We start from the raw sequence: 72,089 nt of genomic DNA, 5'->3' as shown, positions 1-72,089 counted from the left end.
GTCTGCTAGAACGTCCATGTGTGCGCTCTGTTGCGGTATCTTGTGGGTACAGTCATGGGCACAGCTATGTTGGTCTGTATCACCTGACTAGTCCTTCCCCAATGGTAGTCCAGCGGTCGCTCAACTTATCTTTTCTTATCCAGCTATACACCTATGGGTATATAGCTGGACTCCTGGAACAGGAAGTTGCCGGTACAACTTCACTACTACAGTGACTGTTTGCTGTGACATTGTCTCATGCTCCTCGCTGTGCTCATTCCTAGTGATCGACTCCAGTATTCTCTCCCAGAGCAAACCTGCGTCTGGATCTCCAGTGATTTTCTCTAGTGATTCCTACATTCTGTGTACTGATTCCCTGTGACATTCTCTAGGGTCCTCCTCTATCAGTGAATTGATCTTCAGAAAGGAGTCTCCAGTGTATTCTACAAAACTGTGTACTGATCCTCTGTACTGCCCACAGTGTACACCTGCATCTGGATCCTCTGTACTGCCCACAGTGCACACCTGCATCTGGATGTTCTCTGTACTGCCCTCAATGCACACCTGCATCTGGATCCTCTGTACTGCTCTTAGTGCATACCTGCCTCCGGATCCTTTGTACTGCCCATAGTGTATACCTGTATCTGGATATTCTCTGTACTGCCCACAGTGCACACCTGCGTCTGTAAATGCTCATAGATTGTAAACTTGCGAGCAGGGCCCTCTTACCTGTATGTATGTATGTATGTCTTTTTCAACCCAGTAAAATGTTAATGTTGATTCAAATTGTAAAGCGCAACGGAATTTGCTGAGCTATATAAGAAACTGTTAATAAATAAATAGTGCATACCTGCTCCCGAATCCTCTGTACTGCCCATAGTGCATACCTGCATACGGATATTATCCACCATGCAAAACTGCATACAAATCTCCAGTACTATCTACAGTACCAAACGGTGTACGCATCTCCTCCTCTAAATCACTATATCGCATTTGCAGAATTGATTCTTCAGTGTTCTTCTCCAGTGAAGCTTTCTAGTCTCTTCTTCAGTATTGTTGTCCTCATATTCATTTCAGTGTCCTATGTCTCTTTCTCCTCTGTTATGTCTCTGTTTCTATGTCTCCTCACTATTCCCAGGTACCTGGTCTGAGGGCTGCGACCTGCTCACTTGGTGCAGCGAAACCCAAATCCCAATTGGAGGGGACACTGGTGAAGACCACCAGGTGGGTTAGACTCCACACCTCAGGTCAGGTCTCGCCAACACCTGGGTTTGGCCTATGAGGAAGACATATATACAGTCACCCCATTTGCTGCTTCCTGGTTACCCTAATCCCCCGGCTCTTAGACCTCTAACTGAGGATACCCAGTGTCAGGACTTGACAGGCACATTTATAGGACTAGAGAATATTTAAAACATAACTTTTAATTACAATCAATATAAAAGAAAGAGCAAAAATTAATGTATAGACAAGTACAATACATAGCCGTCGAAATATTAGTGTTACATATACCTATTATCTATCAGTATATAGCTGCACACTTATTGGAAACAGATTCCGTCTTGTAAGATGCCTATAATATTGGCACAACATCCTACAAGCCAGAATCTGTTTCCAATAAATGTGCAGCTATATACTGATAGATAATAGGTATATATAATACTAATATTTCGCTGGCTACGTATTGTACTTGTTGACACATGTGGGTGCACGGTAAAGTAAATTCTAGACAAACAATCCATTTGGAGCAAACCTGCGACCAGGTTACCCCAAGCGTAAGAAAAACCGGCACTCCATTGAAAAGTACAAAAAAGCCATTTTTACTGTGTAAACAGGTAAGCAGTCAAGAGCTTGCAAAACGATGCATATGTAGCAAGAATATACTAATCAGCAGTCTGCTGGTTTCCAAAAGAGCCATATAACAGACATAGTCCTGGTCTCAACAGCTGTTTCGGTGCGTCAGCACCTTTGTCAAGAGACTGTCACACATACTGTGGCAAAAGCTCAATCTAAATACCACCTTCATGAATGAAATACACCATGGGACCCACAATCATCCACCCATCCACGTCGACAGGAGCACCGCGCCGCGCCGGAAATGAAACCAGCAAGCGGAACTAAGGTGCCAGTCCACGCGGGCGGGGAAGAGAAAGAGGTTCCCATGTCCCGGAAGTGACACCTTCCCCAATGTAAACAATAACAAAACCACGATGTACATACAATGTTCATAATGGAACATCAGCGGTGCCTAAGCATTTGCTTCAATGACACGTGAGACACCACATATATATACATTACAAACATCAAATGATACAAACATACAAAAAAGGATCCAATGTTAATACTAAAAATGATACATGCAAATATTGTAGTCAGATAAAATGCACTGAGAATATCGATGCATGCAGCCCCATTTTAAATCACAAAAATGCAGAGAGAACAAATTCCTCATTTAATCCCAACGGTGACATGGTGTGCATTTTATGTATCCACTGCCCCTCTTTTTGTAGTAATAACCTGTGTTTATCCCCTCCTCTTCGCCAGGGGGGAACACAATCAATGAGCATAAAGTGAAAGTCCTTCATCGTATGACCATGTTGCACCCAGTGTCTGGCCACAGGTGGAGTGCTAGGTTGAACCATCTGGTAGGCTTTTTTCACTGACGACCTATGCAGGGCGATCCTTTCTTCCAACATCCTGATGGTCTTGCCTACATATAGCATTTTACACGGACATTTAATCACATATATTACATATTTGGTTTCGCAATTCATATGATGATGCAACAGATATATCGTGCCCATGGTAGGACGCACAAAGCTGTCGCCTACCATCATGTGCCAACAGTTGACACAACCTGAACACCGAAAGGCTCCAACTTGCGAGCTCAGCCAGCACCTGTTGTTTGAGACCTTAGGGCTTATGTCTGATTGGCTAATCATTTCTTTCAGATTCTGACTGTGTTTATAACAAAACAGCGGGGTATTCATACATTTGTGCCCAATCACTGGATCTGTAGCCAGAATGTGCCAGTGCTTCAAAATACTTTTGCGCAAAGTGCCAGACATAATAGAGTAAGTACTTGAAAAAAAACAGTCTCTCCAAATTTGGTGCAGCAGTTTTGGCTTGTAATAATTGCACCCTATCAAGATTTAAACATCTCTGAATCGCATCCTGCACCTCTCCTTTACTGTATCCTCCATCTGTGAAGGATCGTCCCATCTCTTCAAGTGCACCAGCAAGTTCATCAGTGTCTGAGGTGATATGAACCACTCTCACCAACTGGGAGAAGGGTAATCCTTTTTTAAGAGGTTGGGGGTGAAAACTGGATGCCAGCAACAGAGTATTTTTGTCCGTGGGTTTTTTAAAGATACTAGTCGAGAAATTGTCTTCCTGAACAACAATAGTTACATCTAAAAAATCTATAGATACAGGGCTGCATGCATAGGTAAACCTTATAGAGCCAGGTAACCCATTCAGTGTTTCAACAAACAATTTCAGTCTTGCCTCGCCTCCAGTCCACACCATGAACAGGTTATCAATGAAACTAACATAAAAGGCTATAAATTTTGAAATTTCACCATTAGCCACAATCAAGGTTCTCTCATAATAATACATGTAGAGGTTCGCATACGATGGGGCCATATTCAACCCCCATTGCAGTCCCCACAATTGTAAGAAGAACGCATTATTAAACAAAAAGTAGTTTTTGTGAAGAATAATCTGCATAAGCAATAGTAAGAATTCAATTGGAGGACCCACATAGTGTGGACTGGAGCTCAAGGCCTCTCTGGTAGCTTGGATTCCCTTATCATGGTTTATATTTGTGTATAAACTAGTGACGTCAAGCGTCACTAGCAAACAATCAGTGGGTGGTCGACCAAATAAAGAAGATTTATTCAAGAAGTCAGAGGTATCCCTCAGAAAGTAAGGTGTATTCTGCACCACAGGTTGCAGAAAAAAGTCCATGTACTGGGAAAGTGCCTGACTAAGTGATCCTCTAGACGAAATTATTGGTCTACCCGACCCGGTGGCTTATTTAAGGTCTTGTGTATCTTGGGCAAGATATATAATAGGGAATGCGCGGATATTCCTGGGTCAAAAACTTAGCTGTATGATCATCAATCCACTGGTTAGTACAGCCTAGCTGGATAATGGAATCAATCTCCCTTTTGTATCCCTCAGTCGGGTCAAACCGAAGTCGCTTGTAGCAAGTGGTATCTGACAACTGGCGCATAACTTCCAAAATGTAGTCAACCCTATTCAACAGAACAACACCACTGCTTTTATCGGTGGGGCGTATTATTAATTCATTATTGTCACGCAGTGATTTAATGGCTAGGGCCTCCTCTCTTGAGATATTAGATCGATAAATCTTAGCAGTAGACATCTGTGGGAGTATATCCATTTTAACTAATCTCATGAACGTGTCAACAGACGCATTTGTGGAGGGGGGTCAAAGGAACTCTTGATCTTAAATGGGGACTTTACCTCACCCTGTTTTGTAAAAAAGTCCCCTTATGTCTGAGCCCCCCTCTCCTGCAGGGTTTTTTAATTTCTTGCCCCCTGTGTTTCTGCTGCGTGTGTAGATTTTCTCGCCTAAAAAATCCCCCTTAGCAACACTGGACTGGTCTGAGTCACTCTGCGATGTATGTGAGTCAAGATCAGTAAATTATATATCAGCTCGCCTAAAACTAACTTGCTCTGGTCTCCAAATGCGCACCATGTCACCGTTGGGATTAAATGAGGAATTTGTTCTCTCTGCATTTTTGTGATTTAAAATGGGGCTGCATGCATCGATATTCTCAGTGCATTTTATCTGACTACAATATTTGCATGTATCATTTTTATATTTTTAGTATTAACATTAGATCCATTTTTGTATGTTTGTATCATTGGATGTTTGTAATGTATATATATGTGGTGTCTCACGTGTCATTGAAGCGAATGCTTAGGCACCACTGATGTTCCATTATGAACATTGTATGTACCTCTTTCTCTTTCCCGTCCATGTGGACTGGAAGCTTAGTTCCGCTTGCTGGTTTCACGGTGCTCCTGTCGGCGTGGATGGGTGGATGATTGTGGGTCCCATGGTGACCGGCGGTGCTCGCCTACAGGTGCTCACACAGGTGAGTTATATTTAATTCATGGAGGGGGTATTTAGGTTGAGCTTTTGCCACAGTATGTGTGACAGTCTCTTGACAAAGGTACTGACGCACCTGCTGTTGAGACCAGGACTATGTCTGTTATATGGCTCTTTTGGAAACCAGCAGACTGCTGATAAGTATATTCTTGCTACATATGCATCGTTTTGCAAGCTCTTGACTGCTTACCTGATTACACAGTAAAAACGGCTTTTTTGTACTTTTCAATGGAGTGCCGGTTTTTCTTACACTTGGGGTAACCTGGTCGCAGGTTTGCTCCAAATGGATTGTTTGTATATATATATATATATATATATATATATATTAAATCCATCATAAATAGACTCACATGCATAAACACAGTACATTACGCACAGTTGCTCTGTTTCACTCTACAAATAAATGCACCACGCATATTAGCAACTTTAAGCAATATTCTCTTACACTTACACAAATTACATGAAAGGTTCCCTAATATTAAATTGTAATATTCAAGTGATTATTAATGTTGTGAAATAAAGATTATTTCATAGCTAAGGTTTAGCACATGATAAGCCAACCATGTTTGGTAGTATACTGATCTACTCTGTCTCAACAGCTTTCCGGTGTCATCGGTGAGAAGATCGCAACATGCATTCTCAACTTATGGACTGTAGAGAGTTAAAACACCAAAATGTACTTTGTAATGTTAGCAGTTGCATGCAGGGGGAATAGAGGAGACAATAGGCTGTCGGAGGCTGACCTGTGTCCATTTGAATCAACCTGTTAAATATCCTGTAACAGATGCACCCGCACTGGGAACCAATGAAACCACCCGCACTGGGAACCAAAATGTAAGGGTATAAATGTGCTTACAGACTCCAATCTGGAGTCTTCATGCTGATGCTGTTGATGGAGGTTTCTTATGGATGCCGGTAACTGGTCCCAGCGCGCATGCGAATGTATAACTGTACCTTGGGTCTGTATAATTTCTTTGCGCTAAATTGTCTTTAGTTCACAGCATGTAACCTACTGTTTTTATGTTGAATAATATACTTTGTGCTTTGGAAACACATTTTCAAGGTCTCAAGGCTTTTTTTTTACTGTATGACTGCGTACGCAAATAGCGTCAATTTTAGAAGGTATAGGCAGGTTTTAGAAGGTATAGGAAGGATTGTACCAGAGCTTTAATACCGTTATAACAATCTATAGCCTGTCTGCATGCAAATTGCTACATTACAGTGTCAGCTGCTGTGACAGAGGGGGGCACCAAATTATAACCTGCCTCCCAGCGTCTGGGATGAATTTACGCCATTGTGTCACAGACTAGCGACCAGCAAAGAGGCTGGCATAGAGGGGACAGGAAGAGAGGCTTTCACAGATGAGGTACCACCAAATAGTTGGCTTAGATGGGACAGGAAGAGAGGCTGTCACATACTGAACAAGGGCAAATATGTTTGTGCAGACAGGGGATGGGAAGAGGCTGGAACACACAGGTGAAGGGCAGCGGCTGTCAAAGGTAGGGAAAAAAATATAAAAAAGGAGTATACAACATATTTTCAGTCTTAATCATATGCAGGGTAAGGAGGAGAGATAATTTTTGGAACCTGAAGCCCAGTGGGGAAGGAGTGAAGGTAGGTGCAGGGCCTGGGAAGCAAATTAAATGGCACTGCCTAACCCTTGATCCTCTCGAATGTGTGGTAGGTGTAGTAACCATACAACCTGTATGATTGGGGGTGTGTATAGAGAAGCACAAGAAAATGGCCTGTGTTCACAGAAAATGTAAAATTCTAATGACACTGGGCCTGATTCATCATGGATCGCAATTGCAACCGCAACATGCAGATCGGTTAATGGTGCATACTGCGCATGCGTATGCACCGCTGTGTGTGAGATAGCACTGCGATCGCCTATGCAGATAGAAAGCCAATGCAGAGTGAGTGATGTCAGGTCAGCGTTTGGTGGTGGTGACAGGGGAGTAGTCGGATTAACACAGGCGTGCCTGTCCGTTTGAACGCCGTTACTTGGGCGTGCATACATTAGCCACTGCATGTGTAGCCTGAGTGCTCATTACGTGCGATGATGTTAGCAATTTCTGAGTATGGTCAGACCTGTTGTAATTGTGCGTGAGGGGCGGATGTTACTCAATGTTCCCAATGTATACGCAGGATTGCAATGCATTACGGATGTGCGAAAGCGGTAGTGGGCGTCTCTATATTGGCTTTGCGATTGCATTCATTAGCATATTTTTGCAGCAGACCTGCATGCGTAATTGCAGCTGTGATCGCAATAGCGAACCGTAATGAATCAGGCTCTCTATTTGCACTTTAGTAAATGGACATATTTTTGTGACAGTGGTGGTGAGCATTTTTCTGCAAAATATAGTACAGTATGTGATGGGTGATGATTCTGCAATACCTGGTTTGTAATGGGGATGTAACTTTTTTGCAATATGTGGTTTGCAGTGTGGGTGTAACTTTTCTACAACTTACTGGCAATAGGGGTATTCTTCTGCAACAAGTTATTTGCAATAGGGAGTAATTCTCTGCATTATATGATTTGCATTTGGGAGTAATTCTCTGCAATATATGATTTCCATTTAGGAGTAATTATCTGCAATATGTAATTTACAATGAGAGGCATTTTTCTGTAAAATGTTTACAATGAGTGAATTTCAGTGGAGGTATCTTAGTAGTAGGTGGTTTGCAGATCAGAGGGTATTTACAGTATGTGGCATGCAATGTGGGCATCCCTCTGCAATTTGTGGATCTCAATGGAAAATTTCTCTTCAATATGCAGCTTCCAGTGGGGGTAATATCTCTGCAATTTGTGGTTTTCAGGGGTCTATTTATCAAATAATATTTGTGGGATATTCCCACAAACATTAAGTATTCTTCAGATGTACTATGGTGGGATCGAAGTAGAGATCTCTGATATCTGTGGCGGTCCATCCGTTTTTGACAGCAGCCGCATCCCCCATAGGTTTCTATAGGGACTGCGAAGCTGTGTGATTTACCAAGATCCAGAATGTGAAGCATTCAGGAGCTTGTCCTCGATAGAATAATACCATCTCCAGTGGTGTTTTCCTATAGTAGTCTATGTGCTACTAACTCGCTAAATGTTTCCTCTCCGTCGCTATGTGGACACATGGGATCCGAAGCAAGAAATGTGAAGCTGCCCACACACATAGCATTAATTTACCCGATTTGGCCGATTTCGACGAATCGTGACGACAAATGGTGTAACATATGGTCAAATCGTGCCAATGCGCGTCCCCGCTCGTCGTACATCGCATCTTCAGATCTGCCGTGCTGTAGGGCAGATTTGCCAATCTGGGACACAATGCACTGAATGCACAATAGATTGGACATTTTTTACTCCAAATCGTGTGTAAGATGGCCGGGCAGCTGCCGGGGGAGAGTTCAGGGGACATCGCACACATCGTGGGATCGTGTGCAGATCGCTATGTGTGTGGGCACCTTAAGTGTTGTGCTATCACACTGCTTCTAGCTCTTATTGGAGCCCACTCCTGTGACAAGAGCATTTTAGTACATTTGCTTGAAGATACTCGTCTTCACTGTGCTAATTTACGTCGGCATTAAGATGCAGATTGTGATAAATACGTCCCTCAGAGAGAGTTATTGACTACAATATGTGAAGTACAGGTGGGTATTTCTCTGCAATAATGTGAGCTACTATGCAGGGTATTGCTCTGCAATATGTAATTTGCAATGGGGGTATTTCTCTGCATTATGTAATTTGCTGTGGGGTTATTACCCTGCAATATGTGATTTACTTCATGGTGTATTTCTCTGCAATATGTGATCTGCTATGCGCAGGGCATATTGGGAATTTAAAGTGGCCCTGGAAAAAAATGTGGAAGAGGCCCTATGTGCGCGCCTACGGCGCGCGCCCGGAATACTGAGTGTGGCCGAATTACAAGGCGTGTGGTCTAAGGAGAAATGCCATGCCCACAAGCCACTGCCCCCATTATTTCATGCTAGGGGCATGCCCACAGCTCCAGGAGATGATAGCCATGCCCCCAATCCCTCTCTCCAGTGAATAAGCACAGCGAGCAGGTGAATGAGTATTTTCTTACCTATATGATCTCTCTGCAACGGAGAACCACTGAATCAGGCCCTATGTGATTTGCAATAGGGGTGTTACTCTGCAATATGTGATTTGCTATGGGGGTATTTTACTATTAACACTCTCAAGCCACATCTCTATGCTACTGTTAGGTGTTCTATGCTTAGGTTTAAGTATAAATACAGTACTATTATGCCTGATGTACACATAGTGCAGGAAATCCACTACTGACATCAGTAGTGATGTCACTAGGGCCTCCCACAAACGCTAGGCGTTCCTAAGGGAACGCCTGCGTTTGTGCAACCACCTCCCCACCTACAAATCGGGGCGAGCTATCACTCACCATCGACAGCCACCCCGTCTTGTAGCGAGCCCCGTAGTGACTGAGCTGCAGTCGCTGGACTGGGCTCGTGCATGCGCACGCTGGATGCGGCGCATGCGCAGTGGGGTAACATCAAGCTGCTCGCGAGCGGCTCTGAATCAGGCCCTATGTGATTTGCAATAGGGGTATTACTTTGCAATATGTGATTTGCTATGGGGGTATTTTACTATTAACACTCTCAAGCCACATCTCTATGCTACTGTTAGGTGTTCTATGCTTAGGTTTAAGTATAAATACAGTACTATTATGCCTGATGTACACATAGCACAAATTATACTGTTTTTGAGCTGGACGAATCCTAGGAAATGACCAATTCAAAATATGTAAGTATGCTTCTTTGCATATGCCTTTTCTGAGTATGTTTAAAGCATACATGCATACTATTCTAAATAATTCCCTTTTTGTGGAATGGAAATTAAGGAGTCTATGTACTAAGCTTTGGAGAGGGATAAAGTGGATGGAGATGAACTACCAACCAATCAGCTCCTACCTGTCATTTTTCAAACACAGCCTGTAAAATGACAGTTAAGGTGCGTACACAAGTAACGATTTGTGTAGCTAACGATTTCCTTTCAGATTTTCCCTTGAAAAATAGAATGAATTTATGTAATGTAATGAATGATTTTCACAACGATTTTATCAACGATGATGGCTGTGCTTAACTGAAATCGTCATGTAGGACAGTCAGAATGGATGATGAACGATAACTACCAACTACAAACGGGAGAGCGCATTGGTAGTTATCGTTCGTCTTTTTGCCCCTGAAACTGGACGATTTTTTGAACGACTTAATGATAACGACGTCGTTAACGACAAATCGTTCAAAAAATCGTTACATGTGTACGCACTTTTAGGCTGATTGGTTGGTACTTTATCTCCCGTCCACTTTATCTCTCTTCAAGGCTTAGTGCACAGACCCCTAAGCTACAGTTCCTTATTATTTTGAGATTTATTTCCCTATGGATAGTTTTGAGACATGCTCTTAAATCTGCACAATCACAGCACTTGTGAAATTCTATTTGCCTTTCATTGCAGGTAAAAACATGTATTCACTGAGGAGAGAGAAGGCAATGTTCTTGATACTGTCTCCCTACACTTCCAATAATGTGTAAGAAAGACCCAGCTGTTCAGCCAGAACATGTTGAAATATTTTGCATTCCTTCATTCTGTACCAGTTTGTGTGTACATTATTAGATCCTTTTGCACCTCTGCATCTTAAGTAAATGGAGTGAGTACTAAGCTCAGTAGACCACCTATCAATCATTACTGAGAATACAGATTTACAACAGTTTTAGCACAAAATACGCCTTTTATTTAACAAAGTACATGAAGCTTTCACCCGCACTCTGCAAACTCTTCCTGGGGGGTAGGAGGATTTGTAAAACTTCCAAAGATGGCTGCAAAAGATTACACACAGCCCAGCAAAATATGAATCATTATTCATTTTTTTATTCTGTTAACCCAAAACTGAAAAATACAGTAGAAATGAGAAATATGTGGTATTATATAGATAATAAACCCTTAATTGCAAATTATAAACATATTAGAAGTCACAAATGTGCTCCATGGATATATAAAGTCACAAGGAAGCAAGCTCTATACTATACTCTGAGGCATGGCCACTCCTCTCATGAAGTGATGATCGGAGTGACGTATGAAAAGAGGGAGGGTGTAATATATAAAGGGGAACAGAAGTGGATGTAATACCAGTGCTGTGAGGTAAATATTAATATCCTCATCATTTAAAGTTTAATTCTAATAAAAAAAAAAACCCAGAGATGTGCGTGTTTGGTTCCAAGAGAACCGTCAACAACTGAATTTAGGGGTTCCGAGTTGAACTGAGGGCCTGATTCAGAGCCGGACGCTCTGACAGAGTGCTCACTTTGAATCAGGGCCGCCCTTCTGGTTTTTTAGAGCGGGTAACCACTCACAGCTATAGCGAGTGGCCAGGAAGATGGTCGCGATGGTCAAGACCATTGCGACCATCGGGCTTGCGAAGAGACCCTTGTGGTAGGGTCTCGTTGCCGCAAGCCCCAGAGAGATTTCGGCTCTCACAGAGCCGAAATCTCTCCCACTGACATCACTCGTGATGTCAGTGGGGCCGCCTCCAAACGGAGGCGTTCACATGGGCACGCCTCCGTTTGGGCAGTCACTCCCCCGGCCCGCCCACCAAAGGGGGCGTGCTGTCACTCAACATCAATGGCACGGCCCCTTTGGTACAAGACCCGGAGCGACGGTTTGCCTGTCGCTATCCGGGTCTCGCGCATGCGCACGACGGAGCCGGCTCTGTCGTGCGCATGTGCACTGGGCCACCATCAACCCGCTTAGCGCTCGCGAGCGGGTCTGAGTCAAGCCCAGAGTCTCTGTTTGGATCTTCCCGTGGTTCAGAACACAGATTTAAAAACCGAACTTGGGTTTTGGATTGCATGTAAACAGGTCACAATTATATTATTTTAGCTGTTTTTTTTATCTATTTTTAAAAAAAAATACAGATCAAAAACCAAAATACGAAGATGAATCTGGATCCAAAACCAAAACAACAAGGATTTAAAAAAAAATTCCCACCCACTATACCTAAGTGAGCCTTGATGAAATAGAACCTTCACAATGAAATGCCTGAATTGCCTGTCTCCTGCTGCTTCAAAGTAATTACATACTCCCATAGTTATCTCAAGGGTTTATATATCAAATAGGCCTGAAAAAAATCGACTACTGCATATCATGGTGACAAAAATTCTTTATTTTGGGTTTATTAAAAATAAAACGTAGTAAAACTACATTATAATCTGTGTAGGCTAAAGAAAAGGTTAATTCTAAAGAAAATGCATAGGGTTCTCTACCAAATCAGCAATCAGCTCTGATCTGGTCAGTAATGAGCCTGATCCGGTATTTTCCAACAACCAGCACCAGGATCCAGGCCTGCCACGAGTCCCATCGCATTGGCGGATGGTGTAGTGATCGCTCCAGATCGCAACCCGCCGCAACGACCAGCTGTAGCAACTGTTAAGCCGGGTAGTGCCGCTGATGCTGGCATGTGCCCGGCTCACAGCTTGTGCAGATGGTGTGCTGAGCTGCCGGGACCAGAGGTCGGTCACCAGCTCCAGTCTCAACAGACTACACAATTTAATATTGGTAGTTAGCCGTGGGTGTCAACGCTAGGCAGCGCCCCTCCCCTAACCTGGCTAAGAGGTAGATACGCCCCTGCCCACTATCAACATACTTCTACTACTGCTGACCTTCTTAAATATGAAAGGCACTGCCTTCTGCAGCCTTTATGAAATACCAACAAATCCTTCTCTGGCGAATACAGCCATTTTCGCCAGCAATATGTCTTTTTGTGGCCTTATAAACAGGCCACGGGCTTTAAAATTTAATTACGTTGGCTAGTATCAGAGCCACATTTACACAAAGATATATAAACCCGAGGGTTCATGTGGGCATTATACAAAGTGCAGCAGTATATAGTGCTGATCAAAATTTGGTGTGCTTTGATCAGGATTGTGCGGAAAAGGTAGACAGGGGAGGCAGTGCCTCACCTGCCATACACTTTTTACTCCAGAGTTTATCTTGATAAAAGAGCGGAGGCTCTGAAACGTTGGCAATCAAACACTAGTCCAAGTGTGCTTATTACTAGTTATCAGCCGGGAGTGCCGTCCACCTGCTTTATGGTGTATGCTATTATACAGGCGCAGCTGTTATAATACACAGGAGTGCCGTGCAATGCATGGATTATATATATATATACATACATATATATATATATACATACTGTATATATATGAGGGGCTACTGCGAAGCATACCTGCCACGTGGACCTCAAGCCCGACTCCGCCTCACATCTCTCACAGGCATCACCTCTTCCTGTCCCCAAGAAGGCTCCAGCCAAACGTTGTGCCAGATACATACTATGCTGGTGACACTCAAATCTACCTCTCCTTCCCAGACCACTCCCCCTCTCTCCTCACTCATATCTCCACCGGTCTCTCTGCTATCTCTTCCTGGCTTTCCTAACGTTTTCTTAAAAATAACATGTCTAAGACTGAACTGATCATCTTCCCACCCTCCTGCATAACTTCACCTCCCACAATTTCATTATCTATTGGCAGCACAACCATCTCCTCTAGCCCATAAGTGCGCAGTCTTGGAGTTATCCTTTACTCCTCCCGTTACTCCAAACTACACATTCAGTACCTTTCACAGTCCTGACATTTCCATATCAGCAATATTTCTAGGATAAGACCCTTTCTCACCCTGGAGGCAACTAAGCCCCTCATCCACTCACTGGAAATCTCGAGATTGGTCTACTGTAACCTCCTCCTATCTGGCCTCCCTGACTCCCACCTTTCTCCACTCCAATCAGTCCTCAATGCTGCTGCTCGGCTCATCTTCCTCTTCAAACGTCCTACATCCCCTCTCCTACAAGCCTCACACTGGTACCCCTTCCTTTTCAGAACCCAATTCAAGCTTCTCACGCTCACTTACAAAAGTCCTCACCCACTACTCTCTCATTTACATCTCTGACTTTATCTCATTTCACATTCCAGCCTGTCCACTTTGCTCCACAAATTAATGTCACATCTCCTGCTAACTGATAACTTCCTCCCATTCTCGTCTCCAAGATTTTGCACGTGCTGCTCCCTACCTCTGGAATTCTCTCCCTATCAAACTCTCCATCTCTCTACTTAACTTCAAAAGGGGCTCTCATAACTCGCTCTTCATCAAAGCCATCCAGCTCTAATCCTAACCCACTTCTCCTTGTTCCTTCCTCAATGTCTACCCCATCTGAGTCACCATTGTCTATCTGCCACTCACCTTTAGAATGTAAGCTCTCATGAGAAGGGCCCTCTTCCCTCGTGCTTCTCCTTTCCCTTACTTACACTATCTTATACTTCCTACAACGGCACCTGACCTTTGGTTGCTACCACCCTGCTGCTTATTTGGGTGTTATGATCGTGGATGCAGCATGCAGCAATGTTTATAAACCATGTCCCTGTACTGCATTGTTTTGTACTGTAAGTCACTGTTTTCTTGTTTTGTAAGGTGATGCAGAACCCTTGTGACACCATAAAAATAAAGGATAATAATAATATAGAAAAATGAACACTCAATATATATAATCTTAATTCACTGAATTCTTAAAATAACATAATATAAGTGACAAGCAATTTAAATTTGTTCAACTTCAGATTATCACTTATTGTCTAGTACATGCTCTCCTACAGCTTTAAAAATTTATAATCTTTCCAGCTTTCTTAAGCAGTTTTCAGTCACGTGTCATTACACAGCAACATATTATTATTATTTATTTTGTGTTGTCATGGGTAACAACTAGAGGTGCTTGATGTTTAAAAGTGGTTCTCCAACCAGTCATCAGATTGTCTCTAAAGTGTGAAAATTCCACAGATGTTGAATGCAAAGCTCAGAAAGGAACTTGAACACAGTGATGATCACTGTTTGATCACTGTTTCAATTAGAAATACTGTATGGTAGAAATATAAAATGTAGCCATTTCAGTCTGAACAGGAAATATAGTATAGTTTATATTAACAATTTTATAAAACTTGAATACAAACTATTAACCGCAAATGGCAGAACTTGAACATCAAAACTTGAATGTGAACTTTCAATGTGAGTTACAAACTTTAATACAAAAAATCAAATCAATTTAAATCATGATTATACCGCAAACGGGTTTGAGGCCCTGGTACCAGATTCCATGAAATGTTGAAACGTTTCAAATGTCTTGATCACCTTTAGTCATAGCACAGTGACTAATGCCACATACACACTAGACAATAAGTTGGACAATATGAACGATAACGATATCGTTCATCGCGTTCAACATCGTCCAGAGTGTATACAAGACATCATTAATGATGTGCGCTCCCGCGGATCGTTAATGATGTCTTTCATCGCCTGTACTTGCAGGGCAACCTGACGATATCGCCTGGTTCTGCAAGTACGGGGAAGAGGAAGGGTGCCGTCATTGGACGATATCGTTAACATTATCGTTCAGTGTGTATGCTCAGTGTTTTTAATAACACTGAGCCCAGCAGTGCAGGGGAAACACTTAACGATATCACTCATGGAGAATATTGCTAAGTGTGTATGAGCCTTTAGGGAGAGATGTATCAAATCTTCTAAAGAGGACCAGTGGAGAAGTTACCTTTGCTACCTATCAGCTTCAACCTATTATAGAATGTACTTGATATTATTATTATACTTTATTTATATGGCACCCCAAGGAGTTCGCAGCACCTAATAGAGTACCTAACACCGCTTTTATACCTAAATTCTGGGTCTGACCCGGAGGTTGGAACAGGGTTCCAAACCGGATCAGCCCCGGAATTTAGCCAGCGCCGACCCAGGATATTCCAGAGTCGGTGCCATTCACGCCGGGTCTGCAGTGACCCGGCTCTTCCGGCATGGAAGTGGACGCTTAGAGATGACAACATCTCCAAGCGCCACCGAAGCCGGCATGCTGCGCACTCCAGGTAATCGTAACCTGGATCGCGCCATTTACACTGCAGGGTTTCACGGGTCATTCCCGTATTAAACCCTGCAAGTTACCTGGGTTGGATTGCCGGGTCACTCAACCCAGTAATCCAATCCTGTCCCCTTTTACACCAAGGAGCTACCCGGGTTAACCCTGCAATAACCCGGGTTTTAGCTCTGGTGTAAAAGGGGTATTATTGAGACCATATGAACAGAAAAATAAAAAAGTGACATATTATAAAACATTGCAGACATTGACAAGGTTTATAAATATTTCTGCAGAAGTTTTCATAATACCCAAATAAGCAGCGGGCCGGCCAAACCTAAAGGATAGAAGTTGTTATTGGCAGTGGGAAGGTGATGGTAGTTTGATTGAGGGAACGAAAAGCACATGGGGGAGAGGGCCCTGCTCATGAGAGCTTACAGTCTACAGGGGAGGGGCAGACAGACATGTGTAAACATGAGGGGAGAGACAGTGAGCAAAAAGACCATGGATTGGTGGGTTAGGATGAGAGCTGGAAGGCTTTGATAAAGATGTGGGTCTTGAGGGCCATTTGACATTTTGAAGAGAAGTGGAGATTGTGATAGGGAGTTCCAGAGGTAAGGAGCAGCACGGGCAAAATTGTGGAGGTAGGAGTGGGAGGAAGTAATCAATTGGGATGTTAGCTTGAAGCTTATTAGTTGCTATGGGCAACTGCTCTACTTGTACTTTTTAGAAGGTTTGATACATCTAGCCCTAAACTATATATTTAATCTTCACAATTGTACCAAGAGACAGCTGTGCCTGTTCATGTAAATATATGGCTGAAACAAACAAAAAAGGAGCTAAAACAAAAAATAAATTTTAGTAAAAGTTGCTGGAAGGAGGGTGCAAACCAATAAACTAATATTACTCAGTAAGCATAAACCAACTTATCCATTTATTGGGCCTGATTCAGAGTTGTACACTATTAGCATTGCTGCTGCATCTTTAGAGGAGGTGTCTGAGGACAGAAGATTCCCTGACAGCCTCGCTGATCCAAGTGCTGCATCCAAAGACCAGCATCGGATCACCATCGTGACCATCAGACGCTGCATCAGCCACTTGAATGAGCCTTTTAAGGCTGGTCAGAATGACCATCGTAGCTTCGTAGATACTGGCCTCACCACTCCCAGAAAACGATGGTGACACTCCCCTGTTTTCAGGAACACTGACCGTTGACGCCCATTCCCATCCCCCAAACCACCACAGCATGTCAATCATGCTGTGTATTCGGGGCACTGCAACTGTAGTCACAGAAAGAGATCTGACCATCTCCAACAATCGGACTTGTACGCAACCCATCCATAGCTGCTGGAAAGATATTCAGGGATTTAATTATTTAGCGATTTTCTTACGTTTCACCCAGGTTTTTTTTTAAAGGCATGACAAGATACTTTACACAGACATATGTACGTTCAACACTGCACCAGTCCCGGTATGTCTAAACTGGAAATCATCTATAAACAGTGATATCATGGTTTCAATATTCATTATGAAAGCCTGATCATTATATATAAATATCGGCATTTGTTCATGGAACTCTAAATAGTTAAATGGTAGTGAAAAGTTAAATGGTAGGTTGAATACCCAGTCAATGAACTTTGTTCTCGCCATTTATTTTTCAAAGAAAATAACTAAAATGTATCAATGCTGATAGAAATAATACTGAAAAAAATAGGAAATAGACTGAATTGTTTTACAACCATATGTGAAGCACATATTTTATATTGGTGTGGACAGTGCTCAGGCAAAGTGCACTGTTACAGACATTCACTCAGCAAATTGCAAAGCCCTTAAGAGAACATATTCCAGGTTTAGCATCAAACAGCCAGGACACATATGGAACACATTAAGAGGAGGGCTATGGTTTTAGTATCAGGCAAGAACAAAGGAAGATAATACAAAGCATTAAGACTGCTTCTTCAGTGGCCAATCCATCCTCTAAAGTTGTCATATTCTGTTACCACTTAAAATAATTGACAGATTACAAAAACATACTTGGAGTCTCATTGGAGGTCACATATCAGTGGGAGTGATGTCTTCAGCATTACGGATAGATAATGTAAGTCCACATACTTCTCTGCACTTTAATTAATCTATATGTTTTTGAAAAGGCTGACGAATGTGTTCGGAAAATGAATCAATAGGAGGTATCACGGCCAACAAGAAAGACTCTGCATGCGCTTTAGATTTTACTAATAACCTCTGACAACTTATCTAGCCAAAGATATTTATTAACCATACACCCAGAAATCAGTAGATTCAAATACATGTATAGCCTATTCATGTCTGTAACTATAGTAACAGCACTCCATGCTTTTCATATACAGCCTGGTGGCATAGGGCCAGGGATTCAGGACAGAAATGTGCCACTAAGGACTTGATCACATGCAATATTTGCACTGTGGTATTGGGATCCTTAGCCACAGTATCAGCGCGCCACTTCCATTCAAACTATACAATACGCTAATGTGCAGCATGCAAGGAATGATGCATGTATAGAAGTGTGTGAAGAACAGGTGCACTGATTTAGAGATCAATGATCCTAGTGCCTGCTTTTCAATTGATTTGCTGTGCATTCAGCCAACGAGATCAAATCACCACCAGGATAATAAATCACCACTGATGTGTGAAAGTGCCCTAAGAGTTCTCTCTTTGGAGCTGATTTGGACACAAATCCAAATTCGCATGGATTCCGTGGATATTGTACAGACAGAGACGAGGGGATGTGTCTTTCTGTGAAATAGACAATTTTGCACAGTAACTTGGTGGCTACCAGGGGATCACATGGAACTGATCCATCTCATGGGAGTGTCTTGGGAGTGCTTGTTTGTGGCGGCTTGCAGCTAGGGATGTGATGTGTCAGACGCATCTCTTGTACCCAGCGTTGGGAGAGTGTTAAGTCCCAATACTATTGATGACAGCTGCAGATGAAAAAACTGGGCGGCCCTGCCATCCACATGCTGATGGAAAAATACTTTCATAGATGGACGGATACTCGCCTTAGCATAAGGTAGTAACCAGACTGCCATGGTAGAAAAAAAAAACGCCCATAGGTGCGTCACACTCAGAAGAAGATCCTATGTGTGTACAATTGATTTACTGAATTACAACTGATTAAATGTAAAAAATTAAATTAACACATGATTTAAGAGCCCGGAGCATTACTGCCTGCGGTAAGCCCTGAGGGTGCATCTGAAAGCAGATTTCTGTTTGCATCTTGGGAAGGTGTGAATAGAACTTTGTGGTAAGTGCAACCTTTGGGCTTACCGCAGGCTTACTGTGTGCAGAAATTGCATAGCTCTGGGCACTTAACCTGGGAGCTAAAAGCCAGCGGTAAGTCCCACGGCTAATTGAATTCTGCCCATAGGCTCATTTATACAATTGTAAAAAGTGTGAACCAAACTGCTTATTTGCGCAATTGCACCTATTCTCCCACCGAGTGCAGTTCAAGGTCCATATCTACAGTTCTAGGCACTCCCTGGTATACCAATCTTATCCTATAATTGCAGGTTGGCAGCGACTTCTGAAAATGTGCATGCTGGAATGCAATTATCCAAGCCCAACAAGACAACTTATGCTGGGTACACAACTGCATACCTCCCAACATGACCCTCTCCAGCAGGGACACAATGCTCTGGTCCTGGACTTCCCTGGTAAGAGGTGAGGCTGCAGCACAGTTAAAAATTCAAACAGGGGAGCCCCACCAACTGTCATTTCACACGCTGCCAAACATCACTGGCTGGGACTCACTGGCAGCTGGTGTGACTCCCCTATTTGAATATTGGACTGCGCTGCATCCCCACCTCTTGAGCCACCACCAATCATAAATTACCAGGAAAGTCCAGGACCAGAGCATGTTGGGAGGTTTGCAACTGAGCCACCAACTGACTGACTGCCCTGCCGACCCAGCGGCCGATTTGGCATACTATACAGACTTACTAATCGGCCACTCTATATGTCTGGCCAGATATCACAACTGGGCGGGCATTTACATTTGCCCACCCAGTTGTGATGTCAGTGTCGGCGGTTCCTGTGGCCAGTGTATGGGTGGTAGGTGGGTCGCCAATATACATAGGCAGATGTCCCAATATATCTGCAAGATATATCGACATCGGCTGTGCTGCAGGGCTGACCTGATCACAGACCTACCAGGTCGGCCCTGCAGCACAGCCAATGCCACTATATCTTGCCTGAGAACATACAGATGCACTTAGCAATGTCATTCATCATCTGTATGAATGACATATCCCATAGTGCGTACCCAGCATTAGGCTTACAAATCATTGCCTCCCTATTAGTGGAATTATTTGTAGCTAGTCATGCAGAGAATAGATAATGGATCAGATATATTTAAATGGGTTAAGGCTCATACACACTAGATGATGTGCTGTATGAAGAATATTGGTGAAAGATTTCCCTTGAACTTTCTGTAGTGCAGGACAAACGATATTGGGTGTACACACTGAAAGGTATCTTTAAAGATATCTTTCAGTGAAGTCATCCTGTCACAGGCAATTCTTGACAATATCGTCAGATTGGCATGCATGTACGGACGACAAAAGACTTCGTTAACGACCCGCGGGAGCGCACATTGTTGGTCGTTCACTGCATACACACTGAACGATATATCATTGAACAATATCGTTATCCTTCATAAAAATCGCCTAGCGTGTATGCGGCTTTAGAGTTCTGTACACATCTCCGAGACCAAATGTTAAGAGAGGAGACCATATAACTGCTTCCTTTCCTCTGGGTAGGGGCACAATGAAAGGCTATCCCTTGTCATCAGTAACACTTTTCACATGTAACACTTTTCAAATTAACTATTGAACTGCTTGCACAGATTTTGCTAATGACCAAGGAGTGGCAGAAAAGATCTCCCTTTATGCCAACAATATGATGTGCACTTTGCTGATCACCAGACATTTCCTAAAAATATGATAACTACTATTGAGCTGCATGGGGAATTTTCAGCACTGAGATTACTGTAACTGGGACAATCTGGTTATCTTTCCAAAAGACCGGGAGTCTCCCATCAAGAATCAGCAAATCATTGCTAGCTAAAGCAGCACAGTTCATTTAAGTGTTAAGGGGTTACAATAAGCTAAAGCTGGGTACACATTGACCTAGAAATTGGCCGATCAATTGATCGGCCAATATATCTGCTGCCCGTCGGCCAGTGTGTACCCGCGATATGTCGGTGAACGTCGTCGTTCACCGACATATCGCATTTGCTGTGCTGCACAGCCGATGGACACATATATCTGCATACATATCTGTCCATTGGCAAGTGTGTACGGGCGGTCTGCAGACCCGTGCACACACATCGGCAGCTGCAGGGAGGGGGGCGGGACACACAGCCAGACACAAATGATGGCCGTTCAGCGTGTATGAACGACCATCATCTGCAGATCACTCAACCTGCAGATATGTCTGTATAGTGTGTACCCACCTTTAGACAGGGAAAAAAGTTTGACACAGACAATAGTCAGACACACTAAAGTTAGACATGTAAAAAGTTCAACAGGTACAAAAGGTCGACAGGGTCACAAGTTCGACACAAAAATGGTTGACCCATTTTTTTTTTTTAGCCCTTATCTGCACCCTAACCTTCCCTTCTGGTGCCTAACCCTAACCGTCTGGGTAAGTGCCTAACTGTGGGGGTAAGTGCCTAACCCTAATCCAAAAAACACACACAGCGGCAGCCTTGGGAAGAAGGGCAGGACACGCCCCCCGACCGCCGGGATACGCGGTCAGACACAGTTAATGGCCGTTCAGTGTGTGTAAACGACCATCATCTGCAGGTATATCTGTATAGTGTGTACCCACCATTAGATGTGAAATAATATGTGAAACTCAACCTTTGATGAGTATTTAGAAGGGAAAGTAACTACAATGTTAAAATTTTCACTATCCTTAGGTGATAGTCCTCGATGTTTGCCTCCAAAATATTATTTAATCAATTAGGTGACTTTTAACTGAATTGATGTAGGTGGGCTCTGTACCCCATGTCTGCTACATCACCCTTCAAAATGTGGTTAAAAAAGCCAACCTGACTTTAGCTTACTTTCACTATTATGCATTAGAATAAAGTAGTAAGCAGGCTGCCGCCACTGTACAGAGAAACAGGCCAGAGATGCACCTGACTCACAATCAGGCCCTATATGGGCAAATGGAGGGCACAGCATGTTGTGTTAATAGTCATAATAAGAATTAACAGTAAAGTTTGTTAGAAGAAGGTAAAAGTGGAGAGAGACATTTTTCATGTAGTTGGTAATGAATGAAGATGATAATATGCTGTTTATTTCAAATAGCAATTGATTATATTTAGTTAATAGTTGTAATTTTTGCTAATTGATTAAAAACAGTTATCAATGGTTCCAACAAAAAAATCTAAATATATTTTAATGCTGAAACTTGTTCAACTTTTTATAACTTTTTTTAAAACAGAATTTGTTGTTCAAAATGACACATAAAAGACAATTCTGTTCCCATTTGTGAATATTATAGTCAGCACGACCTGCAAGAAGTGATTTGAAAGCACCCAATCACTTTAACTGAGAGAATCTTGATTTTTGCTGAAACAATTCTCTCAGCTTCAGTAATGGAAAAGTGGAGGGGTGCAGTCAATAGCTGAAGATGAAATGACCAAATCTCTAATAAGTAAAGGTTAAAGATGATGTGGCTCATACCTCAGTGACGCCTCACCTGCCAAGTCCCGATTTTCAGCATTAGAAATTGGTGTGCCTTACACATTTGGGGGAAGATGTACTAAGCCTTGGAGAAAGATAAAGTGGACGGAGATAAAGTACCAACCAATCAGTTCCTGTCATTTTTCAAACACATCCTGTAAACTGACAATTAGGAGCTGATTGGTTGGTACTTTATCTCCATCCACTTTATCTCTCTCCAAGGCTTAGTACATAGACCTCCTGGTGTGTGGGCTCATCAAATGAGGACCTGACTTGGGTGGATCAATGGGTAGGAATATTGGCAAGTAGCTTCAGTTCCCAGAATAACTGCCTTCCTTGTATGTACTGTAGTGCAGGTAATCCATAATCCTACAATCAGATATTCTAGTAAAATACTGTATATAGCAGGAAATGCAATAAATTGATGTTTGGTTACTTTACCTTTCTGTTACTGGCTTGGAATATTAATTACAAATGCCGTACAGGGCAACAAAAACTTATACATAACAAAATAAAACAGCCCAAATTACATTCTGTACTTCCCGTGTATTAAATCCTGTTAAGTTCTGTTTACAGCATATTTGTAAGCAAAATATTCATTATATCAAAATATTAATCTATACATTCTAATTAATGTAAATGACTGATTTTGAGACGCTCTGAAACATGTTACAATTAGTTACGTTCTTTTTTTATTCTATACCTATTGCTGTGAAAAAACTTTTTCCTAAAGCCCATTGACATAGATAGAAATACATTTTAATAATTCCCGGGGAGGCTGACTCTGAGCAGGGTCAGCGATACATGTCTCCAACTATAGTGTCACCATAGGACCTGATTCAGAGATAGACACAATGCCAATGTTTATGCGATTATCGGTAATCTGTGCCAGCATCTGAGTCACACTGCGCATGCGTCTAGTTTCATTACTGTTGTTTTGTCGCTCGCAGTGAGGATTTGTTCGCAAAGTGACCAACAGTCAGAGACCATTTGTGGGCACAACGAGGTGGTGGCGACCAGTGGCGGCTCCAGAGGTAGGGCTGCAGCGCAGTTCAAAATTCAAATAGGGGAGCCACACCAACTGTCATTTCACACGCTGCCAAACATCACCGGCCGGGACTCACTGGCAGTTGGTGTAACTCCCCTATTTAAATTTTGGACTGTGCTGCAGCCCCACCCCTGAAGCCGCCACTGGTGGCGACTCAAACACAGGCATGTTATGCCTGCTTCCTGGGCATGTCTCTGTTGTTTCTGCCTGCGACTACAATCCCGTATGCCGTTACAGTGGCTCCAGTGTCTCAGTTCCAATGGCCATTCCGCATGACCATAGGGTTACACAGAAGGACAATTACACAGGTCTTTTTTAATTACAAAAACTTTTTTAATGAATTTATGTGATAGATTTTTGGCTTCTGAACACGAAAATGACTCCCAATTTTGCATATCACAACGTTTTTCTGCAAAACGTGTATTTATGAATAAGTCATTTTTTTCATATTCTTTAAAGTAATAAATGTATTCTGCCAGCATTTATTATAAAACATTGTCTTAAATGAATTCAGTCGGTTGTATAGAACGTTGCAATCCAGTTCAAGTCATAAAACTTCCCCCCGCCCAGTGCCAGGTTAAGGTCCACATGGGCCTGGAGTTGAAATTTACAAAGGACCTAAACCCCATACTATCTAAAGGAACATTGCACACACACAACAACTACAACTACAAGGTGAGCTGGCGAAGGTGAAACCAAATACAACAGATGCAACACAGTTTTACTCTGTGCCGGATCATTTTAACCCCTGCCTACCACCACATACACACACATAGAACACACTACACACACACACACACTACACTACATAACAGTGAAGAACAGGGTGAATGGTTCCACCAAGACGTTAAAGATGTAGAAAGAAGATACCAGGGTCGTTGGGACATCAGCATGATGGCTGACTACTGCTGGATGATACACAGAGACGACACAGAAAAAGCTTATAAGCGAAAAGCGACAAAGCGAAGTTTGAAGACAAAAAAACAAGATATTATGATTTTTTCAATAATTATGGTTTTGTTTCTATTATTGTTTGGTTTTATTGTTATTTTATCATGTAATTAAGACAAAAACACAGTGATATCATCCAGACTTCTTCGTATTTCACAATAAATATGTCAAAAACAATTAAACTTCTTGTTTTTTCTTAAAAATGTATGTAACCCCCTTATAGGTAAATGTGATTTGGCAATTTTTTTAATATACTATTTCTTGATGTACACAAGAGTATAATTAAGAATATAAAAGTATTATTAAAAAAGCTTTCAATACCTTACATTTCGCAGACCTGCGTTATCGACTGATCTGCGATTGAGCTGTGTCTTTGTACGCAGTCGCTTGGATTTGCGAAGCCGACGGTGGGCATCTCAATACAAATCCAGACGGCCGCGACATTTGTAAAGCGCAACGGAATATTCTGGCACTGCATAAGTAACATAATAAACTATTAATAAATACATTTGCATATTTTCGCACTGCAGCTGCGTACGGAATCGCAGTCATGACAGCATTTGTGTCCGTCCCTGAACCAGACCCGCAGGCCTTGATGCACTAACATTTTCATAATTGCATGGCTACAGAACTTGGTGGTATATCCTTTTCCGTTCAAGAAAAAACACCACAGAGATAGAATATGTACTGAGAATTACAACCAATGAGAGATGAGTGACATTTTTGAAACTTCACTGTATTCTGTATTTGACCATGAAATTTGAAACATTTTACCTAACATGTTTCCAAACACAGCAGTCTACCTCAGCTCTATTCATAGCAGGGGATGAGGGAAATTGTGGAAAAATGTTGCTCAAACTGAGTTTTGTGGTGGAACAGGCTATTCCACAAAGCTTTGGAAAATACAATATTCCATGTCAGCTATTGCTTTGCCATTCCACTGTTGTGAATTCACATTTTACGATACTTGCAATCTATGAATAGAGCTGGGACAACAACAGTCAGCGCATTCTGCTGTGTGGTTTGACTGGTGTAGGACTGGGAACACTTACTGCCGTATTCAGTCACAGAAAATGCTAAATTCTGTGACCAAATGCAGAACAGTTTGGCAGCAAGGTGGCACAATTGTTAGTTTTCTGCCTCACAGCACCAATGTCTTGGATTCGAATCTCACCAAGGCCTGACTGTATGTAGTTTGTATGTTCTACACGTGTTTGCGTGGGTTTACTCCACACAAACACGTGGTGATTTTGTTTTATTTTGCAGCAAATGCACATCTCTACATCCAATATAAAGAATAAGAAGAATGGGAAATGATGTGATCTAAACAATTAGGGCACTTCCAATATAAACATTTCCAGGGTAAAAATCCTAAAGCCTAACCTTGGAAATAAAGGACAATTGACAAGATGCATCCAGCTTAAAAAGAGTAGCAGCTATATCTGGTGTAACAAATGTGTACATTTACTCATATAGCCCCCCTGTACTAAGCTTTGGAGAAAGATAAAGCGGAGAGAGATAATGTACCAAAAACATCAGCTACTAACTGTCATTTTTGAAACACAGCTAATTGGTTGGTACTTTATCTCCGCCCACTTTATCTCTCTCCAAGGCTTAGCACATAGACCCCATAGTATGGAGAAGAAAGCTAAGGGAGGGTTAATGCTGCCTGAAGAACAATGTTGCAGGGGGAGGAAGGATGACAAGGAGGAATGAGGGAGCAGGGGGGATGCCAAGATGTTATAGTCACTATAAACACATGCATCAGCTGTGCCTGTCCTTGATCTCCACGGGAGTGCTTATAAAAAGGAATTATGGTTTTTGGTATGAACAGTAAAGGCCTGGACATACTGAATAGACTTTCTGCTCTATTAGGAGCTGTTATACTGTGCTCTATTCAGCCTTTAAAGACCTATTAGCCACTACCCCTGGCATTCTGTCCCCTCCCCTGGGATCCTGTCACCATATACCCTCTCATTACCCATTTAAAATAAACAACAAAATAAACAACATTAGCAGGTTTTTATTATTTTAAAGTATATTTATTTTATGTACACCTATTTTATTTACTGTATGTGAAAATAAGACCCAGAAACAATAAACTCTACAATATATGAAAACTAAACATTGTTCATTGGAAATTCAGTTTGTAATTGGCTGGGAGGTAGGTGGCAGGGCACTTGAAAACCTTCACTTGGATGTGATCAATGGGGACATAGCAAAGATTGAAGCACAGAAGGATGGAGGTGACAATATCCACTGTCTCTAACCTAAATATTGGCCCCAGACTGATCTCATTGATGGGGGGTAGGCAGTGGCATATCTATAATGGGTGCAGGGTGTTTGATGCATACATGCTTCTGAATCAAGCAGGTGCCAGTTCCATATCTTTGGTGCTTTCTTCGGGGGGCAATAAACGGACCATTCAGTGTTATTGGCCAGTGCACATAATTGAAGTACTGAGCTGCAGTTTTGCTGCTGTGGAAAGGAATCTGTATGTGCAATATATAACTGCTGTAGGAGACACTCAGGTATGACCTTAAAAGGAGAGCTGGGCCATCTCACACTAGTTGTGGTGGTACAAGATGTAAAACACATTAGTTCTTTAGACATAATACACTGGAGGTTAAAGATCATGTTCCAGCTTTGTTTCTAATGGGAAATGACAGCTACTGTTAATAGACTTAGAATGGACATATACATGCTTCCTGGTTAGAGGATTGTGTTTTTCCAAACATCCTATCTTCCCACTTCCCACATCTGTAAGCTACTTTACCTGGCTAGTAAACAATTATTTGACTTTGTCTCTTTGTTCTATTCACTACTTGACCCCTAACAATCTAGCTTCCGCCTTCAACATTCCACTGAGCACAATGACAGAAATGGCCGGTGACAGAGCACACAACTAAAGAGCTACTTCTTCCTGCAGATTCTCCTTCATCTCCCTGCCTAAGCCATTTTCCACTACTACGTTTAGCTCCTGCCCTCAGTGTCATTATACAGATACATGTGGACTTTATACAACATATATAATAAAAGAGAGTAAATTAAGAATTTGGGGGGGGTTTTGCCGCTAGTGGTGTATCTGTCAGCAATCTGCTGCTGCACTTAACATAGCAGGGCCTTGTTCCCTGTAACCAAAGCTAAAAACTTAAACAGTAAGTGCACTGTATATATTTATAAAATGTATTATTACTAATTAACAATCTTTAAGGCAAATAAAATACAGTATTCTAGATGGTGATCTTCTAAAGGGATAATACTAAGAGTAATAGTCACTTTTAATGTTATAGTCCTCCTTCCATACAGATGTGCAAAGCAGCAGTATATTAGCAACACATGATATAGTGTTGTTTAAATACCCAAATTCTTAAAGATTTAAGAGCATATTCTGCAAACAATGGCCCCCATTTATCAACGATGGTAAACTAAACACCAGCACAATTTTTCGTTTAGTATCACTGTGATACAAAAGAAAAATGTACTGGTATTTACCAATACTTACCCCTCTGGCGAGGTCCCGCTGAGTCCTCCTCTGCGAGGTCTTCTGCTGGGCTGCTGAGAGCCTAACGATGCCAACGACGGGGCTCTGGTGTAATGTGCATGCGTGACGGTCCGTCTACGCATGTGCATGACACAGGGACCCAGGTCTACACATGTGCATCACACAGGGACCCAGCAGTGCCTGGAAGGCTTCCCTGAATCCGGAAAGGCACCTCTGGGTCGCCATTGCAGGCAATGTGGGCCGCATCGCTCTCGCCATCTAAAGGTTGGCAAAAGCGATGTTTGATAATCTAAGATTACCACTGTTTGTTAAATCCAGAAAGGGTGGCATAACCCCTTTAGCGACCTTCGTTGATAAATGGGGGCCAATAATAGTTAAGGCGTGTATCCACAAAGCAGAATGGTTAATATCTTGTAGCTTGTTAAAGCAATTATTGGTTAGTTAAAATTGAAACCAAGTTGTATGCAGGTAAGTGGCTGTCATCACCATTATAGATGTACACCTTACTCATGCTACCTTAGTTTTGCTGCAGGGGGGTGAATAGTCTTTTCCCTTACAGTATACCACCAGAGGATCTGTGAGTTCTCCCAAAGCAACAAAATAATGCTATAGCGCGTCTATTCCGGGTTTAGTGTCAGTACTGTATCTCCATCTGTATTCGGCGTGATGGCTGCAGCACTGTCTCTCTCCTGCAGCCACTGCAATGAGTCCACTCTATGCGGTGGGCACCCGGACCTCCAGTGCCCCTGGATGGGAGACCTCACTGCACTGCTGGACTGTATACTCCACGTGTTAAGCACGCCGGTGTGTGTTCCACAGCACGTAACACTAGGTAGGAGTCGCCTGAAGCATTCCTCCACCCCTTTTCCACGTTGGTTTCATCCGAGGATGATCAACCTCTACCCACTGTATTTTTTATCTAATTAAGGAGCCAATCAGGTTGTTTGTGGGAGTTTCAGAGAGAGGTGAAGTATATCTCTATTATTAACCTTTTCCCTGCGGCCCTTCTATTAATGAATACACATATTCACACGGGATGTAGTCGTGGCCTCCAGTCTAAATGCCGACGCTGGTATCCCGACAAGGGAGTTAAGATAGGCGTCAAAATACCAACGCCTATCTTAATCCTGACGCCGGAAAACAAGGTAAGTCCGGATCGCCCATCCTCTTAGACGCGGGGGGAGGGTTAGGGTTAGGGCAGTTAGCAGGGTTAGTGTTAGGTTTTGTGGGGGGAGGTTAAGGTTAGGCACCCCTAGGGGGGAGGGTTAGGTACCACTGGGGGGGTTAGGTTTAGGCACTAAGGGGGAGGGTTAGGTTTAGGCATGAAGGAGGGGGAGGTTTAGTGTTAGGGTGTGGGGAGGGTTAGGGTTAGGCTACCAGAAGGGAGGTTTAGGGTTAGGGGGGAGGGTAAGTATACTTACCCAACCCTTGTTGGGTTACCAACCATCAGGATTCCGCTGTCGGTATTCTGACAGGGGGCATCCCGACAGCCGGCATATCATACCGATTCCATTCACACACATTCTTTGCATATACAATTTAAAAAAAATAATGATACTGTTTCTTCTCCGAAGTGCCTTTTACTATATTGGCAAGAGGGACTTAGAAATATGGTTTAAGTTAGCATGTAGTAGGAGTGAATAAGGGGCACTGTCTGTAGGTGTAACCAAGGAAATATTCAAGGAGAAATACTTATCTTTCAGGGTATAAAATAGTGTTTTTCCTTGTGTTGTGGATGCTTTATTTGTTGTCTTTCTTAGAAGCCATCAATCCAGGATTATTCATTTATATATGATAATAGATAATACAAGGAAAAATGTGTGGTTTCTTCCAGTAAAATCAATAAATCTGTAATCGAAGATATATCTAATAGGAATCTATTTTGCTCCTAGGGAATGGATGTATATGTAAATTAACTTTCTATCCCACTCACATAAAAGGTAACTTCATCGATACTTTCTCCAAAGTTATTATAGAAGAATTGGAAGGTTTGAAAAAACCAAAGCTAAAGTCCAATCTCACTAAAAAAGAGAGAGAAATTATACTAGGGATGTGCAGGCTCGGATAGGTTCGAGTTTGCACGTGGAGTTCGGATTTTTCCCTCCAAAAAAACGGAACTCAGAACGAGGCAAAACGTCATCTTACATGGACGAACATCATCATTCCTGGACAAAAGTCCAGGAATGATGATGTTCGTCCATGTAAGATGACGTTTTGCCTCTTTCTGAGTTCCGTTTTTTTGGAGGGAAAAATCCGAACTCCACGTGCAAACTCGAACCTATCCGAGCCTGCACATCCCTAAATTATACAAGATCTAGACAAAGACAAAAGAATTGTCATCAAACCATGCGACAAGGGAGGAGGGATAGCAATCCTGAATAAAGATGATTATACAAAGGAAATATACAGTTATCCAATACCACAACATATACAAAATTAAGGACAGACCCCACTAACCACATGAAAGAGGAGCTACACCAATTATTACATAAGCATGTGCTAAAAGGTGGGATATCCAAAGGAGAGAGTGAGTATATAATCGTGAATAACCCAATTATCCCAACGTTATATGTACTACTGAAAGTGCACAAAAACGCGACCAATCCACCATGAAGACCAATCATCGGACAGTCTCACCTTGAATTTGTCATCATTAATAGATGAAGCTCTACAACCTCTAGTATTGAAAAGTCAGTCATATCTAAAGGATACGGGAGACGTCCTTATAAAAATCAAGGTCTTCATATGGACTGAGAACACAAGTCTAGCATCTGCTGATGTTACTTCACTCTATACCTGCATCCTCCATTCTAAAGGCCTTGAAGCCATATCCTGGGCTTTGAACAAAACAGATCTATCCTCTGAAAGACTTCTTGTTGGAGGCCATCCAATTAATTTTTTTCTACAACGTACTGGTACCGCAATGGGCACCAAGTTCACCCCAAGCTACGCCAACCTCTCCATGAGCTATTGGGAAGAGGTCCATGTATATGGTGGTGTAGCTTGGGGCACCAGCCTTGTGGAATGGTACCGGTACACAGACGATGTGCTACTAATATGGAATGGGACAGGAGAGAGTTTGGAAGAGTTTTTTTCTGCACCAAATAAAAACGAAACGAACATCAATTTCACACTGACACATAGCAGTGAACAAATACATTTCCTTGATCTCACGATCTTTGTAGAAAAAGGAAAAATCCAAACAAAAATCTTCCGTAAACCCACCAATGTAAACACATTCATACCCATAAACAGCCAGCATCATACCCAACGGCTCAGGAGTGTCCCAAAGAGCCAATTTCTTTCGGTAAGAAGAAATTGCAGCAAAAATGAAGACTGCATAGAACAAATGACCCAAATGAGAAATGATTTTGCAGAGAAAGGATACAATATAGAAGATCTGAATAAGACCATAGAAGAAACCACTTGCAGAGACAGAATGCAACTAATCAATCCCAGGGAGAAAAAAGATAACAGATCTGACAATGATAATAACAAACAAAAATGGGCACTGATCACCCAATATGACACTCAACATAAAAAAGTCGAGAAACTATTCTGTAAACACTGGCACCTACTGACCAGAGATCCAATACTGAAGGAAATTATTCCATAAAAACCATGTTGTATTTACAGGAAGTAAAAAAATCTTAAAACACATCTGGTCAAAAGTACCCTGCCAGTCACCTCAAAGAATTTAGTCAGCACTAAGGTATTCCATAGCACATGCATTGGATGCAGGAACATCAAAGATGACCGCACCAAATGCAATGAAATATCAGTTCATGGAGTAACCATGAAAGTGAAAGATTTCATCATATGTAATACCTCTAACCTGGTCTATCAGACATACAACCAGACCACTGAAAATAAGAATTTCAGAACATCTGAGGAATGTTAAGACCCACCCACCATCTATCTAACCATTTTAGGATTGAACACAATTGTTCTACCTCACAAATCTGAAGATTCATGGGCATTCAACACACAAAAGCCTCATGGAGAGATAAAAACATAGAAACAAAGCTGGCCAAAACAGAGATGAAGCTCATTTTTAAATTTAATACACTAAGTCCAAAAGACTTGAACCAGGAGTTGTGAACTAAAATGGTTTCTCTGAACTCCCTCCTAGCTCTGCAAATTTTATCCTAATATATTCATCTACGTTTTATATTCCATAAAATTTAGGGGTATAGTATACTTTCTTTACATACTAGATTAGTGTCTATAGATATCATCCTGTCATCTATCTATCTATATATATATATATATATATATATATATGGCTGTTTTTCTATCAATAACCCTATCTGCAAATTGCAATTCAATAGGCGGAATATCTTATTTACTCCCAATCTTGTTATTAAGAACTATATGGAACAATTGTTCATATTTACGCAATTAAGGTCCTTGGAAAAAGTTTGCCTATGCAATTTTTTTTTTGAATACTCATAATAAATACTTTTCCTCCAGACCATCCATTTTGATATTGTCACTATGACCTGCAAACTCTGTTTACTTCTGTCACCACGGAGAAGCTTGACGTAACACCATCCCATAATAACCATCCTGATCAATAGGGGATCACATACAGTGGACATTGATCCAACAAACTACAACTCCCAAGCTTCCCTGCGGCAACCGGGGTACTTCTGGTTCGACGGGAACGGATGGACAACAACCCCCTGTTGAGAGTATGCTTGCAGGTTAACAATTAAGAAGATATAAAGTTGCCAGTCAGCATCTCGGGACTACAGCGTTAAAGACAAGAAGAGAAAGTTTGTTCTATTTCTTCCGCGGGACGAAACCAGAAGTGACGTCACCTTGTCGTCATCTATGAATGCTATATAATCAGGACACCAGAAGCAGTACCTCCACACCTCGATAAAGGGAGTTTGAACCGGAAATGCGTTGGTCCTGGAGGCTTCAAGAGGATAGGTACCTTGCTCTGACACGGGGATAGAGGTATGTGCTTGTTCTTTTTACCATCTATGTGACTGTACCGGAGCCGGCACCTGTACAAGTACTCCCCCTCTTTTTTGCACATATCTCTCACCACCGTCTTGAGTTTTTTTGTACCTATCCTATTGCACAACTGTTGCAATTGTTTGGGCAATATTTGCCTCTTTTTTACCATTTTACTTTTATACATTTTATACGTTATGTTTTTTATATATGAAATAAATACACACCAAATGTTTAAATAAATTTTTGGCTTTGGATGTTCTTAAATGGAGACCCAAAGACACCTTGATGAGATTTACCACACACCACACAGTGAGAGTACGGGTACGCATATACCGACCATTTGGCTTATGTAGATCTCTCCTGTGTATTAGAAATCTGCTTGACAAAAAGAAACCTTTGCATGTTTTCCATCACAACACTTAGATGTAAGCTAGGTATGTGATTTATGACATCTAAGAAACACGATTGGGTAAAACAAGTGCCTTTTTCCCTAAAGATACCACTACGAGCATCGACTCGTACCTCACGTGTGTGAGGTGCATTATGTACCCTCATTAGTGGGAATACTTTTGGAAGTGGGGTGCGTCCTATACCCTCAAAGTGTGATAATTGAATACCTATTTTCTCCTTTAGTCATTTATATAGACATCCATTCCCTAGGAGCAAAATAGATTCCTATTAGATAGATCTTCAATTATAGATTTATTGATTTTACTGGAAGAAACCACACATTTTTCCTTGTATTATCTATTTTCATATATAAATGAACGATCCTGGATGGATGACCTCTAAGAAAGACAACAAATAAAGTGTCCACAATACAAGGAAAAACACTATCTTATACCCTGAAAGATAAGTATTTCTCCTTGAATATTTCCTTGGTTACACCTACAGACAGCGCCCCTTATTCACTCCTACTACATGCTAAATTGAACCTTTTTACAAACCTAGTGGGATAGGTTTGTGGTGTGAGTAGGCAGAGGTCTGTTTGCAGCGCCATCCACTTCACTTACCTTCTTCCGATAGAAATATGGGATACCCAACTATAGTTAAACTATCAAATAGAACAGGGATATAAACCCCCCCAAAAAATTATATATATATATATTATTATATATATATAGATAGATAGATAGATAGATAGATAGATAGATAGATATAGATAGATATACATATAAATGCATGTATTCAAAATAGAATTACATAAACCTGATCTGGGAGAGGGCCAGTGTGCATGTATCGTACCAGTCAGCATGTACACATGCACAGTCGCCCATATCCCAAGACCAGGCCCCTATAAGAACAAATATTAAATATCACTTCAGCATGGGGACTACATAGAATGTATTACAGGTTATTTAGTTCTACAGATTCATTTAAACTAAAGGGACTTAGACTTTTATTTTAAAAATCCAAAAGCTTCTCTTCTATAGAGGGTGGTGAACCTGTAACCCCCTTTAGAGTAGCTTTAATCTGTTCTATCGCCTTCACATTAATACTTTGTAAATTACCCATGGTACATACTGTTATGTGTCTTGACAAACTATGGTTGACACCACTCAGAATGTGTCTGCTGTGTTCTAAAAATATTTCGTTTAGTGTGCGTGTGGTGCGGTGTGACTAATATATTGTGCCCCACATGCACATTTAACAAGGTATAGAACGTATATCTAAATAATATTTCATTCCTAAAATGTCTTTGTTATGCAGAATATTTTCGTATAAAGGCTACACATCGCAAGTGACAAAATGGTATGTAGATTTCCATTTTATGTTGTTAATTAGATTAAGAAAGTGAGTTGTGTCTTTGATATGTGATTTTAATGAGACCACATGTGTTTTTGTAAAAATGTGTCCACATAATGAGAAAGATTATTTGTGACTGAACTAATACCCCAAATTATGGGCCATGCCAGTGGTGATGTGAGGGATTTATCACTGACTCCTCTATAACCTACAATACATTATGGACCACTCTATACCCTATACCACGTCACAGAACCCTCTATACCCTACACTACTGGCCCCTCTATACCCTACAGTACACCAGTGGTCCCAAACTGTGCACCGTGGCACCCTGGGGTGCCTTGGGACACTTGCAGGGGTGCCTCTGGTTGGTGGTTCAGCAACAAAATCAAATTATTTTTGGTCAATGTAATGTAAATATGTGAACAAACAGAAGTGCAAACCTTTCCACCACCACATAAATGAACCTAAGGATGACAGGTAAGCACAGGGGTGCCATGAAAGTAATGCTGATACTCTAGGGCGCCGTGATTCAAAAAAGATTGGGAACCACTGCCCTACACTATATTTCTGACCTCTCTATACCCTACACTACCTTACTGATGCCTCTATACCATAAAAACATCATCACTGACCACTCTATACTCTACACTGCATCACTGAACTCTCTATACCCTACAATACATTATTGACCCCTCTATACCCACCACTACATTACAGCCCCGTTAATACCCTACACTACTGACCCCTCTATACCTTACAATTAGAGATGAGGGGGTCTGGATTTCTGAAATCCAAACACACTCAAATTTAGGGGTTCAAGGTTTGGATTCACTTTTGTGTCCGGGTTCGAATCTGTTGCCGGTTCGGAACTCGGATTTAAAAATCCAAACTCGGGTTTTGGATTTGGACATTTTAACCGTATTTAATCGCTTTTTATCTGAATCCAAAACCAAAACATTTGAGGGTGCTTTTGTAAAACCAAAACATGAAGAAGAATCCAGATCTAAAAGCAAAACATGGGGGTCCGCACACATCTCTACCTACAATGCTTTTTTTCAACTAATGAGGCTTATGTAAGCAGGAGTAGAGTATTGGACCTCTGACCTTTGCTATTTTTTATATCAAGATTGTGTACTTTTACCTGCAATTTTGTGTCTTAGGCCCTCATTCAGAGCCGTACGCTCTGAGCAGAGCGCACGCTCTGAATGAGGGCCGCCCTCCATGAAAATGGAGCGTCCTCCTGGACGCTCGTATAGCTGTGGGTCACCACCCACAGCCTATACGAGCGTGCATTGTGATGGCCGCGATGGTCGTGACCATCGCGACCATCGAAACTGCAAGCCGGAGCCTGCGGTTGAGGTTTTCAACCGCAAGCTCCGGAGTGATTTTGGCTCTATCAGAGCCAAAATCACTCCCACTGACATCACTAGTGATGTCAGTGGGCCGACTTCTGATGGGAGGCGTTCCCGTGGGAACGCCCCCATCAGGGAGGCACACCCACCAAAGGGGGCGTGCTGTCAATCAACATCGACAGCACGCCCCCTTTGATCAGACACAATGAGCGAAGGACTTTCCTTCGCTCGTCGCGTCTGGCGCATGCGCACGACGGAGCTCCCTCCGTCGTGCGCATGCTCAGTGCATAACATCGACCCACTTGCGAGCGGACAGCCGCTCGCGAGTGGGTCTGAATCAGGCCCTTAATCCAATACTAATATACTAAGTACTTGGAATTAGTATTTTTACTGACTCCTCTATACCCTACACTACATCACTGGGCTCTCTATACCCTACACTACATCACTGACCCATCTATACCCTACAAAACACTATTGACCCCTCTATACCCTACAATACATTATTGACCCCTCTATACCCTACACTACATTACTAACACCTCTATACCCTAAACTATATTATTGACCCCACTATACCCTACACTAAATCACTGATCCCTCTATACCCTAAAATACAATATTGACATCTCTATGCCCTACATTACATTAGATGCCTTTATACCCTACACTACAGACCCCTCTATACCCTACACTACATTACTGACTCCACTATACTCTACACTACATCACTGACCCCTTTATACCCTACAATACATTATTGACCCCTCGATAGCCGCCAATACATTACGGACCCCTCAATACCCTATACTACTGACCCCTAGAAAGTTACATCTAGACAAATGACTTACTGCCAGAGTGTATAAATTGTTACATAGTTACACCTAAACAAATGACTTACTGCCAGAGTCTATATATTGTTACATAGTTACATTTAGACAAATGACTTACTACCAGAGATTATACATTGTTATATAGTTACACCTAGACAAATGACTTACTGCCAAAGTCTATACATAGTTACATCTATACAAACGACTTACTACCAGAGTATATACATTGTTACATGACAGAACATAAATACCCTTTGAGTTGGGCACTAAGGGTGGAAATGATGCTGTAAAGCTGCTCAGCCTCTTTTCTCTGCTGCTGCCAGAGCTGGCACAGTTGTGTCTGCAGCTCCTTATGGTCAGTCTGCAAGAAAAGAGAGATGGAAATTCTCAGTATGAACTTCCCAATGGTCCCTAATCTCCCACATAATGCTGGCCATACACTAGTGTGATTTCTGGCAGATTGCCCGATTTGCGATGCATTATACTATGAATCGTGTGGAAATCGTGTAATTTTTAAGGTAGGATATGATCCTATGCACGCACCTGCAGCTCTTAAAACGTATTGTTTAATCAGATGTGCAGTCCATCATATCTATCGTTATCATATGCTAATCTTGCCGTGTATTTACGCATGTGATGCATCGTGTGTCCGAGCGGCGTCATTTGTTAAAAAAAAAGACTGAGGCATGCATGAGGGAAGTCCGTGATGCATACATCGGTCTTTAATAAAATAAACACAGATGCAGGGATGGTTCAGTGAGAACACACACTGTCTCCTTCTCACCTCAGTTACTCCTACCATCCACCCTCTGTCCGGGATCCACAGTGGTACTGCGAGGATACAGCAAAGGGATCTATTCATATCTCTCCGTGCAGTATCTGCAGCGCAGCCAGCAGAGGGATCTATTCATATCCCTCCCTGCAGTATCTGCAGAGCTACGGCAGCACCACAGCCCATTGTCCCCCACACTGTCTCCTACTCACCTCAGTTACTCCTCTCATCCAGGCTCTGCCCGGGATTCACAGCGCCACTGCGAGGATACAGCAGAGGGATCTATGCATATCTCTCCGTGCAGTATCTGCAGCGCAGCCAGCAGAGGGATCTATTCATATCCCTCCCTGCAGTATCTGCAGAGCTACGGCAGCACCACAGCCCATTGTCCCCCACACTGTCTCCTACTCACCTCAGTTACTCCTCTCATCCAGGCTCTGCCCGGGATTCACACCGCCACTGCGAGGATACAGCAGAGGGATCTATGCATATCTCTCCGTGCAGTATCTGCAGCGCAGCCAGCAGAGGGATCTATTCATATCCCTCCCTGTAGTATCTGTAGAGCTCCGGCGGCACCGCAGCCCATTGTCCCCCACACTGTCTCCTACTGACCTCAGTTACTCCTCCCATCCAGGCTCTGCCCGGGATCCACAGCACCACTGCACGGATACAGGTGAGAGGAGGTGGGGGGAAAGACATCGATGGAAGGGTGGACAGAAATCTGCGTGGGGGAGGGGGAAATGGTGGTCTGTGGTTACAGACTGCTGCAGGGTTGACACAGTTGGAGGGGGTTGGGGACACTGTCGGCGGTGATGACGCATGCACAGTGTGAGGAAGTCCTTATGGACAACTCAGCTGCAGGGGAAAAGTATCAGCTTACTCTAAAAATAGAGCAGCCTTTCAGAATTGATACTATAGGCAGTGAGGCACGATGAATGCCTCCAAAAGCGTGTTTAAACTCGCAGTGAGCTTAAAACATAATTATCACTAGTGATAATTATGTAATGATGAACAGACCCCTGAGTGTCTATGCAGAGGTGGGGATAATAACGGCTTATGTTGGGCTCCAAAAGCTAAAGAGCTCTTGTCTTGCAGCAACAAATCACATGCTGCTGTAAGAGTCCAACCGTTGAACAACAAAACCAAGTATGCCCCATCCACACAGCAGCTTCAGTACCCAGGATTTCCCATCACTGTCTGGAAGGCATGTAGCTATCAGTAAGACAAAGCGTTAAGCTTGATTATGGAAATATGCACCTACCACCAACATGGCGGCTCTGCTGCTGCCTTCGCTGCGCAATGGCTGCAGTATTCCCATTTCTCCCACTGAGGCAGGGTCATTCTTCTCTTCCACCTGCCCTGTATCCATTGCTGGATCAGAGCTGAAGAACCTCAACCCGTCCTGTGCGACAGGAAAGCAGTTCACATTAAAGCTCCACTGACCCATTATCCTGCACTTCCACCCACCGCATTCACCTTGTGAGTTCCGCAGCACCAGTCACCACCAGACACTGACAGGACCACAACATACACTAGGATGGGCTCTTAGTACACAGTGTCACACTTCACATAACACAGTCAGCGTGAGGGAAGCACACTGATCACTACACGCAGTGATTCAGCCCAATATGGAAATAAAACATATCTGATGTACATGATAATGGATGGATGTAATATATACTGTGGGGTCTATTTACTAAGCAGTGTTAGGAGACAGAGTGAAAAGTGATAAGGTGCCAGCCAATCAGCTCCCAACTGTCATTTTTCAAACACAGCCTGTGAGATGACAGTTGGGAGCTGATTGGCTGGCACCTTATCCCTTTTCACTCTGTCTCCTAACACTGCTTAGTAAATAGACCCCTGTATCACTTAAAGACAGTATTGTGCTGAGCTGAGTGGATCTTAATATACCACACAAATCACACTTACCCATTTTAATTCTGATGTAATTCTGTGTTTTGTCATTTAAAAGCAGCAATCTGTGATAGTTTTGTTTTGCCTATAAATTACAAGTTATGTACCTTCTGATTAAGCATACACTTGTTGTACCTTCTGATAAAGAAAATACCTGTTGCTTTTAAGCTTCTCTACACACGAGTGTCACCTCTGCCACAGGCTGACAGCTCACAGCATCTCCTATGATGTCACAGTGCAGACACAGCTTCATGACTGCATCATGTGTTATGTGACTGTGGTTGCCATGGTAGCCAATGACAGTGAACGACATAATAAATCATTACTGTAGACTGAAGAAAAAAATCAAGGGAAAATGGTAAATACCAGCTTTCTTTTAATAGCCGGCAACAGTGTGTTACGGTTAAAAGAAGAAAAAAAAAAAACACGTTATATTTCCATGGCACTGCTGCTTTACAATATTTAAATATAATAAAATTCACTTAAGGACAACTCGAAATAAAAATAGGTAGTAAGAACTGCAGTCACTATGTAGAATAAAAGGTACATTACTGTGTAGTTGGTGAATAATGACCTGGCACATATCCATGCACAAAAAGCTGTGGGGACAAATGATCAGACCTTGGACTGTCTCCGGGAGTTAGTGACAGGTGACAATTACAGTGATACACTGGGGTGTATGGGGTATTAGAGATGAATGGGATGCCCTGAACTAATAAATATTGTACAAATAATGCACTTACTTAGCACTTAGATCAACCAGGAAGGGAAGCAGGGCTCTTCCATTTCAGTCATAATTAAGATGTGGTGAGACAACTGATAAACAGTGAAAATGGATTGGGCCTCATGATAGTCCTCTGTCCCTGTGATTACATTCTACTATAACTTCTCCACTTGCATATTTCTCAGTATGGGACCAATGTAATAGACTATGAGAACATGCAAACTCGCACTAAACTCGCATAAACCCTTCTCGCACTGGACAAACATGCCATTCAGATGTTTTCTATACAACTCTCTGGATGTAATATTTTCCGAGTCGTAAAATTGCACAGAACTCGCAGACACAAACTAACAAAACAACAGACTGATTCAAAAAAAGGTCAAGTTCATGGGCGTCACTACCATAGGTGCAAGGGGAGCAGCTGCTATGGGACCCACAGCTGAGGGGGACCCATCATCTGTCAGTTATATATACATTTTTCACCATTGGGTGGTACATAGGGTCCCCCACATTTTGCTATGGGGCCTTCAAATACCTAGTTATGCCCCTGACTGGATACCATCTCAGTTCAGCTGCTGGACCCAGTGAGTTCAACTGTCATTGCTGCTGCCATCTCTGTTCCACCTTTGGTGATCTCCATGGACTCCTTAGTGGTGGCACCACAGATGCCGCCACAACTTCTGCAGACATGACAAACTAGTGTAATGATTCTTTCTCTCTGACCAGATGTCAGTATATTTCCAAAAGGGCACATAGCTTTCACTTATTCTTGTGCAACAACGCTTATTCCTAGATTGTAAGCTTGCAAGCAGGGCCCTCTTACCTCATTGTCAGTCTGTTAAAACCCTGTCTTTCATTTATTACGTTTTGCTCCCAATTGTAAAGTGCAATGTAATATGATGGTGCTATACAAGTTAAGGCTCCCATACACGGCACGATATACGTGCCGATCCGACGGATCGGTGTGATATAGTGCCGTGTATGGGCACGATATCGTACCTGATATCGTGCTGCGCGCTCCCGCGGGGTCATACATTGCATCCCCAGGTCTTCCTGCAAAATCATCTGATCTGGGATGTGATGTATGATCCCATTCAGTTGAAGGAGGGGGAAGCCGGCATATCATGCGGTCTGCGGGGACCGCACGGTTGCCGGCGTTGACAGCACGATCGGATGTCGCCCTGCACGGTGCATCGCACCGTGCATGGCCACCTTAACTGCTAATAATAAATAATAGCAACTCAACTAACAATTACCACAAATGTGTCCATGCAGCAAAATTGAAAAAGACTTCTCCAGAACAGGAGGGAGATATATATATTAAAGGTAAAGATTAATTCATGTTTCCACCTTCCACTCTCCTTCCAACAGTTCCACCACAAACACTTTTCACATCTACAAACACATATTTTGCTAACTTAGGCACTGGTAGTAAGCTCATTTGAGCAGGGTCACCTTTACCTTGTGTCATGTAATTGCATATTGATTTATGTATTTATAATGGTCTTCTCCAAATATTTACAGCCAAGACCCCAAACGAACACCGCGGACTGCATTTATTAAGCACCGGTATTTGAAAGCTGCTGATTTTGGGGGGTTTTGTCCACAGGATTTTTAAAACTGCAATATTGAATGTAAAACAACTGCATTTTATATTACTGGATTGTGTAATTATGTAATTTGTGATCACATCAATAAAAAAAAAATCAAGTTTGTACCTAAAGTGAAACACAGGGACTCTCAGTGTGTAATATAGAAGACACAACAAGAAACACTGCAAAACTCAAAGAGGGCTGCAAGATTATGGGGGAGAGGTACTAAGCTCTGGAAAGCTATACATTACCACCACTCAGCTCCTAGCGGCCACGTTACAGGCTGTGTTTAAAAAATTAGTTAGCTGAGTGGCTGGTAGTTATCACTCTCCAGAACTTCGTACATCTGCCTCTTACATAACTGTATCAAGATTTGTATGATCCAGACAGAACGCAGAGTATATTGTGTTGTACAAGTGTATACATTTCAGTGTATTTGTCAAAACAGTGCATTCTGTCCGCATTGCATATACTGTAATCATGAGTCCTAAAGTTACTTGTGTGTTCAAGAAACCATATGTATTATAAAGAATATTGCACCCCCTGCTGTAAGTTACTTTGTGGATAATTCTGTGACCTGTTTAAAAGCATTAGGCTGCTCCCAGGGCTGCTCGGTGACTGCATTCCTCGCTGTAAATATTGTTGCTTTGGCCCACATATTAAATTCTAGAAAACTCCCCCATTTCAAGAAACACTGCATATATAGATATTATACATACAGTAAAAATGACAGTCTCAGGCTAAACTGGCATGTGTATAATTATATTGTAAAGTCCATCTCGGCAGGAAATAACATGTCAGTATAAGATCCCCCTGGATGTCCACAGCTGCAGAATATGGTTCATCAATATAAAAAAGTAGGAAAGATTATTGGATTGACTTGTATGTTGAGTAAAAAAAAAAAGCTGCAACCAGGCTGTGGATTGCCATTTTATTCCTGATATTTTAGAACAAAAAATAATTTAACTATAACGGTTCCTCTACACCAGCTTCACCATGCCTCCCCAGCCAGCATGAGAACGAGCGCCATGCAGTATGCAGCTGGAATTGGAAGCAGTCGAATCATTAGCATACAGAGCATGCTATTTCTACAAGCGCCCTCCAAGGATAATGGCACACAATGGAAAATCTTTGTTTTTTTATACATTCACTGTGCACAATACAAAAAATAAAATGGTTTCTACAACCAGATGATTTTCTCTTTGCGTGGATCTTTAAATCCTGTATATATTTAGGTTAACTATAACACCTAGTACCCAGTGTGGGTCGGCATAGGTAGCCTAGTTTTAATTAAGGCAGCTTATGACACAATTAAAGCTGCTTGAAATATTAAAAGGAAACCTTCCTTTTCTTTAATGACATTTTTCTCTCCTCCTGGAGGTTTCAGATTCACACGTTCTCAGCTCCCCATGATTAAGATAATTATAGCAAGCTCTCATACTGCATTGGCAGAATACATGATCCAAGCATGGTAACAAGCACAAACTGTTTTAAGTCAAGAAACCCCATCAGACAGGGTTACATGGGAACAAATGGCAAATACTTTAGTTCCAGGTCTTAGCACATTGTTAGCTTATTTATAATTAGTGACAAATGGCAATATTTCTGCAAACATAACCAATGCATTGTGTACAAAACGCTATTAAACCAACACAAATAAAAACCAAACAACAAATATGATAGGAATTCTTTTTTTTATGTTATTCCAATAAAAAATACATTCATACAGAAATATAACAATCTTGCAAAAAACAATTTTCAAATAAAATCTTGTAAAACAAAATTTTTTTTCTTTTTCTTTTTTACAAAAATCTTACAAAGATTTTTCTTTTTAGATAACGGTGTTTCAGGAAGAAAAAAAAAATAAAATAAAATGGAAATAAATTTTTCACTAATAAACATTTTCCCCAAAATTTCACCCCCCCTCCTCCCCCCCCCCCCCATCAGCTTGACTGAGGCTCGGTTATCACCTGAACAGAGTGTATTTTCTCATTAAGAAAATTATAGGCATTGCTATTTAGGAGATTCACACAACCCCACCCTATTCAAAAGAATGCTGATGGCATTTTACAAGCAAGACAAGCCAGTGCATGTTAGGCACTATTGTTTATCTTCTTGCGATTATTATGGCTAAACTTCTAGCACTTCAAAAAGAGGCGTTTTGAAATGCTATTTAGTCTCTGTCTTATACAAAGACTATTTTCTACCCTAGTCCACACAACCATGGGAAAGTGAAAAAAAAAAAAAAACACAACGGAGGAGTCGGCTAAACTGGTTTTATGCCAAAACCAAACTGAGAATGGCAATTTACTTACACAGTAAGTTTAAAAAACAAAATGTTAGTTATTAGGCCAATAGGTTTTAAGACAATTTTAGTAAATCTGCCTCCAAAAACTAAATACTGCCATAAAGGTTAATCCACATATTAAAGACAGCATTTGCAGCATGCCAAAGCAAACTGTCTGTTCCAGTGTGAAATTAGATTGGTGTAATTATAATACTAGGAACAATTTACTAAAAGCATAAACACCCTATAGCAACCAATCCGTTTTAACCAGTTCAGTAACTGGAATAAGGAGACCAAAGGTCTTGCTCCTGTGGGTTATTGCCCTTCTCAAGTCATGCCTGTGAAAATGTTGCAGACCAGGGAGTTGACTAAACACAATGAGCCACAAGCCCTAAAGGTTTATACATGCCATTTGATAATTGACACTGTCTGCAATTTTTATTTTTGTTGCACGGTTTGGTATTTTTTTTTTTTTGTTCTTTGCATAATCCTCTAGGGCTAACTTTGTATTTCACTCTATGGGCACGATTCAATTGTTTTTTTTAGTCACGCTAATTAATGGACGCCCAATGTAGCAATTCAATTATTTTGGGTGCCCATTATCACACTTGTCGCGCCCAATTAGACAGGGTTTAGCTGCGTAAAATGGCTAAACTTGTCTAGTCCTGGTTAGGGCGCCCAAATCACAGACTTAAAACCCATTTCTGCTTGCCACCTCAGGAGGCTGCGAGCAGAAATGCAGGCGGTTATCGCATCTGAATAGAGCAACAATTGAATTCCTCAGTCGGGAACCAATTAGTCAGAGGTGCTGGGGAAAACAATTGAATCTCCCCCTATATATTAGTAATTTCAATATGGATGAATTTCTATCTGTAGGTTTCTGGTTTGAATGTTCATTCCATGGTGATATTCACTACAAGCCCTAATTGGATGCAAATCATGTGCCAATTAGCAATATCAGGTTTAGTGGCAAATGCAAATCAAGGGCAATATTGCTGAATGAGGGCTATCTATCTTTGACCATGATAAGAGATTTCAGATGTACAGTTGATCCAATAGATGCAGGGCTGTTATACAATGGATTGTCTGCGAGTAGTGTCATTTATTGACAGGAGAAGAGGATGTTATATTTAAAATGGCAATATTAATATATGCAGTCTTTAGTATGCGCATGCCCCTTAAATAAAAGGACAATTAGAAATATATTTTGCCCCAATTGTACCTTTCAGCTTTACTTTCAAACAATGCAAGATCACAATTGTTTATTTAGCATTACTTGTGGCAGTATTTAGGTTTAAACATTGTACAGCAAATCCACATGCAGGAATTTTCTTCAATTTCTACAATGAGAATATTACTAAAAAGAAAGCTAAAATCTAAATGCTCCGGATACCAACTTAATTTTATTCTACAGTTACAGGATTTGTTTAGACATTAAATAACATATTACAAAAATATATTTCAAACTCTTAGTACGACTCTTAACACTCAGTGACCTAAGACTACAAAGGCTTGCACCCAAATAAAATTTTCAAAAGTCCTCCTAAAAAGCTATACGCCTTGTAAATTTTTCGGCTGTAGAGTGCACGTTTATTGTATTGTGAAGCAGAGACAAAAAGTTTGCCCATTATACATTTGCTTTGGTGGATGTCAGGTTTAAATAAAGTTCAGACATTAAAAGGATAACTTTTTTTTTTTTTTCCTTTTAAACAAACACATTCTGTACCTTGACAAGTATATGAGCATTTTACATATTAAGTGCATGTACAGATACATATGTGCAAGTTCCATGTAAAGAAAGTGTAAGCGATAGCTCTGAACAGGTCATTGTGTTCTGAAAAGCAGGTACAATTACACGAGCAACTAACATAGTACAGAAAGACTAAATAAAAAAAACTCACATACATTCATACACACAAGAGCCAAACAATAACAATGTGTTTTTGCAGGCTGTGCCTCGCTGCCTTGATGTGTGTAACTGTATTTTTCTATACTATGTAGCTTATTTAATAAAATGATGTAAAACGCAGAGATGTACTGTAGCCATATAGCCACACCAATCAGATCAGGTTTTAGCATCCTTGCATAGTCAGAGTACTGAAAGCCAGGATGCAAATGGTTGCTATGGGCCGCAGAACTATTTTGCACCACTTTATGGCATAAGCCTTTGTGTGTCGGGAAAAAGTACACTCCTGGGTGATAACAGAGCCTTAAGTAAGCTTACATCACTTAAACCCCTGTATCTGACCCCCATCCATCATAGGAGAAGGCCACTTGCATAAGGCACCATTTTTAAGGACAACAGTGCTTCAGACAGCTAGAAAACCAGAAATTAGTCCTCAAGGCATAAATAATAGAAAAATTAGCTGCATGAGAAAAATCAGTTTAAGCTATAGTGGTTTCCTCCACTTTTTTTTTTTTTTATTTATTTACTTTTCATTCTATACATAAGTAATGTAACAGACCAATTGTATTTTAGCTGCTCTCAACTGGAATCATAACTGCAGTCCTGATTAAAGAATGGAGAAGCGTACACATTCCCCTGAACCATGCAATACCTTTCTATTATAATGAAGTTATATTGTGTTACATTTGTAAATACACAGCTTATACAATTGGTTACAAACAATCGCTGTAGCACGTAAAAAAGACGAGCTACTTGACACATTGCACGTTTAATAGCTGCACCAGACAACAAAAGCTCCTCTCACACAGGAAAGGGATCATCTGCTTTTGGGGATCAATGCTTCCTTTATTTTAGGAACTGACCCCCTAAGTAGAATGATTGATGGTTGTCCCAAATAAGAGTATGCAATAGCATACAAACATTCAAACCGTTTTTTATTTTTTTTTTATTTTTTCTTAATCCCTCGCAACTGAACTCAACCAGAAGGAAAAAAAAAATAAACAAGATCTTCCACATTCAAACATTGGCTCCTTTCCACCATTCAGTCACCCAATCATTACCATTCTCAGTGCACATGCTCACGGCGACGGCTTAGACAAGCCACTCAGAAGATTAAGCACCATTAGTGCATGGGCCCAGTCAGCTCCAGAAGTAGCACTGTATGGTTGCTATGCCGCATTTTACACGATTGATAAGCCCTGCAAAGCCCCTCGAAGAAGTGAGGTCTTGAAGGCAACTGGTTAGGGTGCAAATTGTCATGCTTTGGCTGGAACTCGCATCCCTTGCACAAGGCAATTTAACCTTGAAGCTTCTTTTAACCACGTGACTTTCCGATTCATTCATATGTGTCGCTTCATGTGCAGAGCCAAGTGATCTGACCTGGAGAAACATCTGCAGGAAGAATATGCTTGTCAGTAAGTGCCAAAAACTAAACAACAAAACATACAACTGTATATATTGTAAGCTATATAAAAGGTTAAAACAAAAAAAAAAAAGGTGTTCAGCAGCAGGCCACTAAAGTGTGAATTCAGAGAACAAGACGAAGACTAGGGATGGATATCGTCAACATGGGGTGCACTTACAATCCTTGAGATCGAAGTTCAGAATCTATTTCTGGGAATTTACATTGCATCCCACTGGGATTTTAGAATAAGACATAGGATTTCCACCAGCCGACTATTTCACACTAATAGGACTCTTCATTGCAGGATAGTATTTCAATTTGATTGCAGAAGAGGAAAGTTTATGAAAATCAACTGTACATGGTCTTACCTTTCACAATGCGAGCACTTAAATGGTTTGGCACCAGTGTGTTTTCGGAAGTGTCTGGTAAGTTCATCACTTCTTGCAAAACGCCACGCACAACCCTCCCAAGAACATCTGTAAGGCTTCTCTCCTGAAAAATGGCATTAACTATAGTTAACTACTGCTTAAGTTATAATTACACTCAATAGTTCATTGTAGAGAGCGATAAATAAACGCCTGTTTCAATCTATACCCACATATAAAGTTGCAATGCTGTTTGACTTATTGGGTGTCTTTGATTCTATGTCAACTGAAGAGTGGATTGTTTACAGTGTGTAATCTAATTGTAGCCATACAATAAACACACCACATTTTAATAATTATGCGTGACAGATAAAAATGTTGATTTGCCAAAAAGTCCAAGGAAAGGCCACTTGAGCAATCAGCTATGTCAACAAGATTAAGTCAGCATAATGAATAGAAACTGGAAAGGTGAGGGAATCATGAAACAGAGCATTTACTAAAGGGTTTCGTCAAGACAGAATCTTCTGAACAATGCTTTCACATTGCATACCAAACAGGTGCTTGCTAATGAAAAACCATTACAATACTGCTTCCTAGGGATCCACTATAAATCATGGCATACAGAGAATATGAGAATAAGACAGCCACTATATTTTGTCTGCCTGGCTGTTTGAAAATGTGGTTAGTAAATTAAAAACACTGAAACCCGTCTAATTGTTTGTGACGCGGGCCCCCATTACTTATTGAGCATGTTGTGCCCAACTTCACGGGATTAGCCGCGTAAAGCAGCTAAACTTGTGCAAACTACTGGGCCCACTGCCCAAACGACCACCTTTGGGGTAGAATTCCACTCGCCATCTCAGGAACGTGCGTGCAAAGCAGCACATACAATTGAATATCACCTGTCACTTTAAACGGGAGGTGTGAGCACGAGTAAACAATTTAATTCCCCCCAAACTGTTTAAAAAAAAAAAAAAAGATTGTTTTTTAAATAAATAACCGTAATCAAACTCTCTGGAAGCATAAAGGGTACACATAAAAACACACAAAATTATTGATCCTTACTAAGAAGATAAAAATCACATTTACAAAATGATTGATATGCAAGAGGAATGTAATCAGTCTTTTCAAAACCTATTGGCACAGGCAGATATTGTTTTAGTGCAAAACCCGTTGCGCAATTGCCTGGATGTGTGCATATGTATTACATATTTTGCTTCAAATAGATAACTTTACAAATATAAAAAGGATACAGTGTATTCGTTTATGTTTATACGTAAAGTGGGCAGTCACAATTGTGAATGTTAAAGCAGAAGACTGCTCAAATATTAGGTACGATCTGTGAATTCACTTATATGCAATGGGAGTATAAGGCAAGCTCAATTGGATCACTGAATAAGCATTACTGGATTCCTTTTACTGGATACACTGTCTGTAGTCAGACCTCCAACCTCACTGGGGAAAAGAATGAGGAAGTACTCCCTAGAAGAGGATATACAGTGACATCACCGATAGGCTTTGGGCTTCCACCCTGTGGTTGGGAAATGACATGACAGCATGGGATTCCATCCTGTCAATCCCCTTTACAGCAAGGAATGAGCACTGACCTGTATGGGTACGCTGGTGTGCTTTCAGATGCGAGCTCTTGGTGTAAACTTTCTTGCAGCCATTGAAATGACACTTGTGGACACGTTTTCTGCCATCTGGTGAGGTTTCTCCACTGGTTGGGCTACCTTGATCGAGAGTCTTTACAAATGAACCAGAGCGTATTTTCCCAGAGGAATGAAGCTCTCCAGTAATGGCATTCCATAAGTGATGGGGAGATTCCTTTCCCTGCTCAGGGGATGAAGGTGGGGTGGAAGTGACTGATGAACTAAACGGTTCAGATTTGATCACCACATCACTTACAGGATCTGAGGTAAATTTGGAAGTTGGCGATAGTTCTTCAGAACTGTCCGATAATTCACTACTAACGTCAGAGTTCAAACTATTGGTCTCCAGATTTTGACTGTCAGAGATGTCCTCAGTTTTGATACAGATAATCTGGGGGTCAGGCTCCTCTTTCTTCTCACATGCCAGAATAAATTTGGTCCAAAGCTCCTCTTCCCTATCAAATTTAAATTCAGAGGCTGACACATAGCAGGGTTCACTTTGCAGGTAGCGTTCCAGTTCCAAGCATGTCTAGAAGGTGAATGAAGAAAAGGAATGATAAATAAAAACAGTGTTTTTTACAGAAGAGGGTATTTGAAACATTACATATAATGTACTTTATGAATTAAAAAAAAAAAAAAAAAAAAAAAAAAACACAATGTAGGTTGTCCAACACTGCAATAAACAGCTGCAACATACGGTGTAAACTGACCACTATGCTTCGGTTATGAACATGGCAGAGATAACATGGCAGAGACTACCCAGCCACAGAAGATTGCAGCTCCCTTCCGTTTGGAAACTAAATGAAAGAAGTGACCTCACAAAATGCAATTTGCAGAACAGACCCTCGAAAATAAGCAAATTGCAGAAGCAGGCACCGTTGTACAAAAAATAAGGAAGAAAAGTACTTGTACAAAACACACACAGAAACAATATATAGATGTGGAACGGAATGGTGAGTACATTCATACTTTTTAAATAAAAAGAACCAGTAGCAACGTCTATTCTGGAAGACCCACAATGGATAAGAATATAATCTGCTAGCAAACATAACTGGATGAGTCATCTGCATTACTTTTACACTATGCCAGGAACAGGAAAAAAAAAATAACTTCCTTTTGAATTGCTGACCAGAAGCCAAGAGACTACGCTAGTAACTACAAAGATAGCTTAGCACACTTTATGTCTAATGAAGATGCCATTTTTAATGACATGGTCTTATTTTGAGAAGGACCATGACAATACAGCACATCATATTTTAGTCAGGACAAAACAAAGTGTATATATTTATTTATTTAACTTCATGTCTAAAATTCTTGCCCATTCCATGAAATGCCTGACATATATTTTTGCAAAGTTATGGGTGCAGAGATCAGCCCTGCAGACAGCAGCCATCAAAATACCACACATATTTCCCTAGCCTGCTGCCCACCCCGGGAGAGATCCAAGTGCACATTTTTACTGCACTGTTGCATTTCCTTTTGCGGTCAAGCCCAGAAATGCAAAATAACATCTCGCTGCAAAGCGCAGGAGACAAACCACAGAAATCGATGGTCACACTTTTCTATCTTTACTGCTTTGCTGTGCAGCTGAGAAAATTCATTTTATTGATCTTCCAAATGGCAAGGTAGGGGAAACAATGGATTGCGATGTTGTTAAACTTTAATAATCGAGCTTTATATTCTCCATTATTCAGATGAGCACAGAGACCAAGAGATGGGCTCTGTGATAGTTTAAATGTCTTTGCAGACTTCTGGGAAGAAGAGCTGGCTACGTGCCAGGATCTAAAATGCCCGAAGGATGCTACTGAGATCAATTTCAATCACACACACACAGAAGATCTGCCTCTTTGATGGGGAGGTGGAGGAGGAGGAGAAGGAGGAGAGAATGAATACAATTAACCAGGAATGTGAAGGTTGTAACACTTTAGTGTGCAGCTCTCAAACAAACAGACATCTGATCTCTTAATTCGTTTTGTTAAAAAAAAAAAAAAAAGTAAACATAGAACCACTCTATGGGGCAATAAGAACAATGTGGTATCAATTCTAATACACAAGAAAAAAAACAAAACAATAGCACATCCAGTCTGCAGCCTTTGACAAGATGATCCCACAATAAAGAGTCTGATTAGTTGTAGGGGGGGGGGGAATACAATTGCAAAGAAAGGTCTATAACATAATGGCTTGTTTGGGGAGAATCAGCCTTTTGTCTCATTGACGGCAGACTGTCACATTACATCATGAATGACACCTTTCATTCCATGAACCCTGGCACTCGTGCAGACCTGCAAAAAAAACAACCTTCACTGGAGGAAAGGGACAAACCTGTCCTTCTAGTTTGGCAATCTAATATTTAAAAAGGTTTAGGATCACCCAGCAGTGGAAATCTCAAATTCCTCTACTGTATGAAGATACTACATGTATGCTGAACAGATATTCTGAATATCCATCACTCTCTGCTCAAAGTATAATAAATAATAATAATAATAATAAGACAGAAATAGCTATTGGCAGAGTCTTGCTTAGATGACAAGACTCAGCTGTGTAGTTTGGACTGATTGCAAAGCACAAAGTTGGCTGCACAGTTACTAGTGAAACCCAAGCTGTGGCTGATGGAGGCTGCATTTAGCTGTCACTGTAGCCAACATGGATCTCATACACTACATTGCAGCTCAGGGCTGCTCTCTCCATGTCAGCACACACAGAATACAGGGGAACTAGGAGTATTCCACCAGACAGACCGTGCACACAGGCTTGCATTGCAATCCCCTCTAGGTATCCATGATTTAAGAGATCAATTAAATTAAAATTCCATTTACCTGTTGCCAATATTCCTCCAGAGAGGGTAAAGCAGAGAAGTAGCCAGTGTCATGCACGATCTGGAGCTCCTGGAAAATGCTGCACATTGGTAGAACATCCATGATCTATGGCAAGTGGGAAACAAAACTAAATCTATATATATTTAGATTATAGCTGCAAAAATAGAAGGGCTAACATATAGCTAATGTGTGCTGCGCTCATACAATGTAATCCACAGCTTGGAGAGGATAGGTCCCAGCAGAATGAAAGAAGTACGCCAGTTTTTCATGCAAATGTCATTGCATAGCAATTAAAAAAAAAATATCCAAGACTTTCACTCCTCCTGGAGCCGAGGAGCTGCTCAGTGGTGCTGACAATATTTGCAAACACTGAAGTGACTGCAAATGTAAACGCCTGCAAAACTTCCCTATTCAAACCTCTCCTGAGCCAGCCTGCCCCCCCTCCTCCCCACGTGATCCCATTACGCCGGCTCAGTGAGGCGGCCAATCGCCGCTCCCTTGTCCCCATGATGTCAGCTGCGCCCAATCGGCGAGCCCGGCGCTGGTGGGGATGCCTCTCGCGTGACGAAAGCCTTCCGTAAAGGCGGCAGCCATTGGCTCGATTCGAAATCTCGATCCCCTGCCGGATTGGCGGGGACGGGACGGCTATTTTTAGCCAGGTATATAAGGCAGCGGCCGTTCACAAGATGGTTTCAGTGCGGTCGATGGCCGCTGAGAGCGCTTGTGAGTTGGGGATACGGCTGTGGTGCGAAGCTGGCTGCCGGGCAGCCGTGGCTGCTGGTCTGGTTCTACAGAGTCAGTGTTTCATAGTACACACAACGCTTCGTAACAGGCTGATACAGTATCGACAGAGCTATAGGACTGCGTGTCTTCCATATAAGTCTATAATAAAGATGGCTGCTGCGCTCCCCTCTCACTGTCTCCCCACTAAAATGTATGTGAAAGGTCACCTAGTCGTCAGTCCTTTCGTTATTCTGTGTCGCAGTTCATTGACACACAAGGCAGTGACTTCTTCCCCCTCGTCCCTGCCACTGTCATTTGAGAGAGAGTGAGAAAGCACGGTTTGATAACGCGCATTAATCACATTCCCCCCTCAGTCAGGTCACAAAATGGAGGCAGTCTTGTTTACTTCCCTCAGTGCCTGTCATTCCAAGGGGGGGAGCTCCCCCCTCCCTCCCCCAGCTGAGCTATGTGAGAAGTTAATAAGGGGAGGGGGGACTGCCAGTGCCAGCAGCATTTTACAATCCGAGTTCCCTCTTTTTGGTTATATCAGATTTAAGTCTGTGTGTTCTCATTCCCTTCCCCCACCACATATCTTCCTGATCTGCTCTGAAGATAGTGGAAGATCAGGTTTTATGAGTCTCCTTAGCAGAAACAAGGAATATGTACTTTACACTGACACTATAGAAGGCATCACGGTATATTTATTTTTAAAATAGAGAAGCAACATGTTTTCTTTTAATTGGCTTATGACAACATAAATGAAAATATTTTGCATCAGTGTTTTATATTGTTTGCATTTGTATTTTTTTTTTACTTTTTTGCTTTGAAATGTAGATGTTATCTTACATGTTGCATGTCAATCTTTTCTTATTATTAAAGTATTAATTTTTCATCCCCTATAAAAAAAAAAGTACTTTAAGATTTTGTTAATTTTTAATTTGTGTCATTATTTAAGCAGCTAATGACGATTTACAGTTTTTGTGGTGCCATAGCAACCGCAGTGACAAGACCGTTGATTTAGGCCCTCATTCAGAGCCGTTCGCTATTTGCGGTCGTTCGTTCGTTCAAAAACAAGGGGTGGCTATTCAAATGATCCGTTCGCACATTGCAGTCTGTTCACACCTCTAAGTCTGAACGAGCGAGCAAAACATACGCTCGTTTATTTGATAAAAACGCCCCCTGGCCGCTCGCACCATACGTCATTTCCGCTATTTATTAGATTAATCGAGTACATCGTACAGCGTATGAACTGCTCGCTATTCTTGTGGTTGGTTTTTTCAACCGCTATTTTAGTTCTGAGTTAAAAAAAACCAAGTGACGTGGTCAATGACGCTGCTGTATTAATTATGCACTCCCTTAAAACGCCCGTTTTGACCTTTAAGCACGCCTGCGTTCGAATTCCACTCCCCCGTTTTCAAGCACCTTCCCCTGTTACCACCCACATATGCCTCATTCTGTCACTCAAAATAGCAGGCACTCGCTATATAGCGTACAAACGATTTTCGGCCGCACTGACTGGTTCGTGCATGCGTACTAAAAACCGTACGCATGCGCAGATGTGCGAACATCGCTCGGAACGAGCGTACTGCCGCTAGCGAGCGGCTCTGAATGAGGGCCTTAGTAGGTGCTGTAAATTAAGGATGGCCATCGGCTTTACCACCAAAGGTAAATGGTTTTGCCGTCGATGAGGAAGATGCAGCAATGTTTTTTTTTTCCATTGCATGGCATACAGTGCTAGTTCTGCCCTCCGTTTATTATGCTTAGCCCCGTCCTCCCCTGATTCGCTCGCCTCGTTCCTCGTCCAACAGTAGTACTACCCATTGATGGTTAAGCCAACAGTGGTTTTCCATCGATATTATACTGCCATCAATGTAAAGTGATTGCACCATAGGGATTGCCATCGGTGGGTTAACCATCGATTATTACCATTGCTAGTGCCACTGGTGGTTTTACCTTGATGGTATGAAATCATCAGCTGAGAACCATTGATTGTTTCATCCACCACTGGTCATCCCTGCTTTCATACTTGCTGGGTTGCAGGCCAATCAGTGAGTGGGGGTGGGGCTTAGCAAGTTGTGTTGAGGGGTGGAACTAGGCTCTGAGGCCTGGCACATGGAGAAAAAAAAACATTGGGTGGCTCTGTGCCATCAATGGTAAAACCATCGGTGGCTAACCATTGATGGAGAATCATTGGGTGGCCATCCCTACTGCGCTGTTCCCAGCAGCCCCATTCCCTTCAACTACACATAACATGACCATGGAGTAGCTTGTTGACTGACTGGCTCCTACTTAGAGATCAGGTCACACCTTACTTGCCGACATTTAAGCTGCACCTTCCAGGAAGATGCGAGGGTAAAGGCACCACAATTGCATCATCATGGCCCTGGCCATGCTATATACAACCACAATATCAAGGGATTATTTCATAATGGGTTGAGCTGCCTAATAATAATTGCTAACTAGAATGACTTTGACCATTGATAAGGAGAAAGCTAGCCTGTGAGGTAAGGTAGCCACATTTACAAGTTTAAAGAGCTGTAGGTTGGCCACGGCTGATCTAGAGTGTTTAATCATTGATCGTCTTCCAGGAAGTGAAGATATGATCTCTTTTCCAAACAGGTCCCCAACATTCAAGCAGCATCTGACCTGAAGAATCCAGCACAAGGTAGTGAAACTGTCAAGAACAGGTAGGAGAGTAACACAGGGTTAAAGAACAGGCTTGCGTTTGTAAAGGGCAAGATTCACTACTACCTTAGTAGGCTGGCTAAGCCTTGTCCAGCAAGGAGCTACACCTAGGAGCATTATTTACCTCTACCAATATGGAAGGAGGCAGTGTTTTCAGTCGTACATAGCACTGGGCAAATAAAGTAACGTAATTTGGCATGCAATAGTGTATGTACCCGGGTTATTCCATAGGAGCATATGCTCTGTGAAAGTCAATAATGAAAATTCTTGAAAATTTGACCAAAAAATGTATAATTATTATTACCAGTTATTTATATAGCGCACGCATATTCCGCAGCGCTTTTACAGAGAATATTTGGCCATTCACATCAGTCCCTGCCCCAGTGGAGCTTACACTCTATATTCCCTACCACATGCACACACACATACACACTAGGGGTAATTTTGTTAGGAGCCAATTAACCTACCAGTATATTTTTGGAGTGTGGGAGGAAACCCGAGCACCGGAGGAAACCCACGCAAGCACAGGGAGAATATACAAACTCCACACAGTTAGGGCCGTAGTGGGTATAGAACCAAAGACCTCATTGCTGTTAGGCAGTAATGCAAACCATTACACCATTACATTGATTTATCAATAAGAATAATTCTAAATAAGAGAATGCGACCAAGCAACTTGTGTCTCCTAAGAAAATGAGTGCTGACAACTGTGAACAGCCAGCAGCATTATACGTTGTATGAGGTCAATCCATCTTGAAAGTATTTAAGAATAGCACAGGCTGTATGTCTTTATGCTGATAATGGAGGAAGTCCTAGTGTCGGGATCCATTCTGATAATCATGTCCTGAGTCGGAGCAACACCTAATGTTCAATTTTTCTGCTACTGCGCGTGCGTAAAAATCCCTAAAAACGTCTATAGCAGACAGTATCAGAAATGTCTTGGAAAAGTGCTGGGCGTTCCTAGGCGGCGACTCATGATTTCTAACCAAGATATGACAAGCCTAGCCAATAATATAAGCAATCCTTGCATTGTACTCAATTGATACAGAACTACTTTATTGTATACCCCTTTCACATATAAATACAAAGTAGCACTCAGGTTTTTGTCCACGGTTCCATCCCGGGTGTGACCCGGCTGAGACCCCTTTCAGACTGGCGTGATCGACCCGGCTTATTGCTGGGTAGATGATGTCACCGCCATCACATGGTGAGCCGGCGCTTGAAGATGATCTCATCTCCAAGCATCGGATCTTCCTATGTAGTGAATGGGACCTGGGTCTTATCAACCCGGGGTTACACGTTCACACTGCCTGCGAGCCAGGTTGAACACGCGTTTAACAATTCTCGTGACTAGGGTTGAAATGCTGGTCGCTTGACCCGGCTTATTTTAACCTGGCCCTTTCACACTGCACAGTAAATCCGGGTTACTGCGCGTTCACATGCAATAACCCAGATTATTGCTGCAAGTTGTGAAAGTGGTATAACTGACTGAGGGAAATCTGTAAGGATAACCTTGGCGAAGTGATAGATAGGGGAACGCTGGCTCAAATAGGACATTTTCATGTTGCTATTTCGGGTAATTGTTTCTGGCAATTGCTTTCTCAACCTTTTATAGCAACATGTTTTTAAATGTAGCATACGTGTGTGTCTCTTCAGTTGCTATGGTAGATATACAAATAAACTGATTAGTTTTGGGCAAAAGATAATGAATTCTTCCTTTATTCAAAGACAAATGTGCTTTCTAATAGATAAATTGAAATTCCATGGATGTGTCATTTCGACCTAATTTAGAAACTAACAATTATGTTCTTTTGAGCATGTAAAATAAAGTTCTTTAATGATTACAGTACAGCCTTCTAAGTTTAAATTAAGAATTTCTTACCAGCTGAGGCACTCCTCATTAACAACTAATTACTACCACAGATTTCTTAAATCAAATGTCTATTTTTCAGTCTCAGAGCTGATATTTTTTAATTAGCAGTTCATTTCCAATTGTATTCGACATGCAATACGAAGATAACAATAATAATTATGTTCATCCTATTAATGCTCATTATCATTGTATTTATATATTTGAATTAATTTGAGTAAATGGCGTATTGGAGTATATTCTTAGAAACCCTCCAAAACTAAATTACCGGGATTGTAAAAAAAATTAAAATAAAGGCCTATATTATTTAATTGATTTTTTTTTGCATTCCATATATATTTGTCATCTCTAAAGCTGCATACACACACAACGATGTTAGTAACCAACGATTTTAGGGAACGATTTTCGTTCAGATTTTCTCTTGAAAAAGTGAATGAAAATTGTTCAAAAACGATGAACGATATTTTAGTCATGCATACAGTGAATGGAAATCGTTCATCGTTTATCGTTCATTCTGCAGAACATGAACGATTTTCTGAATGAAAATCGTTTGTTGGACAGTCGGAATGGACGATGAACTACAACGTGAATGCGCATGAACGATTATCGTTCAGCTTAAAAAGATGAACGATTTTACAAACGATTTAACGATAACGACGTCATTATAGTTAAATCGTTCAAAAAATTGTTATGTGTGTACGCACCCTAAACATTTTATTTAATTTTATACCTACAACTTCCAAAATAGCTCCAAACTTATTTTCATAATAATGAGAAATTCCATCTTGTTGCCCAAATCTTGCACAGCTATCAAACAGGATTTTCTGTTTATTGTTGTAGCAAGGTTTAAACCTATTTCACTTTCCGTTTTATGGCTAAAATAAACTGCTATGCAGCCATATGAAAACGGTTTTAGCATTGGCCGTCCTCCAAAATGAAAGCTTGAACCTTTGAACTTATTCATGTGTTTGCACTATTTGAATATGGAAATGCAATATCCAGTGGCTGCACTGGGCTGCTGTTCATTCGTAATATTTTGCTGAAAATCTAGCAGAGTTACCAAATAAAATAATCTTAGTTTTAAAGACAGAGGGCCTGATTCAATACAGATCGCAATTGCAACAGCCTACGCAGATCGGCCAATGGTGCCGATCACAATCACCACAATACGCATACACAGGTTAGCATTGCGATTGCATTGCAATCACGCATGCAGATAGAAAGCCATCGCAGAGTGAGTGGTGGGACGTCAGCGTTTGGCGGTGGTGATTGGGGGGTGGTCGGAAAAACGTAGGCATGTCTGTTCGTTTGAACGCCATTACATGGCCATGCATAAAGTAGCCACTGCGACGGCATATGCAGTTTGAGTACTCACTGCGTGCAACGAGACTTGCAATTTCTGAGACAGTTCAGACCTGCTGTAATTCTGCGTCAAGGTCCGATGTTGCCGATGTATATGCAGGACTGCGAGGCCTTACGCATGTGAGAAAGAGGTAGTGGGCGTCTCTATGCCGGGTGAGCAGTTGCAGACATTAGCATATTTTCGCTGCAGAACTGCGTGTGTAATCGCAGTTGCAATAGCGATCCGTAATTAATCAGGCCCAGAGTACCCTGAAAACAGGTTCCAACACTTTGGATGTGTCTGGCATGGTTTACTGAGAAAAAATATTTGTTGCAATTGGATTTTCTTCTTTTGGTAAATCTGTCTTCCCCATGATTCCCTTCAGCCAAGTAAGTTTTAGTAACCTAATCACCCCTCATGGTACCCTTAAAGAAGGTTGGACCAGATTTAGAGTTGTATGCAATGCGAATGTTTTCGCAAATGGAGCGATTTTTTGTCACTGTGCATGTGTCTGAGTCGCGCTGCACGTGTCGAGGTACATTACCGTAGTCGCACGATGCGGGTATTTATTTGCAGTGTGATTGACAGGCAGTGAGCGATTGGGGGAGGCAGTGGAGAGTGTTGGCTAAATACGCAGGCTTCTATTAACCGTTTTGCGGCCGTTTCACATCCTGCATTTGCAATACCATACGCAGTTAACATGGTTCCGGCATCTCAGTTCTGGCAGCCATTCTGAGTGACCATAAACTCACTCAATGAGTCAATGTTAGACGGATCTGCGTCTGATGCTGCGTATGTGTACACAGTTGCGGATAGCTGCAGTGGCTCAGGTGGGTGTCTAAGTCCCGACTGCTGCTGCTTTAGCATATTTTCATTTTTTTATAGATAGACTATGCATCAATAAGAGACAACCCTTTCTAGTCTATCTATAAAAAGTTTCTATAACTGTTGTCTGTGATAGCACCCCCTACAAATAATATGGTACATTATGCAAAGCTACTTAATTAGATACTAGGGGTTTCAACAAGACAATTATTTTCCACACTATACTTGTGCGGATTAATGCATCCCTTTCCTGTCTTAGCATATTTTCACACATCCACAGCTACAAAAATCACAGCTGCTGCAGCATTAGCGTAGAACGCTGAATTAGGCTCGTTGTTCAATATGCCTTTCCACAGCTACCCTAGGGCTGCTTATTGATGGCCTTCAATGGCAGGGAAAGTATAATGTTGTCAGACATGGTGAAATGGAAGGGAGGTAGTTGAAATCCCAACTGTCGGGATGACAGCGCTCAGTATGTTGACGCCGGAATTCCTACACCAGTCCGAATCCCGGCGCTTGCATCCCAATGGTATGTCAGTAGTGGAGTTAGGGTTAGGGATTATGCACTGGGGGGGTTGGTCTTAGGCACTGGGGGTGATTAGATTTAGAGTGCGGGGAGGGAGGGGTAGGGTTAGGATACTTACCGACAAGTGTCGGTATCCTAAAGGTGGTACACACCTGACAGATATATCTGCAGATGATGGTCGTTCATACACACTGAACGACCATCATCTGCATACTGCAGTGGGTCCCTGCGGCCGCGTGGCAGGTAGGGGGTGTGGCTTCACCGTGGAAGGTGTGGCCACGCCCCCTTTGTTAAAAAAAACAAAAACATTTGCGGTGCTGGGGAGGGGGGCGCTGTGTGCCCCTCAGTCGGCGCACAGCCAATGGGGGGCGCAATCAGCATGATCGCTCCCCCCTTTGCCATAGTAGACTGCTCGGGCTGCTGCTTTAGCAGCCTCGGACAGTCTCTCAGTGCAGCCCAGCACACAGTACCTGCTCGCAGCACCCCCCCTCTGCACCCCAGTGTATGGGCAATCAGCTGATCGCCTGAACACACGCGCCAATGGACAGATATGTCTGCAGATATGTCTGTGAACGACGTTGTTCACAGACATATCATCTGTACACAGTGGCCGAAGGGGGCATGATATATTGGCCGATCAATTGATCAGCCAGTGTGTACCCAGTATTACATTGTCGGGATGCCGGTGTCGGGATTCCGTACCCAACCTGAAATGGACATATGCTAATTAGATTTGCTATTAAGTGGTGTGCAGTGTCAGAGCATCTGATTAGATTACTTTTGTCCAATCAAGTGTAAAATACATTACATAAGTACAGTGGCAGCAAATCTGAATTGTCTGCCAGCTGCACCATGTGCGCACTCACATCCATACTGCCGGACTAGTGGATCATTTTAACATAGTAGTAGGAATCTCAGTAAAAACCAGGCTTGCCTACCCTCCCGATTTGGTCGGGAGCCTCCCGAATATTGGGTGCCGCCTGACCCCCCCCCGACTACAACTAGAAACCCCCCGCCGCAGGGGCCCCGATGACGCGATTCGCTTCATCGTGGCTCCGCCCACTGCTTCACAATGCCTTTATTTTCAGCATTGTGAAGAAGGGGCGGGGCCATGATCGAGTGGACATGCCCCTGGCCCTGCACCCATGCTGGGTTAGTGCCCGGCCACGCCCCCCGCTGTGTGCAGGCATTTAGCTCCCTCCCGGAAGGAGGGAGCTGAATGTTGGCAACTATGGTAAAAACACACCACCAAAAGCATACCTCCCAACCATCCTTAATTTAGCAGGACAGATAAATTTTTCAGGGACTTTCCTCCTGTTGGGAGACGCGCTGTCATTGCCTTTGCTCTGCTGGTGAAGCTAAATGGATACTGCGCGCATGCACGAGGCGTTCATTCAGTGCAGAGAGGAGGTTGTAAGCAGCCGATCAGCTGCAGGAATGCTGGGCTCACCCCCAGCCTGACATGAAAACGGGAGCGTTATATGCAGTCGCACCACATAATATCATCCTCCAGTGAGCTTAGCCTAGCAACAGCTACATATTAAATAGTTTATAGACAATTAGAATGAACCTGTCAACATGAATTTACAATTTTTTATTCAGCAGTACACAAAAACAATATATATGGTAGTTGTTTTTGCTCTAGAAATGTTAAAAATTACTTGATTACTTTATCTATTTTACTGCCAGTCCTTTTCCAGAGCCAGTGACCCTCTATGCATATGAGCCACAAGGCACAGTCTTAAAAAGCACACATGAGAGTAAGATGGAAATATTGCCTTGCCACTGTAGATTACATCATGAGGCCCAACGTACAAATACTTTATATTAGGCTTCTTACACACACTGTTATAGTTTTGTGATAGTTTTGTAATATGTGCAGGGCCTGCTAAAGGGTTCATATTCACATTTATATCTGTGCATGGTTTTATGGACAGTGTTTTCCTCCTGGCTGGCAAGTCTGTAGGCCACATGCGCAAATGTCTGATGCAGAATGCTATTAAGGCTCCACTGCTGCACAGGGCAAACACAGGATTTGCAAATAAGCAGGCGACATGCAGTTTTTTGTGATGCTTGTTGTACAGTCCTGACGAAAAGGTCTGCGGACCTTGAAACGTTGACATGCCTCTGTACTGAATTTCAAATATGTCATAAGTATACAATGTTTTTCTACTTCAAAGGGAGTGCCTCCTCTGTTTTGTTCTGTCTCTGGGGGGTCCCCACACCTCACACAGGAGGAACATTATATTTTGTATATATATATATATATATATATATATATATTGTGGCACAGTCGTGATAGGGGTCCCTCTCCTGGGGTAGATGGACTCCCTCTTTACACACACAGCAGCCGTAGAAACAGGACACAAGTCTGGGGTTCTCGTACAGACTGGTCGGTGCCAGTCTTTATTGTGCCAAATGAATTTAACAAATCATAAACCAAAATCCTAGCCTGTCTGGGAAATAACTAAACAGGAGGTACCCTCACTACCAGGACGGTAGGGCCTACTGCCCACACCGTCAACAACAGCACGTGCACAGTACTTACAGGTTTGTCGTAACAGTGTCTCTGGACATGCTAGCCTGTATGACTACTTCCCCAGGTGTGAGACACAGCTACAACTGAACACAGCTCATATCAGCCAGTTCCAGCTGTAAGCCCTATTGAGCCTGCTACCAGACTGAAAGGCCCAAAACCTGGAGTGGCCTGTGGATGGAGCCCTCCCTCTCCTCACATCCACACCCCCAGGACCCAAACCGGCATTTCCAAAAGCCGATACTCTGGTCTGCTTACAAAACACACTTCTCCTGGGGTTTTTAAGAACACATAGGCCAAAAACCTAGGACAAATATTCCTGTCATTGACCACTTTACCAGTGCTTCTATCACAATATATTATCCTTCACCATGTCTCTTTGTATATAGTATATAGCATATGTATATAGTATTCCCCATCATATCTCTTTGTATATGATACGCCTTACCATTTTATATTTAATAGCCCACACACTTAATTTTTAAATATCCTCCACCAGATGCTCCCTCTTTCTCATACTCACTGACTTACTCTCTCACTCATACACACACTGACACAATCACTTATCTCTTTCTGCTTTGCAGCTTCAGGTAGTGTGGGTAGGGGACAGATCACAACCCAGGCTGCTGAGGAGTTCCTACCTGATGGGGAACTCTTCAGTATTACCAGCTGCTCCACCGCCTGTTGTTATTTTGTAATCGGCACCTGAGACTGTAGGGGAAGAGGGATGGGGCACCCCCACATACCTGGTACCCCAGACTACAGTCTGATCAGCCTATTAGTTGATCAGGTACTAGATCTGATTGAGGAAAAAATTAAGAGTAAGGGATATATGGGCTGTATTGATGGTACATTGGAGATATATATCCCTAGTAGTTTAATACTACATTCATTTTGGGTTTTAACAAACAATGTTGTTTAGTAGTAAAGTGCAAATGTTCAATGGACAGTGGGCCTGATTCAGATCCGCTCGCAAGCGGGTCGATGGTGGGGCATATTAGAGCCGGAAGCTCACTAGGGCTTGCAGCAGACGAGACCCTACTACAAGGGTCTCGTCGCAAGCCCGATTGTCGTGACCATCACCTGGCTGCTTGCAAAAGCTGTGGGTGGTCACCCACAGCTTAGCGAGCGGCCAGGAGGCCGGATTTAAGAAATAAAAGCAACCCCCCTGATTCAGGCCCAGTGTTCAAATTCCCTCAAGGAGTGCTATGTATTTTTTATTTTTAATCCAGGTGGCATCAGTCACTGAGACAAGGTTAACCTACATGTTACTTAAGGACAGATAGTGCACCAGTTAAAAGTCTGTCAATTGCACAGTTATTCTGGAGTTTGAATCCACCACAGGAAGAGCTGTGATCTGTGTATTTTAATACAGGAGTATGATGCACACGTGTAATTTGTTTTAATTTTAATTATATATATATTGTAAAAGTATGCATTGAAAAGTGGGAGGAAACAAGAATTGAAAGGGGCAGAGTCCAGATTATTTGGTAACCCCCACCCTAAAAGAAAAGTCTACAACTGCTTATGGCATGTAATGGCATTCTAGAGAATTGTTTGTTTCCAGCTTTGTGGCAGCAGTTTGGGAAAAGCCCTTTCCTGTTTAAGCATGGCACTGTCCTTGTGTTCAAAGCGAGGTCCTTGCCCATTTTAGTGTGGAAGAACTTGACTGGGCTGGACAGAGCCCTGAACTCAATCCCTACAAATACCTGTATTGGAATGCCAACTGTCATGTTATCACGCAACATCAGTGCCTGACCTTACTATGGGCATGATGTATCAGCTGTAAAAATTTGGTAAATTCTCCAAAAACTACCGTTATCTGAGAGTTAACACATCACTTATGGATCTCCATAGGTATTAATAGTGTCAACAGCATATTGTGTAAAAATTTGCTGTAGTCCCCACAAGCTTCTGTCTGTCTCCGCTATGGCCGCATGCATCAAGCTCCAGAGAACTTAGCTTTCCAGAGCTTAGGCCTGATAGGTCACACCATCGTTAGATGACTATTGTAGTGTTTGGCTACTTTCGAGAAAATCATCGGAGAGGGATTCAAATGTCCGGTCGAAAACCCTGGTAGTAACTATATCGTTGGAAGAGCTGTCCCGGGAAGAAGAATATCATACATGCCAGCGGTTACAAATGCTGGTAAGCTGCTATGACATGGGGTGATAATCGCAAGATAATTGTAATCAATGATAAATCTACCCATACAGCTCTTGTGTATGAATGGATGGGAATCCCCGCAACCATCTTCCAAAATTTAGTGGAAAGTCTTCCCAGATGAGCAGAGGCGGTGCTTGCTGCAAATGGGGAACCAACTCCTTATTAACCACTTAATTTACAATTTTTTTTATACAATGTTTTTTTTTTAATTTTAAGTTATATTATATATTTTAAATTAAATATTTTAAATTTTTTTTTATTTTATTGTCCATAGGCCTCCATTGTAAAATTACCTCCCACCCCACAGTGGGAATAGATCCAAGCTGTGGCAATAGATCTCCATTAACATTACCTCCTTGGTGGTTATAGATACCCTTTTGTATAACCTCACCTCCAGTCTAGGTCCCTATTTTTTTTTTGCAGTGTTCTGTGGACGGCACCGTCGCTGTCCCACGGCCCTTGCTTATGACTAACAGGGTACTTGGAACAGTACCTTGCAGCTAAGATTGCTGCTGGAACGCCACCTAAGCCTCCTTTAGATGCTCCAGACAGCCACCCAGTGTCACGACCAGGGTTTCTCGGCATAGCGGTCGGCAGGTATTACCAGTGAGGTTGCTATGGCGGGGGGGGCGTCTGGCGGTGGTGCTGGTGCCTGGCGGAGAGCATTGGTTGTGCGTGATCCTGTGCGGGTATGTTGTCACTCTGGGCTTGTTTGGTCTGGCGGTGTTTCCGTCCGCTCCAGCATGGGCGCCGCCATCTTGCCTCTAGCCATGTGATCTAATCGTTAAATCCTGGTGGGTCACATGCTCTTTCTGTCCTGTCACAGCGGAGCACTGGGTATTTAAGGGAGTTGAGAGCTCTCTTTCATTGCCAGTGCAACGTGTTTCTCAGCCGCCGCTGAGAGAGAGTTCCTGTGCTCACTTACTGCCTGTTGGATCTCTGCCTTAGCCTGCTTTCCTGACCTGCTCCATACCTTGCTGGAATTCTCTGCCTCCTGCTATTGCCTTTCCCTTGCCTGAGTACCTGTGTCAGCTGTTACCCTGCACCCTGCCTCCACTTGCTAATCCCCTGGACATTATCAATTCACTTCAGCAAGCAATTCACTTCAGTCTGCAATTCACTTCAAACCTGTAATTCATTACAGCCTCACAAGACTCGGATTACTGGACTGCTCCTATCTGCCACTACCTGGACTTTTACTCACCTCAGTTCCCATTTGCACTTTAGTGCCATCTCCTGGACTTTATTTTCTCCCATTGTTCATGTCTGCCAAACCACTCATTAAAAGTTCCATGTTTTGTTTTAAATCTGGTTCTGTGTTTGCTCCTATCACCCCCCCTAGGCCCACAACAAAACCAGAACATCACACCCAGCTGATAGGAGCATCTTCAGGATGCTCCGTTCTGCACTGCACTTACCAGTGCTGTGGACCCGCTCCCCGCTGCATGTCATATTGGTGTCATGCGCGCAACATCATGATGTTGGGCACTTAGGGTGCAGGCCAGCAAAGAGTGCATTTCATCCCTGCCATGGTGCTGGCTGGGGGGATGACTAAGTACCCCGTCTAACACTTTTGTCCCCAGCGGATGTGCTCCAGAATGCCATTTTCACAACATTATCGGGCGCGAGTCTGGCAGTGATGTGGATGGGTGGTCACAGACCACTACGTCATTGCCTGGGGGGCAACTAGTTGGATGGTTGGAATGAAATTAATGCATGGGAGCAAATGACAATCAGCCATTTGCTCCCAAACACTGGAAAACGGAAGAAAGCTGTTGTTCGGACAATTTTTTTTTAAATCAAACAGATTTAGCCAACTTGCCTGAGCGACCTTTTTCATGTTTTCTGGTGTTTGGGAGCAAATGGCAGATTGTCATTTGCTCCCATGCATTACCGGATTTTCATTCCAACCAACCAACTAGTTGGATGGTTGGAAGAAAGATGGTCTGGTGTATGGCCAGCTATAGGTGTGATGTTCAGGTGTTCACATACTTTTGGTCACATTGTGTATTTATGTCAACTAAAGCATGATTGGGAAACAGTTTTAAAACGTACCTTAAGTGTCTCTAAATAGTGGGTTTGAATTGTATTACTATTTTGTCATTGGTAATGCTGCACACACACGGTACGATCTGTACCAGCAATGACTTGAAAGATATCTTTCAAAGATATCTTTCAGTGAAGTCATCCTGCTACATCTCTGAACAGGCAAAGTTGACAATATTGTGCAAGTTGGCCTGCATGTACGGACGATCATAGATATCGTTATCATTCCTGCCGGAACGCGCATCGTTGGTTGTTCACTGCATAAAAATTAACAATATCGTTCATATCGTTCATAGATATCGTACCGTGTGTAAGCACCTTAAGAAGCAGAATGTTTTTAAATTGTTTCTAGTTTTGAATAGTTTCTACTTTAACTTGTTACATAGTATAGCAATAATTAGTACCATTTTAAAATAATTGCCATACTGTAGACTTTTAATTAACATGGTCTCAAGAAAAGCAGAATGCATTTTTAAGTAAAAAGCTAACATTTAATGTCCCAATTGCCTTTGTATCTGCTGTCGTTTATATAATACATGCGCTTCCAAGATTGAAACTGATGTAAGACTAGAACAAAGTAAATTACAATCCAAGTTCTGGGTACTCAAATAACAAAAATGTTTTGAAGTGGTTTGTTGGAAGATGAGGGTGTCACATATTTGGTTTCAATCTGTTTTTAATTCATCTGGTTTATTTTTCTCATTATTTATCCTTTATTCTCTACAGATGTTACTCAACGTCCACCTGCATTCCTAGAGTTATAGATAAAGTTACAAGATTAACTCACACATGAGAAAGAAGATAGTAAACCACACTCGTCAGCATGTTTACATGTACTCATGTATCAATATGATGTCAGTGGATGTGTTATAGACACGTAATGAAGTTTGACCTCTCTCACAGGGGAATGAACAAATTGTTGCAAATGTTCGTAATGTATGTGTGAGCTTGTGTAAAGCAAAATGAACACATTTTATTAGTATATCTCTCCTTATAAATTTGACATACCTGGTTTAAGAAGAAAAACAATATCTAGCGCTCCCAAATGTAGCAGCTTCCTATTAGTGTAGTCATTAAACTGGCTACATAAAGCAATAAAGTATGGAAATAGAAGTGCTTGTAAATGATCTGTTATAAAGTATTAAATGATAAATGATTAATGAATGAATGATTAAATAATAACAGGACCAATGTTAAATAACATACACCAACAATCAACATGTATAGACAGATACTGATGTTTAAAAAGCTCTCTTGTGAAAAATTATGGTGTTAACAGGATGGCATCCCCGATAAAGCAGCACGCTGGAATAGCTAGCAAACGCTAACCCTACCTTTCCCTCTGTTGCCGCACTTCGTGATTCTCAGCCCCGTATCCTCTTCTGGCTCTAACTTCAGACCTTTAGTCAGTGAGCCGTTCGGTGGGTCCCGCTTCAGCCATGTCCCGGCGCTAATCCCGCTGCTGTACGAGCGCTCTCCGGCTGAGTGCAGCATGTGCTCTGGAATTGCGCCCGCTGGGGTATGACGTCAGGGGTGAGGGGGATAATCCAAATGTCCACAAAACTGGTCACCAACGCGTTTCGTACTTAGACTTTTTCAAGGTGTCCATATGCTGGGGTCAGTCCTCCTTTTATTCCTGGTGGATCGTACAGCAGCGGGATTAGCGCCGGGACACGGCTGAAGCGGGACCCACCGAACGGCTCACTGACTAAAGGTCTGAAGTTAGAGCCAGAAGAGGATACGGGGCTGAGAATCACGAAGTGCGGCAACATAGGGAAAGGTAGGGTTAGCGTTTGCTAGCTATTCCAGCGTGCTGCTTTATCGGGGATGCCATCCTGTTAACACCATAATTTTTCACAAGAGAGCTTTTTCAACATCAGTATCTGTCTATACATGTTGATTGTTGGTGTATGTTATTTAACATTGGTCCTCAGTTATTATTTAATCATTCATTCATTAATCATTTATCATTTAATACTTTATAACAGATCATTTACAAGCGCTTCTATTTCCATACTTTATACCTGGTTTAAGGCAGAGCTGCACATATACACATTAGAGCTGCAGATATACACTAGCTGATCCAGTGTATATCTCTGATTAAGGTACTGCCTGAGTAATACAGTCTGACTATATAGAATATAGAGCATATATATAGGTACTGGTTGCTACTTATTTGATAAGCTGCACTCTCATGAATCCACTTTTACTTATGGAGTAGCAAGAATCGTATGCCATTAAAAGTGCAGAGTTTGCATAATGCTGGTCTCACACATTCTATATGGTCATTTGACTTGATTAGATTTGTGATAGATTTGGCCACAGACAGAGAAGGCCAATTTGAACAGATGCAGTATGTAATTGGCTGGGACAAGTAAACAATTGACAACTGTCCCATATCCCCTGTTGGTCAAATACCACACAACCAGTCCGTGTCTATCACTGTTTTTTTAATGTCCTTTTAAATAAAAATTGACCAGACCAAATTGCATTAAAATGAGATTTATCTATTTGGGCTACATACATGCATAGCAATTTAAGGCCAGTTTGGTTGGAAATTTCCAAAATGAGCACATTAAAACCAGCACTTGAAGCTACCAAATCAGTTTGTTACTTTGGTTCCTGTAAACATTGTAAAGACACCACAAGGTTCAGGAGGTTCTTTGCTAGCAGTTCCACTTAAAACACTAGGAGGCCCAAGGCTAAGATCATATTGGAGGGCTTCCTGTTCCTGTTTGCAAAACATGGTAAGTATTCCACATGTATAGACCAGATTTAGAGCTAGTCTCATATTAGATCAAGCGTTAAAGCTATATATATTTAGAGGTCAATTTAATTAGAAGCCAGTTTGAGAACGCAAGTTTTTTCGTGAATCTCCCAGACATTGCGTGAATGCGATCTCCCAAGAAATGCGAGATTCAAGTAGAAATGCCAATTTGCGGTACTCGCAGCGAGGGTGTGCAACTTTTTTACAAAGAGCGACCTGGGAGAAGTAAATATGAATATATAATCCTGGCGCTAGGTAGTGATATTTTGTACACACAAAAAGAACACACACAAGCAGCTGCCTTCCTGAAAAAAGGATTGTCAATCCTCAATAGCATCAGAAATAAAAAAACAGACAGGTGGAGCTGCTATATGTTTAGCATTTTATAAGTGATATTCACATACAGGTATCGGTTTTTCTGTTTTAATATTTCAGTAATTCTTATGACTATTAATATTTTTTTAGTCTTATATATATTATATATTTTTTTAATTAGTATCCCTTTGTTTATATTAATTATTATTTTTATAGGTTTTCATAGATTTGTGACTTATTAGATTTTGCTTATGGTGATATATATGTCTACTCATAGTATGTCTCCATATATCCAGTTTATCCGTATAGCAAACTTATATATTTTTTTATCTTGATTTTGTACTGTTATCATAAATACTGTTAAGTACCTGCTAGCTAAATAACATCTCTTGTGATAGCTTTATGAGCACATCGTGCAACATGAAGGAAAAGTGATTGGAAGAGGATGAATTAAACAACACGTGTGGAGAAGGTATTTAATCCCTCCCAGGATATAGAAAGGAACCTCCGCTTCTTGAAAAAGCTGCCATGTGCAGAGAAACGCGTTGACCACAGATTTCTTTTAAACACTAGACACTTTGCCTAGCTGATTGCTACATTAGTATGCGGATTCAACACACTTGCTGGCTTTGTTATACAGACTTTACCAGCAGCCCTCTGAGACCGTACCAGCGCTGACAGCTTACAGCTTGGTCTCCAACTGTGCAGACACCAGAAGGTGTTAGTGCCGCATAGGAACCCCGGCGAGGGTTACCAACAGGCATCTGTATCACTGGCTTCGATGGGCTCCAGCTTCAGGACACCCTCTGCTTATGATCCACTCAAGCTTTCTAACGGTAACTATTAATATTACCGTTACCACTAATTTTGCATACACACGGTCAGATTTTTCTTCAGATCTGAACGATAAGGATTTTAAAAATCGTTCAATCGTTCATATCTGAAGGAAAATCTGACATATTTGACATGTTTGTCAGATGAACAATGTGCGTTCCCGTTTGTCAGATAACGATATCTGACATCTGATGTGTTTGCAGTCAGATTTGGACGATTCCATTCATTTTAATACAGGCAAAAATCATTCAGTCGTTGGTAAATTGTTCAATCACTCATCTGACATATTTGACCGTGTGTATGCACCATTAGCAAACACTACCTGGATTGTACTCCTTACCATGTAGAGACTGATGAGGATTGCACCGAGAGTCTCCACGGCATACACAATTTACTGCTACTATTTAAACATGTAGAGACTTATGAGGATCACAGTAGGGGGCATATTTACTAAAGTGAGAGTATTTAGAAGTGGAGATGTTACCCATAGCAACCAATCAGATTCTAGCTATCATCTTCTAGAAGGTGCTAGTTAAATGTTAAGTAGAATATGATTGGTTCAACATCTCCATTTCTAAAAACTCTCACTTTAATAAATATACCCCTAAGAGTCTCCATGGTGTATTGCTGTGACTGAATCTATTGAGATATCTCAGAGCTACGGTTAACACTGACCTGTTTATCTAATGTTTTTATTGGCAACATTGTTGCTTATAAAGAGACTTGCTAATTCGATCTGGCAACAGTGTTCCTTATTATTTTGCACATTACTTATGTATTGGAATTAATATAACCGATTTTAGATTAAGGTTCATGTTTGGTGTACAATA

At 41.9% G+C, this 72,089-nt stretch overlaps 1 protein-coding gene across 1 annotated transcript; it reads right to left on the bottom strand.

Moving 5' to 3' along the window:
- Positions 1 to 44,915: 44,915 nt before the first annotated feature.
- Positions 44,916 to 53,032, bottom strand: KLF6 (KLF transcription factor 6). The gene is made up of 4 exons (XM_088462710.1): positions 52,625 to 53,032; positions 49,764 to 50,337; positions 48,160 to 48,283; positions 44,916 to 47,778 (listed from the first exon to the last, which is right to left on the bottom strand). The coding sequence occupies exons 1-4, from the start codon at positions 52,724 to 52,726 to the stop codon at positions 47,727 to 47,729; spliced, it is 852 nt and encodes a 283-aa protein (XP_088318836.1). The 5' UTR covers positions 52,727 to 53,032; the 3' UTR covers positions 44,916 to 47,726.
- Positions 53,033 to 72,089: the final 19,057 nt, after the last annotated feature.

The sequence above is a fragment of the Taudactylus pleione genome, unplaced genomic scaffold, assembly GCF_031769625.1.
Source record: "Taudactylus pleione unplaced genomic scaffold, aTauple2 ptg000053l, whole genome shotgun sequence".
NCBI lineage: Eukaryota > Metazoa > Chordata > Amphibia > Anura > Myobatrachidae > Taudactylus > Taudactylus pleione.
This window is presented reverse-complemented; position numbering and strand designations above follow the sequence as displayed.

Bases quoted from the DNA above. Each gene is read 5' to 3' on its own strand.
- KLF6 (XM_088462710.1), bottom strand. From the start codon at position 52,726: ATGGATGTTCTACCAATGTGCAGCATTTTCCAGGAGCTCCAGATCGTG. The intron at 50,338-52,624 runs GTAAATGGAATT...TTCACCTTCTAG, and splicing joins TGGAGGAATATTGGCAACAG to ACATGCTTGGAACTGGAACG. The intron at 47,779-48,159 runs GTAAGACCATGT...TTCTTCCTGCAG, and splicing joins AAGTGCTCGCATTGTGAAAG to ATGTTTCTCCAGGTCAGATC.